Consider the following 72,089-nt stretch of genomic DNA (forward strand, 5'->3'; position numbering starts at 1 on the left):
AGCTTGACAGTCTCTGAAGACAACACCATTTAGGCAACAAGGATTGAGTTTGTTTTCAATATGAGAGAGAATGGCAGTTCAAAAGAAAAGAAAACAGTTCAAGAATACAGTCTGCCATGTGCAATGTTTTTGGAGGCAACAAATGAGAAAAAGAGACAGAGAAGAAAGCAGAGAAATGTTTATTCAAAATCCTCTTGGAAGCAGTCTCAGTGCTGAACCAAAGAAATGCAGGTAGAAGAAAACTATGTAGAACATTCTATGTATAACTATAATAATAATGATGATGACTCTATAACTGCACATAGCAGAGCAACTTTTCATCTTTTAATATCCAAAGTATTGACTTTTATTTTACTTTTATCATAAATTTACAAGGGATATCTTGAGAGCTTGAGTAACCCCACAATGGCCAAACCTAACAGCCACTTCTCTGGTTCTCTGGACCTCTGAGAACTTTCTGATGCTGTGGGTCCCTCTGGGCCCGTTCCCCATTGGCTTTGGAGACTTTCCTAGTCTCTTCATATCTCCCTCAGCCTGCTTTGGCTACTAAATGTGCAAATCCCCTTTAAGTACACACTTTTTTCTCTTTCTGTCTCTTCACCTCTTTCCTTTAGGGATGAATCCACCTCTTCCTGCATCAGCTGTCAACCCCATAAGAAATATTCCCAGAGCCACCTGCTGAGCCCTTTTCTCTCCCTGAGCACCAATTCTGTGCCTGAGATGGCTCCATGGAGAAAGTGTGGTTTGAATTGGGTTTGAAAGCTGGCCAAATTCAAATATTTAAAGAAGTGGAATTGGGAAAGGAGCATTGGAGGTGGAAATACTGGCAGATCAGGGGCAGAGATATAGAACAAAGAATATGTGGATGACAGCAAAGATTGCCAAAGGATTCTTATTCTTTTTTAAAAGTGGAAGGAGGATTTTTCCATCTTCTAGGACCTTCTGTTTTTCTAAATGCCTGAGGCACTTTCTAGTGCTTACTATCCAAAGTTTAGAAATGAGTCAAAGGACATATAAATCCTTCCTTCATCCTTACCTCTAATGACATCAAAAAGAACGTCACAGCTCCCCAGAGGCCCCATTTACAGAAGCCTCACTTCCCCAGACACCATCCCTATTGCCTAACCTCACTGGAGATGCTCCAGGCTCTCTGGGCACTGGTGGTCTGATGTTATTTGTTCCCCACTTTCAGTTCTGAAGCAGTGGTTTAACTCCTGCTGAGTTTGACTGCTGGTCTTTAACTTTTTCTTGCAGAGAAAGATCACTTCACCACTGTCAGAATTTTATTTCAGTTAATAGGAATTTCAGTGAGCATCCAAGATACCCATTGTTATCGTCTAATGTCTTGCCATGGCTTATTACACAACCTTCAATGCCAAGTCTGCAGAAGAGACAATACTTTTTAATATTTTAGGGAAAAAAAAAAAGGAAAATGGCACTGTGCCTCTCATTAGCTCTTTATTTCATTACACAGTGCAAAGCATGGTCAGTAATTTCCAGAAACAGAAAATAACAACAGGACAAATTTTTTCAGTGGGTTGTCTTGAGTCCCAAACTGGAAATAATCTAACCTTCTTAACCATGTACTTCGTGAAAATAACTTATTTTCAAGGAGAGACATCATTTAATGCAGATTACATGGCACTCAAGTAGAGACACAGCACCATGAAATATTCTCATATGCAAAATTAGAAAAATCACTTTCAGCAACTTATGACTATTGAGTATATTTCAAGGTCCATGGCTTAGATCAGAATGTTCTTTATCTCCTATTATCTCTGAATGTGAATGTATGAGCACGTGATAAACATATTTTTAATCTATTCTTTGCTCCGCACCCACCTATTTAACTCTAAACTATATATATTTTTAAAGGGAATTATAGATTTCATGGTCAAAGCATAGAATAAGACCATTGTTTGCCTGCTCAACACTCTGTGTTCTCTAATTTGCGTTAGGATTAGATATAAGCACAGTGTAACTCTACTTCAGAAGTCCATTTTTCCACCTTACTTTATAACTCCCTAGCATCTTCTTTTTACCAAAAATATTTTAATATCCACAGTTGAACTATAATCCACATGTTAGTTACCAGACTTTTAAAAAATAAATCTACTGAAATCTGCTTTAGATTATGATAGCATAGTTCCAAAACTAACGAGGAAATCAGATAAAATACTAAAACATTTACTTGAAGGTATTGAAGGGCTGCCAAGGTAACAAGGACTCGAGGGTGCAAGAGCCTAGAGAAAAAGGAACTGTAGGGAGGTGAGCTGACCTTCTGGGTATTGCCTTTCCCATCAAGACATCTGCTGACTCTTACTTTTATCATGTGCTAGAATCTGAAAAACTGGGCAGAGAGCTGTGGCTAAGAGATAAAGAAGCCACTAGAACATTTGCAAATCTCACAGAAATAGGGAGAAAAAAATAGGATTTGGAGTTTGTCTTAGTCCATTTGTGCAGTTATAACAAAATACCTGAGACTGGGTAATTTATAAACAACAGAAATTTATTTCTCACAGCCCTGGAGGCTGGAAAGTCCAAGATCAAGGCATGGGCAGGTTCAGTGTCTGGTGAAGGCACATTCCTCCCAGATGGTGCCATCTAAGTATCCTCACATGGTAGAAGAATAGAAGAGAGTGGACCTATTCCCTCAAGTCTTTTAATAAGGGATTAATCCCATCCATGAAGGCAGAGTCCTATGGACCCAACTCCTCCTAATGGCACCACCTCTTAGTACTGTTGCATTAGGGATTAAGTTCAATGTAAATTTTGGAGGAGACAGGAACATTCAGACCATAGCACAGCAGCCTGGCAGGCCATACTGGAGTGGCCAAGAACCTATAGCAAAGGGAGCACAGGAACAAATCATCAATCTGCTCAGAGCAAGAGCCTAAAAAGTTCAGCAGGAAACAGAATACATCAGAATTGTTAACAATCTAATGTGTTGATGAGAAGACAAAAATTTCAGTTTAGCAACAGCCAAAATAAAATGGCCCTCGTGAGCACCGCAGGCCTTCAATAAAGCCAGTAAGCTCTACCCTAAGAGCAGGGATAAACAAGGGGTAGATGGAGCCTTACCAAACCTGCAATCCAGCCCTGAGTCAGCTCTGTACCTGATTAGATAAAGACGCAACCTGCCTACCAGAGGATGTGGTGAACCCTTTGTAGAAGAAGTTGAGATTGTCCTGAGTCTCCATAGTTTTCATACACCATGTCTGGCATTCAATAAAAAACCATCAGACATGCCAGATAAGAGAAACAAGAGAATGAACAGACCAAAGAAACGAATCTACAGATGACCCAGTTATTTGACTTACTAGACACAGATTTTTAAGCAACTTTGACTAATGCTTTATTTAAAAATGTGAGCATTTCACCAGAGACCTGTAATATCAAATAGAAAAAGCATCAAATAGAAATTCTGGAATTAAAAATTACAAAAATTGAAATTACAAACTCAAAATGTTGGTTTCATAGCAGATTGAATACAGTGAAAGAAGAATTGGTGAACTGGAATGCAAGTGAGTATAAAATATCCAGGCTCAATCACAGAGAGCAAAATGAGTGGAAAATACAGAAAAGAGCATTAGTGAAATACAGTACCCTGTGAAAAGCTCTGACACATCATAAATGAGTCCCAGAAGGGGATGAGAGTTAGATTGGAACAGAAAAAAACATTTGAATGAATAATAGCTGAGAATGTTCCCGTATTTCTGAAATATAGCAAACATAGTTTCAAGAAGTTTATGATTAATATGATAAAATCAAAATTTAAAACATCATAGTAAAATCAATGAAAAACAAAGGCAAAGAAGAATCTTGAGAAGAGCAAGAAGAAAAAAGACAAATTACCTTCAAATGAACAACAATAAGACTAATAATTGAGTTTTCAGTTGAAAACTGTAGAAACCAGAAAATAGTGGAATACCATCATTAAAGCTCTAACAGGAAATAACTGACAATCTAGACTCCCACATGAAGGAAAACTATCCTTCAAAAATAAAGATGAAGTAAAAGATTTTTCAGACAAACAAAAATTGAGACTATTAATCACCAGTAGGCTGACATTGAAAGATAAACTAAATGAAATTCTTCAAGCAGAAGAAAAAATATTCCTAGATGGAAACAAGGCAATAATGCAGGAAGGAATAAAGAAAATCAGAAAGGTAAAAATTCAGTAAAATAAAATAATTATTAACAGTAAAATCAATACTATATATTAGAGTTAAAATATATGTAATACAATATGACAATAATAATGCAAAAGATGGGAGAGGTGAAGTTAAAGCCTTTGAAGTTTCAGTATTATTAGGGAGAAGACAGCATGATAATAAGCCAAGTGAGCATGTTGTAATGTCTAGGGTAACCACTAAATAATGGTAAAAGGATATATCACTAACAAATTAATAAAGAGGGGAAAATAGAATAAAACTGAAGCAAAAGACACCATCAAGTTGATACCAAAACCAGATAAAAATATTACATGAAAGGAAAATTATGACCAACATTCCTGTGAACACAGATGCAAAAATTCTTAACAAAATAATAGCATGCTCAGCTATGCATAAAAAGGGTAACGTAGCATGCCTAAATGGGTTTTATTCCAGGAATTCAAGGGTGGTTAACATTTCAAAATCACTCAATGCAATTCCCATATTAACAGAAAGGGGGAAAAGGGAGAAAATTTGTAGTCATACAAAGCACATTTGATAGCATTTAATACCTATTTGGGATTTAAAACAAATTATTGGAAACTAGGGAATACAATAAAACTATCTTAATCTCAACAAAATTGTCTGCTTAAAGTCCACAGTATACATTACATTTTACGGTGAAATATTGAAAGCTTTCCTTCTGCAATAGGGAATGAAACAAGGATGTTAGCTATCACCACTTCCATTTAAGACGGTACTGAGGGTCCTAGAAAGAAAACTAAATATAGACATACAGTATTAAACGGAAGAAATAAAACTATCATTATTTTCAGATGATATGATTGTATACGTAGAAAAAAAACACAAAAGAATCCACATATAAACTATGAGAATTAATAAGTGAATTTAGTAAGTTTACTGAAATATACTGTACAATATAGTATACTACACAAAATATACTATGCAAAATATACTGGTCAGTATACAAAAATCAATTGTAGAATGCAAGTTAAAATAACAATAAAATACCACTAAATATCCACCAGAATTGCTAAAATGGAACAAAAATGAGCATGTAAAATGTTGGCAATGATATGAAGCAGCAGGAATTCTCACACACTGCTGTGGGAATCTAAATTAATACAACTACTTTGACAAACCACTTAGTAGCATCTAATAAAGCTCAACATATTCATACCCAATGAACCAGCAATTTCACTCCTAAATGTATACACAGTAGAAATACACACATACTTGTATCCCTGAAAAAAAAATGCTCATAACAGAATCACTTGAAATAGTCAAAAGCTGGAACAAACCATTTGCCTATCAATAATATAATGGATAAAAATTATGGTGCTTTGATACAATGGGTTATTGTTATACAGCCATGAGAATAAACCAGCCAGATCTATAAGGATGAATATGACAAATATAATGCTGAATGGACAGAAGCCACACACTAAAAGCACATACTCTATGATTCCATTTGTATAAAGTTCAAAAAAAGGCAAAACAAATCTATGGTGATGAAGTCGGAATAGTGATTACCTTTGGGCATGGCGATTTTGGGGGGACATCACGAAGGAGGCCTCTTGGGTGCTGTCAACATTGTATATCTCTATTTGGGTGGTGATTAAATGGGTATGTTGCCCTTTCAAAAATGTATTGAGCTGTGCACTCAAGATCTGTGTGTCTTTATATATGAATGCTGCCCTTCAATAAAAAATTGTAGAGTCCATCAACAAAAATAACCATTGCTCCAGTGAACGTCTTTTATATACAAGAGATTCTGCTAAGATTTATGAAAAATGAAAGATGTTTGGAATGGGAGGAGTAAATAGCCTGATTGGGGAGAGTGCACACATGTGAAAATACAGGTTAGAACACAGGCACAGGTATGCGAAGTGAGCAGATCTCTGCCCTTAGGGGTCTAAGCATGGAGGTCACAGGGCCTGCATGAATTTAGAAACTGTGGAGGGAGAATTGCCATACAGCTTACCGTTAAGTTCCTGAAAGAGGAGTTAGCCTCTCAGTCAGTTTGGGGTCTTTGTTTCCATATGTCAGTCAAGACAGATTTTAAACACACCTATTGAAAAGCAATGGTGACGAGGAGACTGGAGTCAGAAACCACACCCACTGGCTTCAAATCATGCCTCCACTTCTCACAAGGAATACAACTTTGGGCAAGTTAATTCTCAGCACTGGAAAGTAAGAATAACAATAGTCCCTAACTTGAAGCCTAGCTATGAGCATTAAACAATTAATGCAGGCAAGCTCCATACCAAAGTGCTCCGTACGCCCGGTGGCGTGCGCCTATAATCCCAGCTACTCGGGAGGCTGAGGCAGGAGAATCGCTTGAATCCGGGAGGCGGAGGTTGCTGTGAGCTGAGATTGCGCCATTGCACTCCAGCCTAGGTGACAAGAGGGAGACTCCCTCTCAAAAACAAAAACAAAACAAAACAAAAGTGCGTGGCACATAGAAAGTTGTTAAGAAGTTCTTAGCTATCATTGATGGGCTCCTGTGTAGTAATTTGGGACAAGGTGGGTAACACATGAGGCCTCCCTCAAGAAGCTCACACAGCAGCGGGGGATAGAGAAGTAAACTGGCTATACCCAGCCTGATAAAAGCTTTGCTATGAGCAGAGAGTAAGGAGTAATTTGTTCTAGCTACAAAAACCAGAGCAGGAGACATTTGAATTTCAAAGACACATAGCAATGGGCCATGCCTAGAAAAAGCTGCAGCAAGGGAGAGCCTATTAGTTGGAGAGGGAAAAAGTAAAAAAGAAGGCGCATCCAACTAGAGGAACCAGCTTGAGCTAAAATAAACCTTAAAGACTGAGCTATATTTAGAAAACAACAATGTGGTTCAGTGTGAAATAGAAACTAATTTAACACCAAAATGGATACAAATCAACTAGCATATTAACAAAAATTCTGTAGTGTATTTCAAAGCGAAGTAATAAATAAATATCTCTTGGTTTACCTATTTTAGGTAAATGATCTCTATACATTCACTTATTCATTCATCCAGCTGCCAAAAAGGACAACGGGTTCTCTTTCGGTCAATTCTCAACCCCAGTGGAATTGTCTGTAGCCTCATGTTGGCAATACACACTCCAAGATAGAAAAGAACCATGGTAGTCAATTCTAAGGGGCCAGTCCTTGTCTCTAATTATTTGGACCCACAGGACAGGGGTAGATTTAGAAGCAATTTGTGAATTACCATAAAATGTGGCCAACGGGAACTGCCTCCACACTGCAATGATTGGGGAGATGCTCAGAGACCATGAAAGAAAACAAACATGATCTGTTGATCATTAAAAGCAGGGGGTTTCTCTGAAGCTATATGTGGAAGCAGCATACTCTGTGGCATTTAGTCACTGCTAAATCCCAGGACCACTAAATGTTAACATCTGGGTTAATGAATTTTATTCATGAAGATCCTGGCTCCACCCAGGACTTTGACCTGGAGCCATGGAGAGCAACCTGACACATGATGGTGTGATTTAGTTAGCATCGATGGTGCTTTCCAAATGGGAAACCCAATCTCCTGCGTTGCCTCTCAGAGAGTATCACAGTACCACTGACTTCTGACTTGGGGAACCTGGGGGCCGAGCACAGAGTCAGAGTGGGGTGAGGGGTGATAGGAAAACAGGACTAGAAGGCAGGAGGATGGGCGGGGAGCACAGAGACTTGAGGATGGGGGTTCTTTGTCCACCATTCAAAGACTTTTTATGTGGATTTTGTAACTTGTCCAGCTCTTGTTCAGGTGCTGGGAATAAATCAGTGAATATAATTTGATTCTGTCCTTTTGGAATTCAAATTCTAGATGGAGGGAAAGCAGCACAAACAACTGTGAGACAATGTAGCATGTGCTGCAATAGAGATTGTACAATGCGCAACGGGTAAAGGGCAAGAGATGATCAAACCTTCCTAATCTGTGGACTGGAGCAGGAGAAATGCCAGTCAGTGCCGAAAGGACAGACAGGAATTTAACAGTCAGAGAGGAGCAATACACACACAAAGAAATATGCACAAAGATCCTGAGGTATGCAAGTGTGCAAACCTGTAACTCTATATCAGTCCTGCCACAAATTAGTTGGATGACTACAGAAGCATAGTCTGTATCAGTTTCTTCTAAGATGGAAAATGTTACCATATCCCTGTCAGAAAATAATTCCATGATCCCAGGGCCGGGACCAATGGCTAACTTGGGATAATAAGGATGTAGGGCTCAGTGGGCAGAGCTACAGTTTAGGAATCCGAAGAAGCCGTTTGTTCTTTTATTGGTTGCTAACTCCTTCCAGCCTCCTCCTCACGAGCCTGATCCCTCTCCTTTGACGCAACACAGTAGGATTTGTGTGACTGGTAGAATGTGTTCCATCCCAACAGTGTGATTGGCAGGATTTGTTCCATTCCTAGGATCTTAGATTTGAAGATCAAAAGTCATCTCCTCTCATCAATTTTGCACTGGAAACAGATTTATAAATATTCACCACTTGGAAATTCAATGTAAACATCTGATTTGTAAACTTAATTGTTTCACTTAATTGAAAATTAAATTGAGTATTTTTACTTTGAAGTGCATAATTCTAAATTTCTACCAATGAAGAGAAAAGCAAAGAGTAAGAAAAACCTATCACCCATTTTGTTGCTAAGGAGACCCAGTGTCCTTAAAGGGGATGTAAGAGGTGAATGCAGGCTGGGTGTGGTGGTTCATGCCTGTAATCCCAGCACTTTGGGAGGCCAAGGTGGGTAGATCACCTGAGGTCAGGAGTTCGAGACCAGCCTGACCAACGTGAAGAAACCTGGTCTCTACTAAAAATACAAAATTAGCCAGGTGTGATGGTACATGCCTGTAATCCCAGCTACTCAGGAGGCTGAGGCAAGAATCACTTTAAACCCGAGAGGCAGAGGTTGCAGTGAGCCGAGATTGAGCCATTGCACTCCAGCCTGGGTGGCAAGAGCAAAACTCCATGTCAAAAAAAAAAAAAAGAGGTGAATGCAGTGAAGATAGTAGGTACTCAGGTTTTCTGAAGCTCTCTAACCATCAGAAGTCATTGACTTGAGCTGATGTTTTTTCTTTGATGGAATTTTGAGTTGTATAAATTTTTATTGCAATCAAATTGTTTCAGTCTTGCAAATGAGTCCCAAAAATGTGCCACGTCCAGAAAAATAACTTTTTAGTAGTCTACTAACTTTAAAATATTAGGCATCAATTCAAAACTGCTCTGAGCTAGGAGATCCTGATGCAGCTGAAAAACAAAAAACAAAAAGAAAGAAAGAATTTGTCTCCAGAATATAAAGGGAGGAATTCTAAAAAAAAATACCTTCATCAGCTTTTAAGGCATAATATTAAGACCTATCACATTCTATCATTAGTAACGCCAGTGACCTTGCAAAATGGAAAAAGGTATCAGATAAGCCACAACAGGAAGATCCTCCTGGAGGATCAGCTACAAGTAATTTGGACTCCGGGAAGGCTTCAAATCTTGGTTTACACTGCACCAAGCAAATTCTGGAGGATGTGAGAAGGACAAATGCCTAACTCTTATTCAAAGGAGAAAAAGCGTGTGATCATTTTGCCTCTTCCACCCTATTATTATAGGAATTTCTCTTGTGAAAGTGTGGCTGTAGCTCTCTTGATTTTCTCAGAATTGAAGATGACAAAAATAGCCTTTAATTAACCAGCTACAAAGTCAGATAATGGCTTTTCTTAACCTCCAGGTAATTGCCTTGTGCTGGTCTGACACGTGTACCTTCAAGGTCATTCTGCAGTCTTTCAGAAAAGTAATTTATTTACTGTCATTTAAAAAGATTTTCCATGTTCAAGTAGTAATATGGAGTCCTGGGTGTGAGAGGGAAGGGGCCTGGCTCCCGAGAGCCAGCAGATTCATCCGAAGGTCCTGACCTGTGTGAAGCTTTTCCTGGCCTGTAAACACGTCAGAATGATATTAGCCGTGTGTTTACAAAGTATGCCCTGAGTGCGTCCATTATGTCTGGTCTAATGGAACTGCATTCCTCTAAGTGCTTTTTAAGTTGTGTAGACAGCATAGCCAATATCCCTTCAGGGTACTCGGATGCTTGACTGCCATAAACAGCAAGCTAGCCCCCACCAACCCAGGGCGATGCTAAACTGCTTTGAGATCTACTGAGACAGGAGGCACTGCCCCAGTTTGTCTTCTGTCACCATCTTTCCCGTTTGTCTGAGCCTCTGATATCCTTGTTTATTCAACTTTCCTAAGCAGAGAACAAACTAGTGTCATCATTCTTCCAGGTGATTTCCATGAGTTGACTATCTCCCATCCACACACAATGTGCCAAACACCTCACCTGCGCTTTCTCATTTAATCTGTCCTCCACTCCAACCCAGTGAGTTAAGTACTATTACTAGCAACATCATACCATGAGAAAACTGAGAATTACGAGGTTTAAATAATTAGGCCCAAGGTTACAGAGCTAGGAAGTGGTGGAACTTGAACAAGGTCCCTCTGAAGTTTAAGCTATACTCTCCTTCCTCTTGTATTTCATAGACCCCTGGAACTCCGAAGGATCATTAGAACCACGTCGTCTTCACTTTTCAAGAGGGGTTTTAACTAGTTAAAGTTAAACAGCTCATGGTTGGCAAAGTATGACTCCATTCAGATCTCTTGCCTCAGGACTGTTCTAGGCCCCTGAACAAACTCTCACCTGATTTCATTAAATGAAAAGATCTAAAGACTTCAGAGGGTCAATTGGGGTGTGTATAAGTGTAAGCCAGCAGCAATCAAAATACAATTATTGTATAATCCTAATTCATTAAAAATAAAAATTCTCTTCATCATCTACTTGTTTTTCCTTAGCTATTAATATTTCACAAAGTCATTCATTTTGAACATTTTCCCTTTCTTGTGACGTTAATTATCTAACCAAGATCCTCTACCTTCATTAAAATCAGCAGGGTTTCCAGTAAGTGATAATGGACTTGATATTTTTCTAAGTATAAGTTTATGTGTATGCATATGTATATTTATATATCCATATGCATATATGGATATAGAAATAGTATTTTCACATCTAGAACAGAAAAGTGGCCAATATTTGAAATACAAATGCCTTTACATTTAGGCACAAAAATATCTTATACTAATAATAATAGTAATATTTAAGCAGAGTGTTTGACCTGCAAATATTCTCATTGAGTATTTGCGGAACAAATAAACTTGGCAAGCATCCCTTCTGATTAAAAATAGGATTCTAATTTGTAAAATTTTAACTTGCATTTAGTCACTGGGCTTTTAGTTGTGACTGATAATACATCAATTATATGTAAAATATCCTAAAGCTTCTGATGTGCGAGCAGAAATAGGTCTAAAACACTGGAAAGAGACAAAACTTTCTGGAAAAAAAGATGTTCAGATATTCTTGAGAACTACTTTGAGGCTTAAAAAAAATGACAACATATTCAGAAAGATAAAGCAGGAACTACATCATTTTACCAAGATAAAGTGAAATAGACCAATGGATTTGATCCCACTATATTAGTAGTGCAATGTGAGGACAAGAGAAATTCACTGTCATCTACCTGTCCCAGAAGACACCAGCAAATGCATACTTAGAATCTTACACTATTTCAGGGAGTCCAGTTAATCAACCCTTCCAGTTAATCAACCCTTCCAGCCCATAGGAGTATGTGTGTGTGTATGTGTGTGTGTGTGTGTATATATATATGTGTGTGTGTGTGTGTGTGTGTGTGTGTGTGTGTGTGTCTTGTGTTTTTAGATTATCTTTCTTTTAAACTTTGTGCATTGGAAAGTTCTGTGAGAGCCCAAATTTCATAGCCTCCAGATAAACCTAACACTGAGCCCTAGATCCTAGGTCAATATTGACATATGCTGTTGCTGAGCTCCAACAGAAAAGATAAAGATGGTTTATATCCAAGTCTGACACCACAACAAACCACATCTTTTCCTAGTGGCATTCCAACAAACTAGAATCATCATGATGCAATCAGAGAAGCACTGTTTATTAATAAATGCTTTTATCACTGTTTTCTCATGTGGCAGGTCAATATAAAAAGCAGCATAAAAATAAATTAGCTAAGGATATGAGATCTTCCTTTCAGAAATAATATTCCACAAAAGGTTTAATGTCTGCCACTCAACTCAGGGCTGAATCCCTCAGGTCTCTCCCACACTGAGGGAGCCATGTCTGCCCTGCAGGGGAGCTTGCTCTTCTGGTGAAAGAATGCTTCCCAGGCCTTGCAGTTTCAAAACTGACTTAGGGAATGTGTTTGATAAGATAGCAGATCATCTGCTCAGGCAAGGTGTAAAGCAAGTAGCAGCAGACCAAAAACTGAAATGAAACTTGCCCCATCACCATGAAGCAAAACATGTGTCAGCTAAGCACCTTGGGACTCAGTAAATGGCCCCGCACCTAGAGCATTTACAAATGCAGCAACTTTCTCACTGCACTTTCAAATGGGAGAGTTTCCTGATCCCTCTCACTGGATGTGCAACAGGGTTATGGCTTGCCTGTTCAGTCGCTCAAGCCCCTTGTGGGAGGGGGAGCATGCAGATGGGCAGGTGCAGAGGCCAGGGTGAGCGCTTTGGGCTCCGGCCCCATGGTAGTGTCTAGGGGTGGGTGCCTGCAACCTCAGTGTTACAATGCTGTCTTAGCCTTGCTGTCCGTAGGTGACTTTTTTGCAAGGGCAGAGGGCCAGTGTGACAGTTTCTGTATCCCCAGCTCTTGCCCAAGGTCCCAGAAGAATTGGGTCACGCACGGACTTGAGGGATGAATGCAAGGTTTTATTGAGTGTTGGAGGTGGCTCTCAGCAGGATGGATGAGGAGCCAGAAGGGAGAGATGGAGTGGGAAGGTGATCTTCCCCTGGTGTTGGGTCATCCAGTGGCTGAATTCCTCTCCAGCCACCCCTGGCCAAACTCCTCTCAGCATTCAGGCATTCCTTCTCTTCTCTCTGTCTCTGCTGTGTTGTTCGACTGTTTGTCTGCTTGTCTCATCTCCTTGTCTGCTGGTCTCCTCTGGAGCCTGGGGTTTGGGGTTGATATAGGTACAGGATAGGGGGCATGGTGGGCCAAAAGGCAATGATTTGGGCCTGAAAACAGGAATGCCTGTTCTCATTTAGGGCCATGGGTATCCAGGCTTGAGGGGGGGGCCTTTGCCAGGGAACCACCCTCTTCTACCCAGTATTTCCCTGTCTTCTGTTTGTATCACTTTGAAGGGGACAAACCATGTGTTGGATACTGGCTGTGACACTGGCGTGCTGTCCCTGAAGCTCTTTCATTCCTTCATATATACTAAGCTCTCCAGAAAATGTCGAGTCACAGAAGATGCCAAAAAATTGTCCTGCAAGGTCCTTACCAAGCTTTTCTTTATCCTATCTTCGTGACTCCAATCACATCAACCTCTCTCTCCCGAAACCCTCAAATGACTTTGGACCTGAGATATTTGCATTTACCTTTTCTGCTTCACCCTATTTATTGTCCTTGTGCATGTGTGGTCTTTTGTCATCTCCTGGTCACCCCCCTCTACTCACAGGGCTTCAGGTATCAGCCTCCAGTTCTCATTTGGGCAAGCCCTGCTAATCAGCCCTCTCAGGGTTCATTGTAGGGCTTTGGTCTGAGAGATAGGACGAGCTGTTGGTTTATCCCACTAGGCTTGAGCCCTGGAGGAATTGTCCCCAAAGAGCCTGAGAATGAAGGCAATGCAGGGAGGATGACAGTGCCCAACTGAGAGACAGAGAAATATTGAGATCTGGTGGCTTATTGTCAGGCCTGAAGTTAGCTTGAAACTTTAACAGAAGTTAAGAGACAGTCAATTCCTATGTTTTGCCTAAGCCAATTCTAGCTGAGTTTTCTTTTGTTGGAATTGAAGCATCTCACTGATATATGTGTGCCATATTTTCTCAGCATATTTTAACCTCCTCAAAGAGAGAACCCTGTTAAGTGCTCTCCCATAGCCTTAGTCTGATACAAAGTACATGGTAGTTATTCAAAAATGTGTTGCTTCATCTGTCTTCTGGATTGTTCTATTCCATTTAGTACTGAAACTAGAAAGCAGGCATAAATTTATAATGCCCATGGCCAACCCACTTTGTGGCTACAGTGAGTCTGGTGCTCCCCAAGTCAGGCACCGATTCTGAATTCTCAACATCCTACCTAATGCTGGCCACTCCTACCTCTTTACCATGTTATTCAAAACTCACAATCCAAATTGGGATTGACATAAACAAATGATCTTATTTATATTTTGAAGTCACTTTATATTTTATTTATATGTATATATGTATATTAATATTTTCTTTATATGTATATTTTCTTTATATGTATAATATTTTCTTTATATGTATATGTGAACCCCAAAATAAAGACACATAGGGATTTCCTATAAAATTCTGGCCCTATAATCACTTCTTTTCACAGATGGGACAGTTGTAAACCCAAATTCCCACGAATTTCACCAGATAATGTGTTTCATTAAATTTTGCCCCATAGAATAATGCATTTACTCCAAATTCCAGGACAATTCAATATGCAGAAAGCACTCTTTCTACAATATAAATTAAGGAGTTAATAAATAAATATATATTTATTTATAATTATAAGATTATATTTTTATATATAAATATATATAACTATATATACATATATGTGTATATATACATATATAATGTGTGTTTGTGTGGGTGTGTAGATGGTAGATGGCCACTGAGATGACCACAGGGTCTCCTTAATCAGAAAAGCAAACCATTCACTTTGACCATATTCAAAACCCACTGGAGCCTACTGCATTATGAGTTGTTTTTCAGTTTGTCTGAAGCCACAGCCCTTCACTGAACATCCTCGCTTTGGCCATCTTTGTAAAATGTCACTTTGGCTCTCTTTGTAAAATGTTGACTCTTTCAGGCATTATTCTCCACCATTCAATGTTTGTTGGTGACTGCTGTATCAGGCAGTGTTTCCAGGAGCAGAGGCTATAGTGGTGAAAAAGGTAGCCAAGGTCCCAGCCCTCACAGAGTTTATATTGCAACAAAAATAATAGGCAATAAATAAGCAACTAAATGATTATGATCACTTCAGATAGTGGTAAATATTAGGAGAAAAATAAAACAGAATGATATGAAGGAGGGTGACTGAGAAGTGTGGGGAGTTTCACTAGGTAATCCATTTTGAACTATGGTATTATGCTGTTGACTCCCGCTTGAAAATCTATATATGTGGAGGCCTTGGCTGTCTTTTCTTTGACTCCATGTCAAAAGACCTTTCTTGACTTACGGTGAAAGGTACAATTTCCATTTAACTGGAAATTGTCTGCTGTCCTTTTTGTTTTTCTTTCTACACCTTCCTTCCACAGAGAGAATCCCTTTTCTGTTTTTTTTTTGTTGTTGTTGTTGTTGCTGTTCGTTTTTTTATTATACTTTAAGTTCTGGAATACATGTGCAGAATGTGCAGGTTGTGACATAGGTATACATATGCCATGGTGGTTTGTTGAACCCATCAACCTCTCACCTACATTAGGTATTTCTCCTAATGCTATCCCTCCCCTAGTCCCTCAAACCATGACAGGCCCCAGTGTGTGATGTTCCCCTCCCTGTGTCCATGCGCTCTCATTGTTCAACTCCCACTTATGAGTGAGAACATGCAGTGTTTGGTTTCCTGTTCTTGTGTTAGTTTGCTGAGCATAATGGTTTCCAACTTCATCTATGTCCCTGCAAAGGACGTGAACTCATCCTTTTTTTATGGCTGCATAGTATTCCACGGTGTATGTATGCCACATTTTCTTTATCCAGTCTATCATTGATGGGCATTTGGGTTGGTTCCAAGTCTTTGCTATTGTGAACAGTGCTGCAATAAACATACATGTGCATGTGTCTTTATAGTAGAGTGATTTATAATCTTTTGGGTATAATCCAATGGGATTGCTGGGTCAAATGGTATTTCTGGTTCTGGATGCTTGGAGAATCGCCATACTTGTCTTCCACAATGGTTGAACTAATTTACACTCCCACCAACAGTGTAAAAGTGTTTCTATTTCTCCGCATCCTCTCCAGCACCTGTTGTTTCCTGACTTTTTAATAATTGCCATTCTAACTGGCATGAGATGGTATCTCATTGTGGTTTTGATTTGCATTTCTCTAATGACCAGTGATGATAAGCATTTTTTCATAGGTTTAATGGCCACGTAAATGTCTTCTTTTGAAAAGTGTCTGTTCATATCCTTTGCCCACTTTTTGATGGGGTTGTTTTTGTTTTCTTGTAAATTTGTTTAAGTTCCTTGTAGATTCTGGATATTAGCCCTTTGTCAGATGAATGGATTGCAAATATTTTCTCCCATTCTGTAGGTTGCCTGTTCACTCTAATGGTGGTTTCTTTTGCTGTGCAGAAGCTCTTTAGTTTAATTAGGTCCCACTTGTCAATTTTGGCTTTTGCTGCCATTGCTTTTGGTGTTTTAGTCATGAAGTCTTTGCCCATGCCTATGTCCTGAATGGTATTGCCTAGGTTTTCTTCTAGGGTTTTTATGGTTTTAGGTCTTACATTTAAGTCTTTAATCCATCTTAATTTTTGTATAAGGTATAAGGAAAAGATCCAGTTTCAGTTTTCTGCATATGGCTAGCCAGTTTTCCTAACACCATTTATTAAATAGGGAATCCTTTCCCCATTGCTTGTTTTTATCAGGTTTGCCAAAGATCAGATGGTTGTAGATGTGTGGCATTATTTCTGAGGCCTCTGTTCTGTTCCATTGGTCTATATATCTGTTTTGACACCAGTACAATGCTGTTTTGGTTACTGTAGCCTTATAGTATAGTTTGAAGTCAGGTAGCGTGATGAATCCAGCTTTGTTCTTTTTGCTTAGGATTGTCTTGGCTATATGGACTCGTTTTTGTTTTCATATGAAATTTAAAGTAGTTTTTTCTAATTCTGTGAGGAAAGTCATTGGCAGCTTGATGGGGATAGTACTGAATCTATAAATTACTTTGGGCAATATGGCCATTTTCACGATATTGATTCTTCCTATCCATGAACGCGGAATGTTTTCCCATTTGTTTGTGTCATCTATTTCCTTGAGCAGTGGTTTGTAGATCTCCTTGAAGAGGTCCTTCACATCCCTTGTAAGTTGGATTCCTAGGTATTTTATTCTATTTGTAGCAATTGTGAATGGGAGTTCACCCATGATTTGGCTCTCTATTATTGGTATATAGGAATGCTTGTGATTTTTGCACATTGGTTTTGTATCCTGAGACTTTGCTGAAGTTGCTTATCAGCTTAAGGAGATTTTCAGCTGAGACAATGGAGTTTTCCAAATATACAATCATGTCATCTGCAAACAGAGACAATTTGAATTCCTCCCTTCCTATTTGTATAGCCTTTATTTCTTAGTCTTGACTGATTGCCCTGGCCAGAACTTCCAATACTATGTTGAATAGAAGTGGTGAGACAGGGCATCCTTGTCTTGTGCTGGTTTTCAAAGGGAATGCTTCCAGCTTTTGCCCATTCAGTATGATATTGGCTGTGGGTTTGTCATAAATAGCTCTTATTATTTTGAGATACATTCCATCATTATCTAGTTTATTGAGAGTTTTTAGCATGAAGGGCTGTTGAATTTGATCGAAGGCCTTTTCTGCATCTATTGAGAGAACCATGTGGTTTTTGTCATTGGTTCTGTTTATGTGATGGATTATGTTTATTGATTTGTGTATGTTGAACCAGCCTTGCATCCCAGGGATGAAGCCGACTTGATCGTGGTGGATAAGCTTTTGATGTGCTGCTGGATTCAGTTTGCCAGTATTTTATTGAGGATTTTCACATTGATGTTCATCAGGCATACTGGCCTAAAATTTTCTTTTTTTGTTGTGTCTCTGCCAGGTTTTAGTGTAAGGATGATGCTGGCCTCATATATTGAGTTAGGAATGAGTCCCTCTTTTTCTATTGCTTGGAATAGTTTCAGAAGGAGTGGCATCAGCCCCTCTTTGTACCTCTGGTAGAATTCAGTTGTGAATCCATCTGGTCCTGGGCTTTGCTTGGTTGGTAGGCTATTAATTACTGCCTCAATTTCAAAACTTGTAATTGGTCTATGCAGGGATTCAACTTCTTTCTGGTTTAGTCTTGGGAGGGTGTATGTATCCAGGAATTTATCCATTTCTTTTTGATTGTCTAGTTTATTTGCATAGAAGTGTTTATAGTATTCTCCAATGGTAGTTTGTATTTCTCTGGGATCAGTGGTGACATCCCCTTTATCATTTTTTATTGTGTCTATTTGATTCATCTCTCTTTTCTTCATTATTAGTCTGGCTAGCAGTCTATATATTTTGTTAATCTTTTCAAAAAAACCAGCTCCTGGATTCACTGATTTTTTGAAGGGTTTTTCATGTCTCTATCTCCTTCAGTTCTGCTCTGATCTTAGTTATTTCTTTTCTTCTGCTAGCTTTTGAATTTGTTTGCTCTTGTTTCTCTAGTTCTTTTAATTGTGATATTAGGGTGTCGATTTTAGATCTTTCCTGCTTTCTCCTGTGGGCATTTAGTGCTATAAATTTCCCTCTAAACACTGCTTTAGCTGTGTCACAAAGATTCTGTTACTTTGTGTATTTGTTCTCATTGGTTCCAAAGAATTTATTTATTTCTGCCTTAATTTTCTTGTTTACCCAGTAGTCACTCAGGAGCAGGTTGTTCAGTTTCCATGTAGTTGAGTGATTTTGAGTGAGTTTCTTAATCCTGAGTTCTAATTTGTTTGCACTATGGTCTGAGAGACTGTTTATTATGATTTCCCTTATTCTGCATTTGCTGAGGAGTGCTTTACTTCCAAGTATGTGGTCAATTTTAGAATAAGTGTGATGTGGTGCTGAGAAGAATGTATATTCTGTTGATTTGCGGTGGAGAGTTCTGTAGATGTCTATTAGGTCCACTTGGTCCAGAGCTGAGTTCAAGTCCTGAGTATCCTTGTTAATTTTCTGTCTTGTTGATCTGTCTAATATGGACAGTGGGGTGTTAAAATCTCCCACTATTATTTTGTGAGAGTCTAAGTCTCTTTGTAGGTCTCTAAGAACTTGCTTTATGAATCTGGGTGCTCCTGTATTGAGTGCATATATATTTAGGATAGTTAGCTCTTCTTGTTGCATTGATCCCTTTACCATTATGTAATGCCCTTCTTTGTCTTTATTGATCTTTGTTGGTTTAAAATCTGTTTTATCAGAGACTAGGATTGCAACCTCTGCCTTTTTTTGCTTTCCATTTGCTTGGTAAATATTCCTCCATCTCTTTATTTTGGGCCTATGTGTGTCTTTGCACATGAAATTGGTCTCCTGAATATAGCACAGCGATGGAACTTGACTCTTTATCCAATTTGCCAGTCTGTGTCTTTTAATTGGGGCATTTAGCTCATTTACATTTAAGGTTAATATTGTTATGTATGAATTTGATCCTGTCATTACGATGCTAGCTGATAATTTTGCCCATTAGTTGATGCAGTTTCTTCATAGTGTCGATGGTCTTTACAATTTGTTATGTTTTTGCAGTGGCTAATACCGCTTTTTCCTTTCCATATTTAGTGCTTCTTTCAGGAGCTCTTGTAAAGCAGGCCTGGTGGTGACAAAACCTCTCAGCATTTGTTTGTCCATAAAAGATTTTATTTCTCCTTCCCTTGTGAAGGTTCATTTGGCTGGATATGAAATTCTGAGTTGAAAATTCTTTTCTTTAAGAATGTTGAATATTGGCCCCCACTCTCTTCTGGCTTGTAGGGTTTCTGCCGAGAGATCCACTGTTAGTCTGATGGGCTTCCCTTTGTGGGTAACCCAACCTGTCTCTCTGGCTGCCCTTAACATTTTTTCCTTCATTTTAACCTTGGTGAATCTGATGAATATGTGTCTTGGGGTTGCTCTTCTCAAGAAGTATCTGTGGTGTTCTCTGTATTTCTTGAATTGGAATGTTGACCTGCCTTGCTAGGTTGGGGAAGTTCTCCTGGATAATATCCTGAAGAGTGTTTTCCAACTTGGTTCCATTCTCCCCATCACTTTCAGGTACACCAATCAAACAACGGTTTGGTCTTTTCACATAGTCCCATATTTCTTGAAGGCTTTGTTCATTCCTTTTCATTCTTTTTTCTCCAATCTTGTCTTCACACTTTATTTCATTAAGTTGATCTTTAATCTCTGATATCCTTTCTTCTGCTTGACCAATTTGGCTATTGATACTTGGGTATGCTTCAGTAAGTTCTCTTGCTGTGTTTTTCAGCTCCATCAGGTCATTTGTGTTCTTGTCTAAACTGATTATTCTAGTTAGCAATTCCTCTAACCTTTTTTCAAGGTTCTTAGCTATCTTGCATTGGGTTAGAACATGCTCCTTTAGCTCAGAGGAGTTTGTTATTACCCACCTTCTGAAGCCTACTTCTGTCAATTCGTCAAACTCATTATCTGTCCAGTTTTGTTCCCTTGCTGGCGAGAAGTTGTGATCCTTTGGAGAAGAGACGTTCTGGTTTTTGGAATTTTCAGCCTTGTTGTGCTGGTTTTTCCTCATCTTCGTGGTTTATCTACCTTCGGTCTTTGGTGTTGGTGACCTTTGGGTGGGATTTTTGTGTGGACGTCCTTTTTGTTGATGTTGACGCTATTCCTTTCTGTTTGTTAGTTTTCCTCCTAACAGTCAGGTCCTTCTGCTGCAGGTCTGCTGGAGTTTGCTGGAGGTCCACTCCAGACCCTGTTTGCCTGAATATCAACAGCAGAGGCTGCAGAATAGCAAAGATTGCTGCCCGTTCACCCCTCTGGAAGCTTCGTCCAGAGGGGGACCCGCCAGATGTCAGCTAGAGCTCTCCTGTACGAGGTATCTGTCGACCCCTGTTGGGAGATGTCTCCCAGTCAGGAGGCACAGGGGTCAGGGACCCACTTGAAGAGGCAGCCTGTCCCTTAGCAGAGCTTGAGTGCTGTGCTGGGAGATCCACTGCTGTCTTCAGAACTGACACACAGGAATGTTTAAGTCTGCTGAAGCTGCACCCACAGCTGCCCCTTCCCCCAGGTGCTCTGTCCCAGGGAGACAGGAGTTTTATCCATAAGCCCCTAATTGGGGCTGCTGCCTTTCTTTCAGAGATGCTCTGCCTAGAGAGGAGGAATCTAGAGAGGCAGTCTGGCTACAGTGGCTTTGCCGAGCTGCACTGGGCTCTGCCCAGTTCGAACTTCCTGGCAGCTTTGTTCACACTGTGAGGGGAAATCGGCCTACTCAAGCCTCAGTAATGGTGAATGCCCCTCCCCCCACCAAGCTCCAGTGCCTCAGGTCAACTTCAGACTGCTGTGTTGGCAGCAAGAATTTCAAGCCAGTGGATCTTAGCTTTCTGGACTCCATGGGGTTGGAATCCACCGAGCTAGACCACTTGGCTCCCTGGCTTCAGCCCCCATTCCATGGGAGTGAATGGTTCTGTCTCACTGGTTTTCCAGGCACCACTGGGGTATGAAAAAGAAAACTCCTGCAGCTAGCTCAGAGTCTGCCCAAATAGCCACCCAGTTTTGTGCTTGAAACCCAGGGCCCTGGTGGTGTAGGCACCTGAGGAATCTGCTGGCCTGTGGTTTGCGAAGACCTTGGGAAAAGCATAGTATCTGTGCCAGAATGCACCGTTCCTCATGCCACAGTCCGCTATGGCTTCCCTTGAGTATTGGAGGGAGTTCCCTGACCCTTTGCACTTCCTGGGCGAGGCAATGCCCCACCCTGCTTCTGTTTGCCATGTGTGGGCTGCACCCACTGTCTAAGCAGTCCCAATGAGATGAGCTGGGTACCTCAGTTGAAAATGCAGAAATCACTCACGTTCTGTGATGATCTTGCTGGGAACTGCAGACCAGAGCTGTTATTCTGCCATCTTGCCAGCCGCCGAGAGTCCCTTTTCCTTCCTTTGGAGGGCTTCTGCAGGAGCGGGGGGTGGGGCAGTGGGGTCCTGGTGCCTCTTTCAAGTATAATACTGAATTACAGACTTGTTGCACTAATTGTATAAATACCCATTACACCTGGCACTTGCTCTTCCACATATGGGCAGTAGGTTTATCAGTTGGCAGCCAGAGTCTGAAGACCACAGATATACTAAGCTGGGCAAAAGGACAGAGCCCCTGAGTTTCCCTCTATATAATTTCCAATGCACATAGCCACAGCTGTGGTACAAGTGGCCAAGCACTCCTGATCTATCTTCAGACAGACTCTGGCAAGGGCAAGCTAGAGCACCAGTGCCCTCTCATGGACAAGCCATGAAGCATCTTCAAGGGAACGTGCGTACCCCAGCTGGCTCTATGACGAAGCTGGAAACGCACAACACCTCTCAGCCACTGCCATCCTCCAGGGATGGGGAAGATCGTGGTGTGCTGTCGGAAGAAGCTGACTCTGCCCACCCTCTCCATTGCCACCCATGCCCCAAAAGAATCTGCCCCTGCCGGTGTCTCACTTCTGGAACCATCATCTTTAAGGATCGATTCTTAAACTTCCATCTCAACCAAACATACATCTTAGGACAATTCACTTTCAGAAGTTATGAGTCATCTACCAGTTACTAAGCATGATTACGTAGTTCTTCCTTAATAGAAAACTTTGACCCCAGGACTTCAGGGACATTGATCTACTCAGAATACCGAGATGTTTCAAGAAGTGAGAACCTGCCTCAAAGACAATCTTGCCTTACTAGACTCATCTATATTTTTCTCATCAACGCTCCCAATGACTGAAAAATGCATGCATTATTATTATCCTGATACATTTTACAGATGAGGAAATCAAGTCTGACACCACAGAACTTGGCATACGGCTGAAGTTCAACGCATTAGTCCCTTCTTTACTCTGCTAGTTCACACGGTGCAGCCGCTGTTCTAAGAGGAAATCTGCAAAAATGTGGTCACTGTCTTTTAATGCCTACTGATATGGAAATGCATGATGGGAAAAGTAGAAAGGAAAATATAACCAAATACTACCATTTCCTGAGTTTAATACGATTCTTATGCCATTTCTTTTTAATTTGACAATTTAAGAAAATAATCACAGATTTCTAAACAAAAGACATCTACACCAAGAATCGTCATATTTTTCTGTAAGTGAAAGTTTACAAAGTTTTTTCTTTCTTTCTTTCTTTCTTTCTTTCTTTCTTTCTTTCCTTTCTTTTTTTTTTTTTTTTTTGAGACAGGGTTTTTCTCTGTCACTCCCAGCTGGTGTGCAGTGATACAATCATGGCTCACTGCAGCCTAGATTTCCTGGGCTCAATGCAATCCTCCCACCTCAGCCACCAGACTAGCTAGGACCACAGGCATACACCACCGTGCCTGGCTAATTTTTACATATATATATATATATTTTTTAAAGATAGGGTTTCACCATGTTGCCCAGGCTAGCCTCGAACTCCAGAGCTCAAGTGATCCACCCACCTCAGCTTCTTAAAGTGCTGGGGTTAACAGGTGTGAGCCACTATGCCTGTCTGAGACTTTTCTTATAAGCACGTTTGCTAACAACATTGCTCACTTTTATCAAAATTTAGGTTACTTCCTAACCTCATTGTGAAACAGACATCCATCTCATTAATCCAGCAGCTCATGCCTTGCATACAATCTTTAAAAATGGGGCTAAGGGAATCCAGCAACTCCATATAAAATCAAGAATCTGAGGTTGCTGGAATGTCAAAGGCCATGTCACACTTACCACTTGTTATTATTATCCTCAATATTGCTGCAGGCTGTGATGATATATGTTGGCAGGAGGAGACCTTTAATGGATTTATGTAGGACCAGGAATGTTTAACATCAGGATAAGATAAGAGAGGCCACTGGAGATTTTCTCCGCATATGGCTTGGAAGGTGTGCTTTTTCTCCTTGAAGAGTGAGAGCATGAGAATTCAGCTATTTATTCCCATAAACATACTGGCTGTTTGGCAGGGGGAGTTTGCTTGGAAATGTCCCAATAGCAGCAGAAGCCAATTTAGGATTGAAAAGCATAGTAGGAAATCTACCTTATGGATAATTTATAGGATGAAATCTGAGAGACGCATCTTTTCTTTAAGGGTCTTATTTTGAAGGGCAACATTTTCCTTCAGAAAAATCCTGCAGGACCCCTGACAATGTTGTTAAGGAGGTAAATAACCAGGAACCAGACAGGTCAAGTAAGTTCCTCAAGGTAAACCCAGTTAATAAGTGCCAGAGTTCGCACTTCAATTCAGGTTTCTCATCCCAGTCCTACTGCTTTTTTCACTACTGCATGCTACATACCCAGGTAAACCAGCTAGACTACGGCCAAGTCTCATGGACATAGCCAATTACTATCTGCTGATTACAATTATTTTGTGTGATTTTCTATGGGTTATTTTAATCTGTAGGCAGCAGCAAAACTCTTTTCTCCTACCAGCCATGTAGCTGAGCTATAATGTCCGTTTAACTATATTCCATAATTGTCATTGTTTTGTGGCCAGTATAGAGAAGTGGCCATCACCACATGATCTTTGCCCATATATCCCAGTTAAAAGTCAAGTCAATCTCAATGGGCACAAAAACAAGTTGCCAGTCAGCCATGATTGGCACCAACATTTGACAAATGAGTAAGGTACTTGTTGATTCTTCCATTAAAAAAAAAGGGGGTTTCATAGGCCCTAACTCTCACTCCCAAAAAAATCAGAGCTTCTTTAAAAGATTTAACACGAGAACTCAAACCTCCAGCGCAGTTTATCTCCCTTATCACAGTAAACTTACCATCACTATGTTCATCACATTACAGTGAACTGGTTTGCTTCACTTTTTGAGAGAAAATGTACCTGGAGACTTTAAGCTGGTGACAGAGATGACCTACTTCTCCACTTCTCTGGGCATTAGCAATACATTCTGGAAAAACAGATAAAGTTTACGTCCTCAGGAATTTACACCACCTCAATTTTCATTTAGGCCCCTAAATTGTAGACTGTAAAGAGTACCCTTGTCAGTTCTACTAAGGTTTTGGGTTTAAAAAAATAAAAATCCAAGTCCAGATTTCTATTACAAGTAGAAATTCAATTTCTAATCTACAGTGCAAAAAGCTTTCAGTTTATAGACTTTGTTAAGAGATTAACAGGTTAATGGGAGGCCGAGGCAGGCAGATCACAAGGTCAGGAGATCAAGACCATCCTGGTTAACACGGTGAAACCCCGTCTCTATTAAAAATACAAAACCAAAATGAGCTGGGTGTGGTGGCGGGCGCCTGTAGTCCCAGCTACTAGGGAGGCTGAGGTAGGAGAATGGCATGAACCCGGGAGGCAGAGCTTGCAGTGAGCCGAGATCGCACCACTGCACTCCAGCCTGGGTGACAGGGCAAAACTTCGTCTCAAAAAAAAAAAAAAAAAGAGAGATTAACAGGTTAACGATGGTATAGCAAAACTGTATGAAATATAAAGCTTTTCAGTGCAAAATTGGACCTGTATCCCTCTATTGAGTAGCCATGCCTCTCTCCCCTTTTCTTTTTCGGAATGCCCACCTCTTTCCCATTTCTCTTCAGGGTTAATAAGTAAAAGAAAGAACAGGTAAATAATATCTGTCAAGAGCTCTGAATTATAATTCCAGAGAAGATGGTTGTGGGAAAGCAGGACCTCAAGGATCTGTTTATCACCATCCAGTAGGACCGTGGTTAATGGAGACTTGGCTTTGGCATTTCCTCTTATTTCAAAAGAGAGAAATAAGGAAGTATGTATCCAAACATGCATTTGCTATCTCAACAAAAAGCTATTTATCTCCCCCACAGCTTCCTGCCAAGCCCCAGAAGGTTTCAGGGTCAATGATTACCATCTCTTCATTCAGACATTTTGACATTTGTGAATATGTTGACCTTGAAGACTGGACTGAGTCAGTCCTAACAGATGTTAATTTGATTACTCAGTTCTGACCTCTCCTGAGGTCTGGCTTTTGTCTTCATCACTATATTAAGATGGTGATAACCTCCCTGAAGTCATAAAAATGTTCTGATAAGACTTATCGATTTCAGGTTTGAAATTGTACAGATAACCAAAATGTATTTGGGTAAACTTTTAACCTACTCACTAAGACATATGTCCACCGAGACAGAAACAAGCGTTCATGCTTTTTGTCTCATAAAATACCTCTCTCTCATTTGTTTTTACATTAATAATTATTGCTTGAAAAGTAATACAGCCTACTCTGTCCGCTTTGCATTTATTTTTGCCAGCTTCTGGCAAGAATCAGGACCATTATAATCAGGAAATTAATGAAACTTCTCTCAGAAAATTTTGGACCAAAAAATTTGGAAGACAGCAATCAGATATTAAAAATAGTGATACTCATTGGCTACCTTTAAATAAGTCCTGCATATTTCAGCCCAGTGTTAGAAATGATGACTATCTCTTTCTTGGTATAGCTAAAGATACAGAAGCCCTGGGGAATAAAACCATTTTTTACTCTTATGCCATAGTGGGAAGAGCATGACTTGGAAGCGAGGCATAACTGAGCTCAAATCTTCACTCCACAACTTAACCAGCTAGGTGTTCTTAGGCAAATGACTAGACAGCCAAGTATGAATTTCCTCATAGGTGAGACAGGGATAACACTTACTTTGGATATTAGGACTCAAAGGAAACACTTCTTTCAAACATATATATCCCAAAGGGACACTGAAAACCCAGATTCTTAATTCCCAAGCTTTCTTGGTAACTATGCCTTTAAATTCTAATTAATGAGCTACGTATTCATGACATATTTTCTGTTTTTTACTTCACCTGAGGTAGAGATAATGGCCAAATGTGCTTTCAGTATGACAGAAACAGGAGCTTAAGATAGGAAAAAAGTATTAAGTAATCACTAAACTACCAGAATACCCTCAGAATGGGTAAAGTACATGTCATGAAAACTTGAAACGAAAGAGTTCAAGTCAGGGATTTCATTGAAGTAGTGAGGAACAAGATTTGACTATGATCAAGCAGGGAAGGTGGGAGCAAGATCTAGAAGGTTCTAGAAGTCACTGCCTGTTCTTATCTAAACAATCCTTGGTCTGGCTTTATCTCTGCCAGCCCCTGCATTATTCTCCACAATGGAGCTAGGGATTTATTGTAGGAAAAAATACCCCCCCCGAAAAAAGTCAGGATCACATTCAGAGGTGGCTGAGTGGACCTTCACCTCTACCTTCCCATCTGCTGATGCCTGAAATTCTTTTAACTAGAATGGAACACCTTTCATCCCATAATTATAGCTAAAAGGCTTAAACTTCACAAGGCTGTTTCAGACAGGGTGCTGATGAATTTGAGTTCCAGTCAAAATATAATCAGTCAACATCAGTCAACAAATGTCAATGGTTGGTTATCAGATCTCTCTCTCTGTTTTGATAGAAGAAAGAGGTGAAGAGGGCAAGGTCCCAGACACCTGAAAGGAGAGAAAGGGTCACTACCAGAGGGAAAATTTGTAGAAAAAAAGTTAGTTTATATCACAGGTTCACCTCAGGTAGGTCCTGTTTGCAGCTGAGAGGGTGCAACAGAAGCTGCCTAAACTCAGAGATTTGCTTGGGAAAGTTTTGAGGTTTTTTTAATCTTTTGTTTTCTTTTAGTTTTTGTTTAATCAGCCCTCTGTAAATACCATAAATCTGTTAGCAATAATTTATAAGCTGCTTTTCCTTTGGTGTTGTTTATTTTTCATGGGGACGGTTGGCTTCTTACTGAAAAAAAAAAGAGCTTCTGATAAATTGATAACTTGGGTGCTGAAAGGAAGAGTCCAACCTGCAACAGATGCCACAACTCCCACTTTAATATATTTCTTCCAGGGTGACCCAGGCCCATCAGCCAGTCCATCAGACAGACAGTCAGTCAGCCAGTGAGACATTTGGTCAGCCAGTCAGTCAGTCAGACAGTCAATAAGATAGTCAGTCAGTCAGTCAGCCAGCCAGATAGTCACTGGTCAGTCAGTCAGTCACCCAGTTAGCCAGTCAGTCAGCCGGTCCATCAGTCAGTCAGTTTGTCAGTCAGATAGTCAGAAAGTCAGTCAGTCAGTCACTCAGTCAGTCAGTCAGCCAGCCAGTCAGATAGTCAGTCAGTCATACAGATAGTCAGCCAGTCAGATAGTCAGTCAGTCAGTCAGTCAGTCAGCCAGCCAGTCAGTCACTCAAATAGTTAGTCAGTCAGCTGGATAGTCAGTTAGTCAGTCAGTCAGCCAGTCAGTCAGTCACTCAGATAGTAAGCCAGTCAGATAGTCAGCCAGTCAGTCAATCATTCAAATAGTCAGTTAGTCAGTCAGCCAGCCAGTCAGCTAGTCAGTCAGATCATCAGTCAGTCAGTCAGCCAGTCACTAAGAAAGTCAGCCAGTCAGTCAGCCAGTCAGTAAGACAGTCAGTCAGTCAGTCAGTCAGCCAGTCAGAGAGTCAATCAGCCAGTCAGTAAGATAGTCAGTCAGTCAGAGAGTCAGTCAGTCAGCCAGTCAGCCAGTCAGCCAGTCAGTCAGAGAGTCAGTCAGTCAGCCAGTCAGTCAGCCAGCCAGCCAGTCAGTCATATATAGTCAGTCAGTAAGATAGTCAGTCAGCCAGTCAGCCAGTCAGTCAGATAGTCAGTCAGTCAGTCAGTTGAACATTTAAGATTATGCTTATATTGTATATCAAGATGTACTATAGTTTAAATGTTTTCCCCTTCCCAGCCTCCAGAACTGTGAGAAATTAACTTCTGTGTTCATAAGCCAGCCAGTTTATGGTGTTTTGTTATAGCAGCCAGAGCAGACTAAGACAGGGTATTTTGTTTGTTTTGTTTTGTTTTTCAGAGGAGTTAATTGGTCTGAAAAAGTAAAAGGACTTATAAAGTGAGGTCATCCAACATAGCCTTTTCTCAGCTGAATTTTCACCTAGAATGGCTGCAAAACAAGTTTGAGGACTGTGTACAGTAAGCACAAATAATACAATTGGGATTAGTTAAAATGATAAAACCGTTCTCTTTTCTTTCTTCAAATTATATGGCATACATATGACAGCATATGTGATGACTCAATTTGAGACTCCGTGTCCAACAAAAGGCTTCACAAATTAATATCATCAATTTAAATTATTCACACATGCACAGTGATCTATGTACATGGTTATTCATTACAGCATTACTTATAATAGTATAAGATTAGAAACAATCTAAATGTCCCTGTTTCAAATTATCCTAAGGCAATTTGGCTCTTCAGGAAATATTAGTTTCTTTTGATAACTGTTGATAGTCTCTGGCTATTAGGGGGCTTACATGTCCTCTACCTTAGAATTTCGCTTTCAAGTGCTATGTTGCAACTCCAGACCAAATTCCAGGTGCTGTGAAAGCAACTATCAGACCAAATTTTGCCAAGTATACAAACATTTACTAGTAAGCAAGTCAAAATGCAGGCATATGATATGTTCTATAGCTGGTGATGTTCATTTTCTGCTCTAGGTACTTCGAACAACAGAAGCCAAGATATTCACAGAGAAGTCCTGGCCAGCATACTGATTAGGTTAGGCAACAAGGTGCTCTGTGAGATGAAGGACACAGAATTAGTGAGCCACCTCTATATTTTGAGTTACACCATTGGCAATGGATGGCTTGCTCAAGGGATTTCTTTACTCTGCTCATTCAAAGACTATGAGGTATATATAATCTTCTTAACCAACCACCTATTTTGACCTCCACTCATTTCATCCTTACGCTAATTAACAAAGCTTCTGATGTAGATTTCAATGAGGATACTTGAAGTCTAAGTAATCATCCTTAAAGTGTTGATTGTTGATCAGACTACTTCAAATGCTGTTTAATCACTCCCAAGGCCCAGATCAAATTTCACTCAGGCACATATCACAGAATGTACTCGAAATTATTTCAAAAGAAAATTACTATGGAGGCAATAAACTTGTCCATCAATTGGAGACTAAATAAATTATGATGTACCAATAAAACAAAATACTACATAGCTTTAGGAAAGAATGAGGGCTCACACATGAATAGCTATGGAAATGTGGAACACTCTTTAGGTTATATAGTCACATGAAAATGGATAAGCACAGGGCATTCTGTATAGCATGCCTCCACTTGAGTAAGAAAACAAGAATTCATCTGTTTTGTACATGCATACATACCTCTAGAAAATGGACAAGAACTGGATTATATTGGTGACATGCGGGAATAAGGTAGTGTGAGGGTACTGGGTTAGGAAGAGACATTTCATCATTTTCCCTTTGTATCATTTCAAAAATAATTTCAATATAAAAGATGAAAACATTAACAATCTTTAAACACACTTTACAAAAAACTTTTTTGAGGAATACCTCAGTAATATTCACATATTTATTCATTCTGTTTATGTAGCAAAAAGACTGTGTTCACAGACACTCCTAATGCCTGGCTTGTGGTCAAGGACACTTCTGTCACTCTTTACAAAGTTGTCCCCTTCTCCCTCTATGACTGCATATACTTTAACTTTGCAACAGTCACCAGTCCCCTCCTTCTTTTGCTACTTGTGGCAAATCCGTATGGGTTTGGAGCAACCTCAATTCTTGCCTCCTCAGAAAAAAGAATTTGACTGGGGAGGCATAAGGCAGAGTGAGAGGCAAGTTCTAGAGCAGGAGTGAAAGCTTATTAAAAAGCTTTAGAGCAGGTACTTGGAAGATGCCCAAGCAAATGACTTGAAAGACAAGTGCCCTGTTTGACCTTTGACTTAGGGTTTTATATGTTGGCATACTTCCACTGTCTTGCATCCCTTCTCCTCTGAGTCTTCTCTTAGCGTGGCCTGTCTGCATGCTCAGTGTCCTGCTAGCACTTGGGAGGTGAGCATGCACAGTGTGTTTACTGGAGTTGTGCGCGTGCTCACTTGAGGCATTCTTCCCTTACCACTCAAATGTCCCTGAAAGGCCATATACCAGTAGAACTCTGCCATTTTGCCCCCTAATGCTCATGCTTGAGCCCATTGGCCCCACTCCTGAGATCTTATCGGGAAGCTGCTGATCACCAATTTCAGGTGTTTCTATCTTCTGGGAGACTGCCTATCCTTGGCGTGGGCTGCGATCAATTATTATTTTAGAGAGACAGTGTGACAACTGCCTGACCATCACCTGATGGCTGCCTGACATCCCTGGTGGGGTTGGGGGAGCCCTGTCCTGCCCTGCTCATGCCTGACTAGCTACCCACTGTAACACTTTGTCCTTCTGCATCCCACGCTCAGAGGCTGCAATGGCTCTTTGGTCCTCAGTGGTGGGATCAGCAGCTCTGTTTTCTGCCTCATTCATGCCCTGAAGAAAGTACACAGGAAAATGACACAGAATGATATGCAACTTTTTCCTCTACAGTTTTAAAGGTGAATTCGTTAAGGCCCCAGAGCAAAACATTCTCAACAAAAGCTGAAAATAATGAGGAGCTGTTTAAAAAAATTTTTTTTCAATTCACTGAAATATGTGTTGATGTCATTCTGTTGTTCTTAAACTGACTTCAAGGGAAAACTGGTGAACTTTTGTCCTCCAAGAAGTTCCCCTTTATCACCCCTCCTCCCACCCTGACCCCTTCTACTCCTTTCATTTCCTCCCAATCAAAACACCAGGAACAACATCCCCCTAATCACTATTTTGCTGTCAGGCTTAAATGGGTCAAAGCTCCAGCCACTAGTAAAACAAGAAGCAGTTTGCTTGGCTTGGATGTGGAATTGTATAAATGCTTGCTTAAATGCTGGTTTTCAGATGGTAATACGTTATACAGGAAGGGAGGCCAGTTAGGGGTGATAGCCCCAGTTTGCAGGAAGCATTGGATAGGTTGGATAGGGTAGGGGTAAGCAGGCACTCCCTCACTTCTATGGACAACAGATGTGGCAAATTGGCAGCTCACAGATCTTATTGGCAGCTTTGCTGTGATGCATACTGGTTTCCAAAAGCTTTTAATTAGTAACCGATATCTAAAAAATTTGGAGATTTCACAAAATTCTGGAACTGGCAAGTTTTAGTTGTACATCTGGCCAACCAAGACCTGAATACCTCCAAAGCAACACTTGTATGAGGAGGGGCTGCCCACGTTAGGTAAAGCACACTCTCCAATTCCACAAGGTCCCAGGGACCTGGCTGTTCTGGGGGCATCTATTGCTATATAACAAATCACTCCAAAAATCAACAGTTTAAAACAACTCTCTTACTTTGCTCATGATTTTGTAGTTACAATCAGATATTGGCTGGCCTGTGATCATCTGACCTTTCATCTGGGCTGGGGAGCCCACACCAGCACAGCTATGGCTGATGTTGGCTGGGGGATTAGCTGGGGCTATATATTGGAGCATGTATTTGTGGCCTCTGTAGCATGACAGCTGAGAGGGTCTTCATCTCAGACTTCTTACATGGTGGCTGGCTTCCTCCTTAAGGGCATCCTTAGAAAACCAGGAAGAACTGAGTGGTCTTTTATAATCTAGTGTCAAAATTTAAACTCTGTTGGCTGAAGCATTTATGAGCCACCCAGTTTCAAGTGGAAGGGATATAGACACCACGTCTCCATGTGAGATGTGTCAAATAATTTGAGTCTCACATACCTGACCTGCTTAATTCCTATAAATTTTTGTGTGTGGGTCTCCAGGGCCTCAATGAATATTGCAGAAATGGATTTTCCCCTTTCCCTCTCCTGCCTGTTCTCTGTTTTCTGAACATGCAAGTTGGGGGACAGTATTTACAGAGTATCACCCACATGTCATTTCATCATCTTACAGATGTTTTGCAGAGCACCAACCTTGTGCCAGGTACTTTCCATACTTTCCAGGTACTGCACATACTTTAACTTTGCAATAGTCACTTGTCGCCACATTCTTTTGTTACTGGTGGCAAACTTCCATACATTTTTTCATTTAACACTCACAATAGTGCTGTGAGGTAGGTATTATCTCCATTCTGCAGATAAGGAAATCAAGCTTGAAAAATCAAATACTAAGAGTGGGGTTGTACAGATTCAAAAGGGAAGATCCAGAACTCTAACGCAGCTTTTGCAGTGTCTAACATGACAAGGGGGATTATAATTTTTGCCTGGGTTCCTGAGCAATATCTATGAATGTATGGTTATATACCTCATTTCTGATAAGAATAAGAGACTGCCCACTTGTGCATGACTCCCCTGGGCAATGTCTCACTGGAGATACTGCAGAAGGTTCCTCACGTTGAAAGGCAAGTATTTGGGAATTCACAGGCCTTTGTCGTCAGCTATTCAACAGATCTTATACTAGGATCTCCCCAACAAAGCTAAATGATGCAGAAGCCATCATTCACAAACAGGATTATGTCTTCTGGCAGCAGTTTGGGCGTTTCGGCCTGCAGCCCCGGACTCTGGAAGGCAGACACCTACGCTTATCCATGAAGTGGGCTGGCTTCTCACACATCCACATCCGGGGTGGCTGGGAATAGACAAGAAACAAATCCAAGAAGGAGAGATGTAGGAAGGGGTGGTGAGGAGAATATGAAGTATTTGCAGCCTAAGAAAAATATGATCCTGGGCAGAAGTGTTAGGGAAGATGCACAAAATCTAAGTGGGGTCTAGGAGTGCCCCAGACCAACATTTCCAGGTTCTATACATAGATATGTCTTCACTTTGTTCTCTGGTGTGAGATTTTCAGAAACAGACCTCTGGGTCTCCTCTCTTTCCAGCTAATTCTCCTTCCTTCTATTCATACTGTTTCCTGGCATGATAGGAAGGCTACTCTGTTCCTATTAACACAAGGCATGGGTAAGGGAGTAGTAAGAATTAATATTTACTAAGACCCTACTATGTGCTAAGCATTGCCTACATGCATTCAACCTCTGCCAGTCTCCTGTGAATTGGATATTATTGTCCCAGTTTCATGGAGGCTTAGAAAAGAAGATTGCCTAAGACCACACAGCCAGGAGGCGTCTGACTGAGAATTCTAATTCAACCCGCAATGGTTTCTTTTTCCTTTCCTTTTTCTTTTTCTTTCTTTTTTTTTTTTTTTAGACCGAGTCTCACTCTGTCACCCAAGCTGGAGTGCAGTGGCGCCATCTCGGCTTACTGCAACCTCCGCCTCCAGGGTTCAAGTGATTCTCCTGCCTCAGCCTCCCGAGTCACTGGGATTACAGGCGCCTGCCACCACGGCTAATTTTTTTTTTTTTTTTTTAAGACGGAGTCTCGCTTTGTCACCCGGACTGGAGTGCAGTGGCACGATCTCGGCTCACTGCAAGCTCCACCTCCCGGATTCACACCATTCTCCTACCTCAGCCTCCCGAGTAGCTGGGACTACAGGCACCCACCACCACGCCCGGCTAATTTTTTGTATTTTTAGTAGAGATGGGGTTTCACCATGTTAGCCAGGATGGTCTCGATCTCCTGACCTCAAACCCCCGTGTTTTGAGATTTCAGGTGCTAACTTGGTGAAACCCCATCTCTACTATAAGTACAAAAAATTAGCCAGGCGTGGTGGTGGGCGCCTGTAGTCCCAGCTACTCGGGAGGCTGAGGCAGGAGAATGGCATGAATCCGGGAGGTGGACCTTGCAGTGAGCCGAGATCGCACCACTGCACTTCAGCCTGGGCAACACTGCAAGACTTCGTCTCAAAAATAAATAAATAAATAAATAAGTAAAATTCCTGCCCAATCCCACCTCCCATTTCTGGGCCCTTCTTCAGCTTCTTTTTGCCCATTTCATTTTTATATCACATCAATACATGTATACTGTATTTTTCCAAATATAATATGTATATGTAATTTTTAAAATACAGGTTTTTCAAAGTCAGCCCCACTTACCTCCATCAATCCTTGCGCTAAGCAAATATGATCACTTTTTAAAGTTTTTGGTTGCTTCTTGAGAACTATTATTAACCTTTACATCCCTCAGATTACTTGTCATGGTTCTTGGCTAATAGTAAGTGCTGAGTTGATTTTGGCTAAATGAGACTGACTTCCCGCAGACTTTCACAAGAATACATTATCTTGCCTTTGAAATTTTCTTCTTCCTTTTCTGAAACTCTCCATACCACTTTATTCTATATTTTAATTCCCTTTGGCCTTCCAAACCCCTTTTTTCCTTTGGAAATACAACAAATATCATTAAACATGAAAAGCAATAGGGGGAGGACAATATATAAAATAGTTCCACATTACAGAATAATTACTAAGAACTGAAGAATTTTTTTTTAACCAACTGCACAAACTAATAACCAAAGTTTGGAAACGTCAAGATCTATGATCAATTCCTTTCATAAAAGGTGAAGGTCATTTTTAATTAGTGAGTCGATTACTTCCATTTAATGGATGCATGAAATTCTTAAAAATTCAACTCAACAACCATTTACTGAGCACTCAGTATGTGTTCATTGTTGCCTGAAATCTAAAGATAGCTAAAATGTAGCTATGTCCTTAGAGGAGCCCGCTAACCAAAGCAGGAGATAGAGACATAAGTGAAGATACAAGGTAGTGATTATGGGGCTGGTGGAGAGAGAGGAGGACTCAGAGGACACATATAGACATCCTCAATTTCAAGGTGGAAAATGATGATTATGGTGCCACTTTCAGATTCCACCTGGCGGCAGAATTAATAGTGGCTTGTGCACCCTGAAATATAGTTACACACTTCCCCCACTTTTTTAGAAGATGTAAGGAAGGTAAACTTAAGCCTAATGTAATCACACATCCAAAAATCAGTGAATTTCAAAAGGATACCATTTTTAATTATGCATATAAATATATTCCATTAGTGCCACAACCTCCAGCAATCATTAGGAATCATTTTTTATTTTCTCTGGGGTCTCAACAGGTATTGACCATTAACTGCCATGGGAAGCCCCTTCACTATTTGTTTTCTGACTACTTGCTATCTTCAGTGCCCTAGAAGAATCTTCGACAGATTATCAGAACATTAAATATAAATACAGAACACTAAAGAAAATCTTTAAGAATTCATCTCTTGTCAAGGTTATCTTGAAGACAACCCAGGTCAAAGGCATATTGTCTGAAACCTGAGGTATAGTTGCCCGGATTTACGAAGTGAGGGGTTTTGGGGGTGGGTAGAATGTTAAGGAAGAAATCGATCAGAAATAGATTTTTGTTCTCAGAGTACCATACAAAGCATGAACTTCCCCCTAAGTCTTTGTCTTTTTAAATGTGGTATCCCATCCATTAGATGCTCATCATACAGTTATTTTGTCTTTTTATTTTAACTAGCTTAGATAGAACAATGCTGTTCTTGCAAAGCCTTACCACAGGAAAAGAATATAGGAGAAGGGGAAGATCTGAACCAAGTCACAACGAAGTAGGGAAAGTTTGTTTCTGATGTTCTTACTCCCCTTTCAAATGCCTTCCATAGCCACCTGTCTCAGGATGGCTGCCTCCAGAAGAAGATCGTAAGATAAGAATATCAGTGCAAGTAGTTTTCAATTTTAAAAAAAAAGTGATCTCAGAAAGCTCTGATAAGGGAATAGGACAATAAAAAGGGGAAAGGAAGGAAACCAATAAAGGATGTATTATCAAGTAACTTACTACTAGGACAACTGGGGTTCAACTCCAATGAGGACTCCGATAAAGAATACAAAACCTTTCTAGTTATCCCCAGCAATTATCCCCAGCAAGAAATGAGAAAGCTGGGGTATTCATCCACCAATCCCTGTCCATCATTGATTTCGAGCTGTTTCCAGAGGCATGAACTACCAATGCTTCTGACCCTCCCCATACAAAGCCAAGAGAAAGCCCTCATGTGGAGAGTTGGAGGTACCTGCAGTAGGAGGAGGTGAGTACGCACTAGAATGGCGCAGGCCAATGTTATATGGGCAGGACATCAACAGTGACTACTGCACCACCTTATCTTTTATTTACTCAGCGTTTCTTTCTTTTTTTTTCTTTTTCCTTTTTTTTTTTTTTTTTTGAGACAGAGTCTCAGTCTTGTTGCTAAGGCTGGAGTGCAATGGTGCGGTCTCGGCTAACCGCAACCTTCACCTCCTGGGTTCAACCAATTATCCTGCCTCAGCCTCCCTAGTAGCTGGGATCACAAGCATGTGCCACCATGCCTGACTAATTTTGTATTTTTAGTAGAGACGGGGTTCCTCATGCTGGTCAGGCTGGTCTCGAACTCCCAACCTCAGGTGATCCACCCACCTCAGCCTCCCAAAGTGCAGGGATTACAGACGTGAGCCACCACGCCCGGTCTTACTCAACATTTTCAAAGCCTGTTCTTTCCACGTATTTCTCTCCTTCCGTCAGCACTTTAAAGTTAGAGGTCTTTTCCTCTATAGGGGGGAAAATGGGGAAAAAGTTGAGTAAAAGGGGAGCCCTGGAGCATGTGGTGATTTTAAAAAAACTGAATAAGAATTATTTTTATGAAGTTTGGGCCACAGGGGAGAGTTATTGCAGAACTAATGGAATTTTAGGGGGAAATTCTTGTCTTGTATTTGTACGAAATAGCTCTGCTTCGATTAATAATAATGACTTGTGGGAATAATTCAGTAAGACTTGTCTCTCCTTGTCTCCTTGTATCACAAACCTATATCTGCCTACCGTCCCAGGTTAAAAAAAAAATCGGTAAGTTCATAAAACAAAACAGTTGAAGTCTTCTATTTGCAGGGCAAATTTTTATGAATAACCTTAATGTAACTGGGGAGCCTTTTGGTCCAGCTTCAGGATGGTGTCATATTAAGAGAAACATAGTTGGTTCCAATGGACAAAAAGTAATTCAAATCTTTACTCAGTCTGTTAAGCCTTTATGCCCAGAAAACCATTTTTGTAATTTTCTCTCCCAATTTCTGCCTTCTCAATCTTATTCACAGGAATGATAGCTGTTCTCCTAAACTTTCCCACTGTTTACTTCTATACATCAAAACCCTCCCAAGTCTAATTCTCATAGCTTTTCTCTGTCTCCTTGTCTCTCTCCCTTAAAAATAAAAACAAATCAACTAAGATACTTTATTATCTTCATTTTTCCATTGCACATCATCTCTTCAAGGGCTACACAGAAGCATATACTACTCTCTGGGAGCTATAATGAGATGTGTGCGTGCTGGGAGGAGGGAAGAGAGGGGGTTATATGAAGAGGAAGCTTGTGAATACTGATGCCTATATTAATTTTGTTTTTGTTTTACTTTTTATATCTATCCATCAGTCTGTATCTATCTATATCTATTGGAAAAAAAACTAAACCAAACATTTTACAGAGACCCCCGTTTCCTGTTGCTTTCTACCTTTGACCCCTTTTCTTTCTGTCTGCCAACTAACTACCTTTTCCACCTCGTGAACATTGACTAGCCAATAAACTATAAGACTTGCATAAAAAAAGTTCTTGGAAAATACTGTTCTAATGGTTACTGAGCAAGGAGCACAAAACAGGGATGACTCCCAACTGTGAGTTTCAGTTAAAGTGGCAAACTGCTGTCTAAGCCCAAACTGCAAAGATGGATACTCAACTGTCCCTCTCCTCCAAAAACTCCAACCCTGATTCAACTGGGGAGTCACCAGATCCTCAGATGCTCCCTGAATAAAGGAATCAGCTAAGTAGAGACTTTATTAATCTCTATTTGAGTCCCTTAAAATCATTTTCTTTTCAGTCTGTCTGTATGCAGACACACTGTAGATATATGAAGTATAATAAGATGTATATATACACATATAGATATGATGTGTGTGTTATGACAAATTAAGTTATAAAGCACTTTCACACTCTCTATACTTTTAAAAGAGCCAGCAATCCTATGAGGTAAGCACCAGTTTGAATTATTTTCCTCATTGTGCAAGTGAGAAAAATTAAAGCTCAGAGGAGTTAGGTGAACCGGCCCAAGTTTACACAGCTGGTTACTACATATCCAAACCTGGACCCCCAAATCCCCTGGTATTTGTTGTATTACATCATGGTATTCCATGTTCATTTTGAGACTTCCCTAGTGATTTTGCTTGCCATTCTTTATCTCTCATACCAGAGAGCACCCTAAAATCCAGAACAAGAGCAAATGATCCTGTGTCTTGGAATCAACAGTCAGACCCCTATGTTAGGCTATATGCATGTATTCATGATATGTCTATGCTTGAGTGAATGATTTATGATTGTGTATAATACTATCTCATTGTGGAGAAAACAGAAAATGCAGAAAACTGGCGAGGCGTGATGGCTCACGCCTGTAATCTTAGCACTTTGGGAGGCCGAGGCAGGTGTATCACATGAGGTCAGGAGTTCAAAACCAGCCTGGCTAACATGGTGAAACCCCATCTCTACTCAAAATACAAAAAAATTAGCTGGGTATGATGACAGATGTCTGTAATCCCAGCTACTTGGGAGACTGAGACAGGAGAATCACTTGAACCCGGAGGCGGAGGTTGAAGCGAGCCGAGATTGCACCACTGCACTCCAGCCTGGGTGACAGAGCGAGACTCTGTCTCAAAAAAAAAAAAAAAGAAAGAAAGAAAAAAGAAAATGCAGAAAATTGTACAGAAAACAAAATCACCTTTAATTTAGCCAATCAGTCATAATCACTGTTAGTAGTCAGTGTATATCTTGTGTAAACAGAGACACATGTTATAGTCTACATCAAAACAAAACATGGATAATGTAAGAAAGGGCAATAGAAGTCAATCCCACTTAAGAACAAAGATACGAAATTCTAAACAAAAGTATTAACAAGCTAAATCCCACAATTTATAAAACAATACATCATACACATCATTATTGTAATGCTCCACACTAACATTTTTTAAAGTATGATCTCACTAGATGCCAAAAAAAGCATTCAAAAATTAACATTCACTCATGAAAGAAACGGTAACATGGGAAGAGAGGGAAACATCCTTAATCTGATAAAGTGTATCTACCAAATCTTTCTGTTTTCTGTCAGAAACAAGACAAAGATAGCTGCTTTTTCCTCTTCAATATTGGCTTGGAGGCCCTAGCCAGCACAGCAGGAAAAGAGAAAAATATAAACATATACTAATTGGAAAGGAACAAACAAAACTGTCATTATTTACATTAAATTGTCTACATACAAAACTCAAAAAAAAAGCCTACAGAGAAATATATTAGAATTAGCTAGAGAATTGAGCAAAGTTTCTGGAGGTAAGTTCAATTATGAAAGAAAATTGCATTTTTATATATCAACAACAAACTATTAGAATGTCTAATTTTAAAAATTAGAATAGCAACAAACACGAGGCTCTCTTAAAGACTTGTCTTGAAGAATTTCCTAGAGAAAGTTTTCTCTAAAAACGCAAATATCCCGGGGGAAATAATAGGTCATGTGATAGAAAATAAAAGTGGTCCTTTTCCTGCTGACACCACAGGAATGAGCTTGTATATCTAACTTACGTTTAGAAGAAAAGCTGTTTTTGTTTTATTTTATTTTACTTGGCAAGACTATTGAGAAATGGAAAGCATGAGCTCTGGCTTAAAAGAGGCTGAAAATTTTGAAACTTTAGTATGGTAGAAGCTGGGGAAATGGCCATGTCAAAGCTGCAGGCTTCTTAACTGCAAGAGGTAGAGCTTTGAATGTATTTCCATTGCAGGATATTCCTTTTTCTGAAAGTAAAAGCAAATGGACCATGTTTCCATGCACATGTCAAGCAGAGGCTCCACAGAGTTGAGTGTAGTGTGTGATTGTGTGTGTTATAAGCAGCTACATCTCTACAGGCCATCTGATGTCTCTTAGGTGGTGCCATGCCTGACCCTCACTTGGTCCTGAGCATGACGCGTGCTCCATTGAAATAGATGCTCACCAGAAAATCACAAGCTTGAAAATCAGAAGCCTGCAGGAAGGACATGGAGGATGATCTGGAGGGAAGACCACAAAAAGAAACTTGGGTGGGTTTAGTAGAACTCAACCTGGAGTGAAGGGCTAATGACCCACATGTGGTTTTACTTAAGTCCAAATATCCCAGATCCAAGAGAATATTTAAAATGAAAGGAGTACACTTCTTTGCAGCACAGAGGGACAGATGCAAAGGAAATAGCATCCCACCCATTCCTGCCTTTCTTTTTGTTTCTTTTTTAAGGATGTGGCATTAGTACTTTCTGCTGTAATTGTGCTGCAGGACCACACATTTGTGGGTTTGGGTCAGCGTGTCCAAGTAAGGAAATGGATATTATTTAATTTTCAATGATCTAGGAAGAAGAGGATTCCAAGGGAGGAAATGAGGACTTAGAAAACTGACCTTAGAAGGAAGAAGAACAAATTATTTCTGGGCCTTACTATCTTTATCATGAAATCTACAAACATGTTTCAAGAATCTTCCAGCCAGTAAAAGGAAGGTGGCCTCCGACATAATGAAGCAACCAAAAGGTGAAGAAAAGAGGCCCTGAAGTTACAAGGTGAGGCTGGTCCTGACCCTGTGAGTTCTGAAAGCAACCATCCCCCTGGCTGGAGTGTGTAGTCCTTCCATCCATTCCCCAGAACAAGTCATGCTCTGGCATTTACTATGATTTTAGTGAACGCTTAGATGGACAAAGACAGGAAACTTCCTTTGGATTTTCCAAGACAAGTGGTTTTCAGAGTGCAGTTCCCAGATAAGCAATCCCCTGGGAACTTGTTAAGAGTCTCCCACCTCCCACTTACTGGACCCAGAACTCTGGAGGTGGGGCACAGGGATCTATGGTTTAAGAAGCCCTTCAGGTGATTCTAATGCACACTCAATTTGAGGGCAACTAGGCTGACAGTAAAATCTCACACAGGTGAGAGGTATCAAGTTGAATTTAAATTTAATGTGACCACATTTGAGCAGCCACTTTAGCGAGGTCTGAGTTAGAGTCATTAGTAGCGTTCACATAATATTTTCAGCTGTCTGCTCTCTAGGCATAGAGTAGGATGATATTTGTAACTCCTTTGAGGTTAAATGGGACCACAAGACTGGTTTTTGCCAATGATTCATAAAAGGAAGCATTTGATTGTCAGCACGTGACTTTATAGAGTTTTATACTAAGGTTTGAGATACAGGCTGAGCATTCCTAAACTGAAAAGTCTAAAATCCAAAATGCTCCAAAATCCAAAATTTCTTGAGCCCCAAGTGAAAAATGTCATAGTTGACCTCATGTGACAGGTCTCAGTCAAAACACAGGCACACAACAGGCAGTTTATTCAGTGTTCCCAACGGAAAAATAAAACTACCTTCAAGCTGTGTGTATAAGGTGTACACGAAACAAAAATAAATTTCATGTTTAGACTTGAGTCCCATCCTCAAGACATCTCATTATGTATATGCAAATATTCCAAAATCCATAAACACTTCTGGTTCCAAGCACTTAGGATTAGAGAGTCCTAACCTGTAGTGACTGCTCCATCAGTCTGGGTCCCAGAGCAAGAAGACCTAGAAAAGGACTTGTTCGTATAAACTACTACGATTTGGGGGTTATTTGTCACTGCAGCATAACTCAGCCCATCCTAACTCATATTACTTAAAACTATGACCACGTCTTAAATTTCTGTCAATGTTCTTATTTCAAATATTCCATACCATTTTAAACTGCAGGTTCCAGTTTTTGTTTCTGTCACATATAATTTGCTAGTTGTATCCTGTGGACACAATTTTGGCTAGGTTAGACATATGGTCTAACACGGAGCTGGGGACACTATAGGAGCTTCATAGATACTAAGTTATCCATCTACCATAATCCACATCCATTTTAAAAGATCACTCTTTCCTATTCGGGAGGCTGAGGCAGGAGAATTGCTTGAACCTGGAAGGCGGAGGTTGCAGTGAGCCGAGATCGCGCCACTGCACTCCAGTCTGGGTGACAGAGTGAGAATCTGTCTCAAAAAAAAAAAAAAAAATCATTCTCTCTTTAGAGCCCATGTTTCTGTCCATAAAATCTACCTACCACAAAAGACTCCTCATATTTTCCCCCTCAAATGGTTTCTTTCCCTCTTGATAATACTTAAATCCAACATTTGAATCTTCTTGCTTTGTTTTAATTATTAACTGTGATTAGGCACTCCAAGGGTTCTGGAGCAACCGGGCAATTGAACATGGGTAATTTTCCTGATTATTTCCCTGAGTCAACCCGGAACAAATATAAACAAACAACAGAAGTCAAATAAGGAGTATTTGTTTTCTCAGCTAGATCACTGTGGATTTACACCTCTTTCCCATTTGCACTAATGAGAATTAGATGAGTAATTCCCCCACAGAGAACACAAACCCTGAAGTCCTTTCAGTGCTATTCTAAAGTGGTAGCAAGAATGTAAAGCTATTTTAGTGCATGCAGCTAAAAATTACCAACTACCATGTAGCATACTTGAGCCTAAACATCTTTCCAGAATTAGGCTGTGAGCTCCTGGAAATGTGAGATGCATTTTATCTTATCTTTGAATCCTTAAGGTCTAGCACAGAATCTGGCATATTGACAGCCATCAGTGCATGTATTTTGTTGAATAAGTGAAGGAATGAATGAACGAAATCAAAATTTTCTTTTCAGTTATTTCACTAGAAGAAATTAAAGACCAAATTTTGGTTAATGACTCCTATAAGAGAAACATAATTATTAAATTTGTTCTACTCGAGACTAACACTTTAAGGGTTTCTGCCTTGACTCGAATCGTTAAACTCTGAAAATGTGTTTGTCTCATTCCAGGAATCCCATTCTGCCAGCCCGGTAAAGGCAAAAACCCCTATGAAACAGATAATGCACCTGTGATCAGAAGACTAACTAGGAACATATGACAATGATTGTTATATTATTTTTCAGTAAATGCTGACAATTTTAATTAAACAAATAAACCAGTGAAAAATTAGCACCTTCATCTGAAAAAGAATGGTGGTCACACGATTTCCTTAGCTCCCCAATTCACACTCAGTGGTCAAGGTGTCAACAGAATAACCATAACAAAGGTCAAAGTTCCTAGTGTTCCCTTATGGCCAGGGAGATCTCAGGGTTTTGCTCCAGGATATTTAAATATTTAATTACCTGACTCTGATTCCATAGTCCAAAGTAGACCAAAGGACTCTATTCTTGGGAGGACGCTCTAGTGAAGGAAACTCTGGAAATGAAATGAACCCTCCCTACGTCACCATCTCTTTCTTCATGTCTGTTCCTATGTGGAATACTTTTCTGGGTAGCTAAAGATATTTGGAATGGAATGAGACAACGTGCCCAATTAACTTGTCCTAAGAATCTTTCCGTCTGCCTTAATTAAAGATTTGGTTAAAATACAAGTTTCTATTTTCAAATGCAAATTAGTCATAGGTTAATTTATACATTAGTGTGAATTAGTTTCCATACCATGCAATTTTTTTTCCAGAATCCTTTGCCCACTTAGAAACAAAACAGTAAGCAACTCAGTTATACTCAGGTCTCTTTATCCTGTTTCCCATATATTATGTGAGCAATTATTTTATTAGAGAGAGTTTAACAGAGAACAAAGAGCGCGTTTATCAATGAAACCTTTTCATGTTTACCATTCTAGAATCAGGTCATAAGAGTGCAGTATTTCTTTGCATTGTCCTCTTTTGATAAGGATTATTAGTTGCAAGCAATAGATATAAACTCCGGTTAATTTGAAGCACAATATGAATATTTTATAAGAATACTGGGTAGTTCACATAATCACCAAAAGAGGGTAACAACAAGACTCACAAACTATGCAGACAGAACAACACCTTGGATCAGGTCAAAGAACCGGTGAGGTCTCCATTGCTAATGTTTTTGAGCTAGTTCCCACAGCTTGTACTACCAGCCTGCTCACAGGAGTGTCAACCGTGACCTCACTGCCACCACTTCCCTGGAAATTCAGTCTTCCTGCCTTGCCATTGCCACCAAAGTACGGTGTTTCTTGGTCTCTACTAGTTCCCATGTCAGAGTTTGTGGCACCTTCCATTGGTGAACTTGACCCTGTGCCTGCATGGTAGCAGCAAAGGAGACTAAGAAAAGCATGTAGTGTCTGGCAAGGAAGGCAAACTCTTCTTCCTAGGAAGATGCATAAAGTAAAGATAGTGACTGTTTCCTAAAAATTGTTAGAGATTGTAATATTCCCCTAAGTTTAGATTTCTGCCATGGAATATTCCCATTTTATTGAGATTGTTGATATATCAAAAATGTGTGTGCATTTATGCCCTAATTAAAATAAATGTCATAGAAACCTTCAAATAGCTTGAACTGGGGAGGCTAACTGTTATAAATTAGGACGAGGGAAAGTGGAAAAATATGATCCAATTTTTCTAATATGGAAGAAACCCCAATATGAGTTGATGAGTTGGAGACTTGAGAATCTCATTGCCTAAAGTGACATATCTATACCGTGGTTTGAGTGTCACAGAATTTCCTTTGGTATTTCATCTGGCTTATGTTATGTTGTTTCAGCAACATCTGGAGGAAACCAGAGTTAAGAAACTTCATGTGTTATATGCTGTTAATACCTGCTTCACCTAGATCTTATCATTTGAAGACAATAAACCACTGTGAGCACAGCACACTAAATCAGTAGCTGAGAAACTTGGGTGCAGTGCCTGACCTCATCACTGCATGCTAGAGTCACCATGGTGGGAAGACATAGAACATAAACTTGATATGATTTGGGTAGAGAAAAGCACATTTTAATGCCTTAATTTCCTCTCTGTTTCCTTAAATACCTCCATTTCAGAACAAGAAGTGCAGATCCGACAAGCCAAGAGTTTCAGGTAAATACCAGTACATTATTGCTGGCCTGGAGACAGTTTTTGGGTGAAGCCACGTGGAGTCATGTCAACCATAACAGAATCTCAGGATTTAAGCAGACATTTAAAGTCACCAGGACCATATGCCATGCAGGCATATCCTCTACAGCACCCATGACAGGAACCTGTCCCGACTTCTACTTGAAATTACCAGAACCCATGGCCTCCCATCTCATTGTTAAACCATGTTCATTGTTTGGAAGCTCTGCCAGCTTATAATACTTGATTCCCCTCAATGGTCCCACTTCTTCCTTGGCCCCTAAGAACCTCCAAATGACAGTCTTTCAAATATTCAAAAATATTTATGTGCCATCCAACCTTAAGTGTGTCAAACCTACATCTAGTAACTTTCTTAATACATCTTTAATACATCTAGTAACTTCCCAATCTTCTGCATTCTCACGCCCATTCAATCCTCTCCCTTGAATGTTTCCTGGTGCCCTGTGAGACCCTCCTACCTCGAGTCTTGCCTCTTCTAATCTTCAATCCACTGGTAATACATTAGCCTCAAAAATATTTCCAACATCAACATCTTTAAAAAAAAATAACACCAGATAGCTTCTTACTGCCTTCAAAAGAAAGCTCAATTTTTAATCCCCGGTAGCCCTTCGTTATGTGTTTCTTGGCTTCTTTCTCCAGGCCCATCACTCATCTTTCACACAAAATCTATCAAACTCTCAACTACTTTGAGTTCCCAAGCCATTTTTCTCTCCCACATGCACCTTAATATACAGCCTCTGCCTATAATGCCCTCTTTTCCCATCAAATGGATCCCTCCCACTCATCCTTTCAACGCCCCCCCCCAACACCATCCCCCTCACAAAGCAGAATCAGACACCCCTCTCATGGCATTCTGCTCTTAATCTATTTTATAAATATTAATGCACTACATTAAAATCATTTATTCACTTGTCTGTCTCTACCACTAAAAGGCAGTTCTGTGAAGGAGGGGATTCTACTGCATTACTCACCACCATCTCCCCAGAGCATGGTTCAGTCCCTGGCATATTGGAGGAGTACCATCACTCTATTGAGTGTTGAATCCAGCTTCTTCAACCTTCCCTCCTAGGACTTAGTCACTAGATTAGCCATAATCCTTGTTGCTTCCCCCACTGCCTCATATATCTGCAAGTTTTTCAATGTTCCATCTAAAACTGGATGCACAAACTCAGTCTTGATTCTGAAGCCAAATGAGGGCGGAAAAAACCCTAGGAAAAAATTTTAAAATTTTGTATGACTTGTGCTGCAAGTCCAGCTATTCCTCTTCCTGCTCTTCTTACTCGGAGGCTACCACTGGCTGGGTCAGGATCCCAGAATGTGGGATCCTAGAAGGTTAGTGGCTCTGCCAAACACGTATTAGAGTTTTCATGTCTTTATATGGGAATTAGTAATAACTTTGCCCATATGCTACATAACATATGCATTAAGCAAGGCTTAATAGCTATTAATAAAATATTGATGCATTTGTTTTTCTGGCCAAATATTTGAAAGTAGCTTGAACCATTTCCAGATGGTGACTTTATCTTTGTATCCTGTGATGTGAAAGTCATTGCTAAGCTATGTTCTTTAGTATGCACTCTGCAGGTTATTTTCTTCACATGTATACACAATGATTTTGTTATTCAGTGGCTGTTACAGACAGTGATCCCAGAGGAACATTTCCATCTTGACAACATTGAGGGAATTTATTTAATATATTTGAAGATTGTCCCCAAATCTTCCATTCTCAAGTTTTTACAAATTTCTAACATCACGCTCCCAAACTTGTATACTGCTGGATCATCCATTGCATTTTACGGTCCTTAGTGTTTCCAGTTATTTTTCTCATTATTCCATTTTTTATCTATCTTTATCATCATCAATAGTGAGTCTTATTTCAGTGTAATAGTCCACTTGATTTTCCTCATCTACATTTCTTCTTTGGATTTTTAGAGTTCTTGTAGATGGTTCAACCATTTTCACATATCTTAAAACTTCTAATCCTTCAAAAGGTAAATAAATGCAAAAAGTGAAGAAAAGTCTGTGAGTGAATAACAAAATACACAAAAGCATGTGCAATTCTTGTAGTTACTGTATTTTCATCATTTATAACATTTATAAGTAAACAGACATGGTAGTCACATGATCACTGGATATCTCCATATAAATTGGCAATATGACTGGTATGATCCAAGGAAATTTATGCCCAGGTGCACTTCGAGAAAATTTACCTAAGCAATTTAGATGATGGAAGGATGAATGAATGGAGAGAAAAGGAGAGAGAGACATACACACACAGACTGACTTTCCTTTTACCCACTTCATGATTTAAAATGAGCTTTAAGATGAAAGCCTTCTTCTCTTTTATGGAGCATGGAGTGATAAGTGGGGACTTGGAAGAAGCCTCTCTGAAGTCTACTACCAGCTATACAGGCCAACTTTGCAATCTTAGGGAAGTAACTTATCTCGCTGGGTCAGTGTTCATATCTTCAAAAAGCAAAAAGTTTTATGAGGTTCCACTTCTTCTACTTCCAAAAGCATATAAGTCTATGATACTAAAAATCATTCTGCAAATATCAAATCTTGTGTGTGGTATATACTTTTATTACAACTGAAGGAAAAGATATGTGGAAGAGTAGTGTTGTGGGAGAGAATGTGGAAGAGACTGCAGACAAGGAATAAAAACAACTACAACTGATTATCAAAACCTGGTTTAGTCAGAGGTCAGATGAGCAAGGCCTATGAGCCGAGAAACCAGAAAATGGGATGCATCCACCAGGACAGAAGAATCACAATGACAGGTAAGTAGAATCTCATTCTACTTATTTACATCTGAATAAGAAGAGTGGATGAAAATAGTCAACATTTGTTGGCAAAGAGTTAATACTCGTAAAGATTAGAAGAATATTTAGCACACTGTAACTGCTCAAAAAATATCAGCTATTACTATTACCATTGTACATTTTTACAATAGGTAGATTTCTAGAAATATCATGAGATGCAAACATTACCACAAATGCTTTGGATTGTTGCTAAATTTTGGGAAAGTTGGAATGTCTACCAACCCACGGGAATTTGGAAATCTCTTTTACGTCGTCAGCCTTTCCTAAGATAGGCATGTCCACAAGTGGAAAGAAGAGGTGGGATGGTTCTAAGACACGTTTCTTGCTTATCTCCAAAGCTAAGGGGTTATGCCCTGTTTGTGGGGCAAGCCTACAGGAATGCTAACTGGCTGTGTCCTGGGTGACTCTTGAAGGGAACTGAAGTGAGGACATTCTGTGATGTTCTGGAAGGTCTAGGAGATCGAGAAGTAACATGCACCAGGGGCTTCCAACAACAATCCAAAGTGGGGATGGAGAGCTGAAAGTCCGCATGAGGTGAACGGGGGTTCTGAGCTCCAGGGGGCTGGGAAAGCTCACTATTCCTGCCCAGTTTACACTCATGCGAGGTGTATTCAGGAGTACTAACTGCCAATGAAATGAGTGCTCAAAAGGAATGTGCAAGAGAGCAAGAAGGGCCATGCCTGAGCCCCTGGAATGACTTTTCCCAGGTGCACCACATTTCAAGTGAACTGGATGGTCTATGAAAAGCAGGAGCTGAGGGGCCTCTGCATGAAAGTAATGTCCATCTTATTAGGTTAAGTCATATTTCCTAAGGAAGCCTGATACTTTTTTTTTTCATGCTAAGATGGATGATTCAGTGAAGTGAATAATCCTCTTGTGCTGTGAGGATAGTTATCTGTTTTATCTGTTGATGTGAGTCTGCACCTTCATACATTGTGGGTTTTTGTTTTTAACAATGGGATATAGCTCTACCATAGTTACTGTGTAAAATGCATCCCCAAAATGTAATGTGCACCTAAATATAAGAATATTTGTAATGTTGTCACTAGCAGAAAGCTCAGTAACACAAAGGGCATTCTTAGTAGCTTCAGCTACTCAAGTAAGCCGACAAAATGTGTCTGTGTGTGTTCATAAGGGCAGACCATTACACAAAAGAACCTCACATCTCAATGGCTTAGTACAATTTCAGAAGTTTGTCTTTTGCTCATGTCTCAGTTCAAGATGAGGTTTTCCTCCAAATAATGACTCAGAAATCCAGATGGCTTCTTTCCTGTGGCTCCCCACGCTAAGATTCCGTGGCGGAGGAAATGAATACACAGAGGATCACGCACCCCATACCAACAACCTCAGGTGAGAAATGGCATGTGTTGCTGCTGTTTACATGTCTTTTTTTTTTTTTTTTTTGAGACGGAGTCTCGCTCTGTCGCCCAGGCTGGAGTGCAGTGGCGCGATCTCGGCTCACTGCAAGCTCCGCCTCCCGGGTTCACGCCATTCTCCTGCCTCAGCCTCCCGAGTAGCTGGGACTACAGGCGCCCGCTACCACGCCCGGCTAATTTTTTGTATTTTTAGTAGAGACGGGGTTTCACCGTGTTAGCCAGGATGGTCTCGATCTCCTGACCTCGTGATCCGCCCGCCTCGGCCTCCCAAAGTGCTGGGATTACAGGCGTGAGCCACCGCGCCCGGCCTACATGTCTTTAAGGGGAATTAATCACATAACCCTACCCAGATGAAATATGCATTCTCTGGCGGAGCTGCCACTTGTGGGGAAAACAGGAACATTTGGTGGTCAGATACTTACCTTTGTCACAGTTTTTCAGGAGTTAGGAATCTCTCATAGCACCTCTGCTCCATGATTGGTATATGGAGATTTGACTATCACTCAAGCACCTGTAAAAATAGACAGATAATATGAAAAAACAGGTGTAACTAGAGGATCACTCTTCATATATATATAAACTTGAGGCTGATAATTGTTTTCATGATTGCCCCTATTTTCTTGGCTTTGAACTCCTACCCCATCTAGAGAAGATATTTTGCTCTATTCTAGTTCAGTGAACTTAATCAAGACTAGTAATTTTTTAATCTAGTTATTAAAATTTTAGTCACCAATCACATTTCCAAGCCTCTTAGTTTTTAGCCTCCCATCACAATCCCCCAATTCAGCTTTCTTTTCTATGCATAATACTGTGTTGCCTCATGCTTTATCCCTCCACAGGGAGGGAGGGCAGAGACATAGCGGCACTGGCCACTTGCAGGCAACAGTATATGGTGGAGACAGGAAGCTGATAAGCTGATTTGGGGTCACTCTGTGGCTGGCTTGGCCTATGGGTGATTGTTCCTGTTAGGTTTCTGACCCTGGGATTTCATAGCTGTCCTCATGTGGCAGCACATTAACAGGTCTTTTAATCCCCAGTCTTTAAAGAATGAAAGAGAAAGAAACTTGGATGTATGCACACATCATGAGATAAATTAATATATTTCTTCTATGAAGCAAGAACAGAATGCTATAAAAAAGAAACATTCAGGCATTTTTTAAAAAGCTTCTGAAATTAAACACCAGAGCAGCGGAGAAAAATATCGCTGGAAAACTTTGAAGGTAAAATTGAGAAAACCTCGCAGAACTTAAGTAAAAAGTCAAAGATACAAAATAAGAGCAATGAATTAACAAAATTGGAGGACCAGTATTAAAGTTGCAAATATAAATGATTGGAAGTCTAGAAAGACAGAATAGAAGAAGTAGAGGGAGGAAATAGTCAATGAAATAATTCGAGAAAATTACCAGGACCTGAACAACAAATTTTTTTAAGTTAAGAGGGTGCCCTTAGTGCCCAGCACGACGTATAAAAATAAATCAACAATAAGGTACATCATTGGGAAATTATAAAAAATCAACATCAACAGGATCTTTAGAGTCCCAGAGAAGAAAGAGGAGGTCCCTTACAAAGGATTTGTAATCAGAATTGTTCAGCTTATTCAAGAGCAACACTGGGAGCTCACAGATAATTGAAGAATATCTTCAAAATGCTGAAGAAATTTATTTTCTATCTTAAAATTCTATACCCAGTCAGGCAGTCTATTACGTGAGAAGATGGAACAAAAACATTTTCAGACATTCAAGGTCTCAGAAAATTTACCTCCCATAAACCTTTTTTTCAGGGCATTATTGAAGGATGTACCTCACCTAATGTTAAGAGTAAGCCACTTGCTAAAGGAATTCGAGGACCCAGGCAATAAAAGATCCACTGCACACACCCATGCACACGCACACAGACAGACACACAGAATCTCTAGCATGATGGTTAAGGAAGATCTCAGAATGACTGACAAGCACCAAGGACGAAAGGAAGCAAGGACCTATGGAACAGGTTCAAAAAATTGTGGCCAAGGACGGTACAGGACTTCATACCCATAGCGGCCCTTCCCTATGTGAAAGGCATGGTGAAGCCAACAGAACCAGCACTTTTATTAATGACATCCAGAGCAATGATGTTATATGGCAGAAATACAATGATGAGACAATAAAGTCTATGCATCCATATTATGTGTGTGTGTGTGTGCACGTGTGTGTGTGTGTGTGTGTGTGTGTAGTGAGAGACAGAGAGTCTGGAATGATATACAAGAAAAAAAGCAAAAAGTGACATTTGTTTCGTTTGGAGAAAGGAATTTGATTCTGACAGAAAAGAGATGTGAGGAGGACCTAATTTTCATTATATGCAATTTTGTTTATGTCTAAGATTTGCTATGTGTACATATTGAGAGGTGACAGCATGCTGGCAGCCCTTGCAGCCCTCGCTTGCTCTCGGTGCCTCCTCAGCCTAGGCGCCCACTCTCGCCAAGCTTGAGGAGCCCTTCAGCCCGCTGCTGCACCGTGGGAGCCCTTCTCTGGGCTGGCCGAGGCCAGAGCCGGCTCCCTCAGCCTGCGGGGAGGTGTGCAGGGAGAGGCACGAGCGGGAACTGGGGCTGCGCAGGGCGCTTGCCGGCCAGCTAGAGTTCCGGGTGGGCATGGGCTTGGCGCCCCACACTCGGAGCGGCTGGCCAGCCCCACCAGCCCGGGGCAGTGAGGGGCTTAGCACCCGGGCCAGCAGCTGCGGAGGGTGCGCCAGGTCCCCCAGCAGTGCCGGCCCGCCAGCACTGCACTCGATTTCTTCCTGGGCCTTAGCTGCCTCCCCACGGGGCAGGGCTCGGGACCTGCAGCCCGCCATGCCTGAGCCTCTCCTCCACCCACCCGTGGGCTCCTGCATGGCCTTAGCCTCCGTGACAAGCACCACCCCTGCTCCATGGCACCTGGTCCCAACGACCTCCCAAGGGCTGAGGAGTGCTGGCGCATGCCGCGCCACTGGCAGAGTTCTACTTGCAGCCGGCGGGGGATCCACTGGGTGAAGCCAGCTGGGGTCCTGAGTCTAGTGGGGACTTGGAGAACCTTTATGTCTAGCTAAGGGATTGAAAATACACCAATCAGCACTCTGTATCTAGCGCAAGGTTTGTAAACACACCAATCAGCACCCTGTGTCTAGCTCAGGGTTTGTGGATGCACCAATCGGGGCTCTGTATCTAGCTAATCTGGTGGGGACTTGGAGAATCTTTATGTCTAGCTAAGAGATTGTGAATACACCAATTGGTACTCTGTATCTAGCTCACGGTTTGTAAATGCACCAAGCAGCACTCTGTGTCCAGCTCAGGGTTTGTAAATACACCAATCAGCACTCTGTATCCAGCTAATCTAGTGAAGACGTGCAGAACTTTTGTGTCTAGCTCAGGGATTGTAAATGCACCAATCAGCACCCTGTCAAAACAGACCAATCAGCTCTCTGTAAAACAGACCAATCGGCTCTCTGTAAAATGGACCAATCAGCAGGATGTGGGGGATGTGGGGGTGGGGGGGGTGGGGGGGGTGGGGGGGTGGGGGCGGCCAGATAAGACAATAAAAGCAGGCTGCAGGAGCCAGCAGCGGCAAACCGCTCGGCTTCCCGGCTGTGTTCTTTGGCTGTTTGCTGTAAATCTTGCTACTGCTCACTCTTGGGGTCGACACTTCCTTTATGAGCTGTAACACTCACCGTGAATGTCTGCAGCTTCACTCTTGAAGCCATGGAGACCACGAACCCACCGGAAGGAAGGAACAACTCCAGACGCGCCGCCTTAAGAGCTGTAACACTCACCGCGAAAGTCTGCAGCTTCACTCCTGAGCCAAGGAGACCACGAACCCACCAGAGGAAAGAAACTCTGAACACATCCGACCATCAGAAGGAACAAATTCCGGAGTGCTGCCTTTAAGAACTGTAACACTCAGCGCGAGCGTCCGCAGCTTCATTCTTCAAGTCAGTGAGACCAAGAACCCACCAATTCCGGACACAATATTACCTATTCATAAAAGTTATAGCATAAAATGCATTCACTTAAAATTACAAATATACACACTTTTGATCTAACAATTTAACCTCTGACAGTTACACCTTAGCTATCTGACAGGTACACCTTTGCATGTGCAAAATGATGTATGCAAAATGATATTCATTACAGCATTGACTGAGAGAGCAAAAGACTAGAAATGATCTAAATATCTATCAAATAAGTCTGGTGAAATAAGCTATGTACCCCTGCACAATGGAATATGTTGTAGCCATATAAGAAATAATGAAGAATTTCATTAAGTAGTGATAAGGAATGATCTCTGAGATATATGGCTAAGCAGAAAAGAGATGGTAGTAAAAACGGATGTATGGTACAGTATGCCAAAATGTTTGCATAAGAAAGGGGAATACTGGATATATTTGGACTTTATATACGTGCATACAATGGCTCTGGGGAGAAAAAACAAACACACAAAAAAACATTGGTTGCTTATGGTTTCTGCTTTTTCTTCATAGCATTGTCATTATGTTAAATTATTTCACACACTTGATTTGTTTGCATGCTTGTTTTCTGTTTCCTCCATTAGAATGTAGGCACCAAGGGGGCAAAGTCTAATCTGATACGTTTACATAGGTATCCCCCTACACCTTGGACAAGTGTGTGGCACATAATAGATGCTCAATAAATGGTTGTTGAATATTGTTTGACAGAAATAAATAAGCCTTTTCTCTGACCATGATGTGGCCTTTTAGGGGATGACAGCATTGTGATCACAAACCTTCAAAGGATCTTCTGTCTTCAAGGCAAAATGTTTTTAAAAAGCCAAAAAGTAGTCATAAGAAACTGCTAACAGAATAACGAGGAATGTAAAATGTCAGCCTTCACCTATTAATAATTGTTACAGCATATTACGTCTCTGACTGAATCTTCTACAAACAAGCAATTAAGGTAATCTTCATCACAGGAGGTAGTTTGAAGAAGTCAAAGCCACAACGTATTTCAAACAGCTGGGGAACAGCAGAAATACTGGAGGAAAAAGCCAACATCCTGTGAGCTGGTGTTATTGTAGAATTTAAAAATAACTGTCGAGATGGAACACAATCATTTATGAGGCACCAAATTAGATTCTTGGGTCGCTACAGTTGTTCAGAGGACAGAACGGAGATTTCTAGATGTTACCTTGGCAATGAAGTAAAGCAATTGCTTGTGGACGTTGTTAGCTTGTGAAGGTGGTCAAGATTCAAATTCGCAGGTCATCATAGAGGGGAAAATAAAACTTCCAAAGTGTTTCTAATTTGTCCTATTCTTGAATATATATTTAAAATTAGGAGATGTGTATTTTCACTAAGTTCTTCAATACGGGACTTCAAACCTGTCCTACTCTTCAAGCTCTTTTGAGTGTAAGGCTAATGCACACATATCCATACCCACTCAGGCACTAAGAAGACTACTCCTTGCCTCTGGCTTAGCCCTGATTCTGGCTGTGCCACTTTTATTCCCTTATTTGGTGTTGTGTGATGTTTCACTGGGCAGGTTTAATGGCCTTCACAAAGTATCCATCTGATCTATCCACTCAGTGATTTTTATCATTGTAAGTAAACTTTGCCCATTCTACCTACCTCGAGAAAAGATACATTGACTTGAAACTAACATGGTTTTGTGATTTCTAGCAGGCACCAGGCCCCATTTCACCAATTTTTTATTAGCCCAAGTGTAGCAGATCCTGTCAGTGTCTGGCCCATTTCCCCTGGCCATACCCTCCACAATTTTAAAGTTTAAAGCAAACACCTGCAAAAGACTCAAGCGTCTTTTGCTCTGACTGAGAGCCCACTCAGCCTGGAACATCACAGGACAGAACTGCACAGAGTTAGTGCCCCAGGAAGCAGCCCCTAACATGACTGATGGATGGATACCCTGCTTCCTCACCCCTGGTTGAGATAACCCTGAGGTGCGTTCCACTGATTTCCTAAGCTCCCCAGTGGCTCACAGGAGTAACTGGCTCCGTAACTCAGCCTTACTTGGTTACCGTCCTTTATAGGTGCTCTGACTCCCCTTCTGGAGTTTCCTGGGATTAACTTTCAAATAATCTCCTTCAACTGAGTCCTTGTCTTGGTATCTGCTTTTGAGAGAACCTGTGCTAAGACAAAACACTAGAAAATTAACAAAATATACCAATATTTCCAAATAAATAAAGCAATTTGTTCAGATCATGTTTTCTGATATTATACTTGTGTAAGAATGGTCTTTGAATAGCACCCTTCTGAAATTCAGTAATACTGTTTTCTTAAAGAAGAATGTTCCCCCTTCTTAATGGGGCTTCAAACAATACTAAATATTGTAGTTTGTCTAGAAGGGAATATTGAAATGTTTGAAAGACAACAGGAACACAAGCACAAGTGACTTGCTGGGTAAGCCAGAATAAGACTGGAAGCTGAGGGTCTCCATTTAAACACAGAACACCTGTTCACATCTTCAGAGAATGCCCAGAACACTTGGCCCATGTAATTAAATAAAAGCTGTGATCCTTGCCGCAGTAGATGTTATTGCCTAGGAGATAGAAATATAATACTCAAATACTCATACTGCAATTGATTTAAAATGGCTATGTACTCCCCATAGCAATAGCTAAAATAATAGTCAAGATTGTATATTTTAGTCACTTTATTATATTACTTTACAATAAGATATGGAGAGTTTGTAAAACTATGTCCTGATTTGTAATCATTATATACTTAATTTCAAACTATATTCAGATGGTGGCAATGATGACAAGAAAAGTAACATTAGTACTAACATTCGTTATAGCATCTCATAATTCAACAAGTACCTTCTCTAGCAAGCAACCTCTGTGTGTAATCAATATGTTACACAAATTTAACATCTGTCCCCTGAAATTTATTCATTGTCACCTGGCAGCCTGTGCTCACAACCCAATCAGAATACAATGCCATGGCAATGCCAATGGTTAGCCTCATGGGATAACTTATTGCAACTTTACTAGAAATGATTTATCAAATCTATGAGTGATAAATTGGATGAGAGAGCAAATACATGGAAAGAGGGAAAGAGCTTTCTTAGCTATTACAATTGTCTTATTTTGGTCATTACTAACTGAACAATTGGCATTGATAATGTGTAACAAAGCAAACTTAATTTAAATGTTTTTTTCACCACTTCTAAACTTACTCCATTTACCCACTCTTTTTCTTTTTTTTTTTTTTTAAGAGACAGAGTTTCACTGTATAGCCCAGGCTAGAATGCCGTGGCACCATCATAGCTCACTGCAGCCTTGAACTCCTGGGCTCAAACAATCCTCCTGCCTCAGCCTCCTGAATAGCTAAGAATACAGGCTCATGCCACAATGCCCAGCTTTTTTATATATTCTAGAGAGAAGGTCTCACTATGTTGCCCAGGCTAGTCTTGAACTTCTGGCCTTAAGCAATCCTCCTGCCTCAACCTCTCAAGGTGCTGGGATTATAGGCATGAGCCACCATGCTCAGGGTAGCCATTGACCCATTCTTTACTGACACTGTATGACATGTTGGACCTGTCCTATAGCATTTCAGGGGTCACTCTTAGAAAAGAATCAAGTAATTCCTTCACTACAGCATTAAAATGTCCAAGGCACTCTAATGATCTCACAACTCCCAGTTCACTCCAGGTTGATCATCAAAACTTTGAACTTACCCAGTCAAAGCTTCTGCCTTCCCTGACCTGGTGCAGCTATATCCAGACTCAAAGGTCAATAATGAGAGCAGTGGAGTAGGTTGGCTTCATGACCATTTCCTATCTCCACTCCCACTCACTAGCTGTGGTGCTGGAGTTTCTCTGCTCTCCGGGAATGGAGCAGGTAGAATGAGAAGGGAGATGAGATGCGAAGAGTTCTGTCCTGACTGGCACTTGGTCACTTGCCACTGGTACTCTCTGAGAATGATGGATGTCCACAATGAATTCTCTTTTGTGGGGTGCCTTTGTGGGTTCCTCAGGGATCCTCTGCTGGGAGATTCTACCTACAGGTCCCTCAACCGGAAAATGCCTTTTCCACAGCTGATCACTTACGACTCCTCCCCTACTGTTGGGGCATTCTGGCATCAGTCCCTCAGCCCACTCTCCAGAATTTTTCTTGCACAAAGTACTTTTTAAGACAACCCAGGCCAGTTTCATTTTGCAGGGTCCACACCTGGGCAGTGGAAAACATGGACCTTTGCCCTGGCTCAGTGAATCTGTGGCTCTCTCTAGACCTGGCTTTGCTACCTCTGATTCATCTGCACATGCCCTCCTGCCTTAGACTTTTCCTGACAAAACTCCAACACCAGTCCCTATGCTTCCCAAACTCCATGGAACACAAGACAACTCTCTAAATTGTCACCTTAACGCTCTTCTCACATAGTTGGAAATGAGAGAGAGAAATGCTCCTCTCCCCTTGGGGACAGTAGGTAAATGCGAGAGAACTTCAACACCGTGCCCCTCCTTGGCTCTTCCAGAACCTCATGCTGGGTGAAAGGCTAGTTCTGGCCACACTTTTATAACCTTCTGATATAGTCAGCAATCTGCATGTGCACTCTAATCCTTCTGTCTAGGATGTTTGGGCCTTTGATGCCTCCTCTATTGTACATAGCTTTTGTAGACTCAGCCAAAACTGAGGGAGGAAAGGTCTCCATTTAAATATTATACAATAGGCCAGGCGCAGCGTCTCACACCTGTAATCCCAGCACTTTGGGAGGCCGAGGCAGGCGGATCACCTGAGGCCAGGAGTTCGAGATCAGTCTGGCCAACATGGTGAAACCCTGTCTCTACTAAAAATACAAAAATTACCCAGCCGTGGTGGCGCATGCCTGTAGTCCCAGCTACTTGGGAGACTGTGGCAGGAGAATGGCTTGAACCCGGGAGGAAGTTGCAGTGAGCTGAGACCACACCATTGCACTCCAGCCTGGGCAACAAAGCGAGACTCTGTCTCAAAAATAAATAAATAAATAAATAAATAAATAAATAAATAAATAAATAAATAAACGTTGTACAATAGTATGAAATGTAATAATAGTATAATGGGAGGGAGTAAATTGTATTTACTAGAAACCTTTGAAAGAAGGATGCTGTAGAGTTGTCCCTCAGTATCCATGGGGGAATGGTTCCTGGACTTCCACCCACCCCTGGAGGATACCAGTATTTTCAGATTCAGGCATAAGGAACAGATGCTAGGGTCCCTGATATAAAATGGAGTAGTATTTGCATATAACCTATGCACATCCTCCCACCTACTTTAAATCATGTCTGGATTACTTATGATACCTACTATAATGTAAATGCTATCTAGATAGTTGTTATACTGTATTGTTTAGGGACTAATTATAAGAACAAATGTCTGTACATGTTCAGTACAGATGCAACCATCTCCTTTGTTGAAAAATATTTTCAATTTTCAGTTGGTCGAGTCCACAGATGGGGAACTCACAAATATAGAAGGCTCACTGTATTTGCTTGAAAAAAATTCCATGAGAGAGAAATTGAGCTTCCCACTGCCACCAATGGACTGATTGTGGGTAGAATCTCTCTGTGTGGAAAAGAGGAATAATTGATTTTAATTGTGCTAGAAACAGAGAAAGATGAAATAAAGTCGATGAAATGGGGAAGACCATGTATACCCTCCTCATTGTTAACCAAAAATATTCATTAATGTTCCCACAGTGGTAAAATGCACCATGTGAGTGGATTCCTTGTAGAAACCAAGGAAGAATTTGATTTATTTTTCTGTAAGGCCCAGGAAAAGTGTGGTAAGAACACGGGAGTGGAAGAAAAGCAGTCCTAAGAAAGCAGAGCACTCACAGGGAGTTATCAGGACCGTCAGCGGCCATGGAATTAGAGCTCTACCAAAGTTAACCAGAATGCAGGTGGTGGAGTGTCCACCCATCCACCTTTGTATAGTGAGAAAATTAAGGTAGCATGTTTGTTCCTGTACACCAACCTTCTACATTCTCAGTGGTAGGAATTCATGGTCAATACCTTCTCAATCTCTGGTTCTGCCATTTAAGTTGATCTTGTAAAGTTTCTTGACATTCCTGAACTCCAGTTTATCATCTATACAATGATGTTACTAAATAGTTCACAAAATTATGTTGAGACAGTTAACACTTGTGAAAGTACCTGGGCTATGGTTGGGTCCTTCACACGTGCTAGGTACTTTTCCTCCTTCCTTGTGGTCCTGACTTCCTTCCTTCCTTCCTTCCTTCCTCCCCACCACAAGTAAAAAAATTAGGTGCTTGAATTGAAAAGAAAGTCAATTAGACTCAATAATATATGGCTTCCCAAAATGGTAATGCAAACTTAGATTATTTTTATAGAGGCAGAAAGTCAGGAATAATGGAGATGATGACCCCACTAATACATTGAACAAAAATGAGCTCTGAGTACAACATTTATAAATGTGTACAAACAATTTCAAGTGTGTAGAGACAAGGGTAAATGAGGATGCTTAAGGGCTTTGAAAGCATTTTATTTGAGGCGCTATTTTAAAAACTAGGAATGTTACTCATGAAGAAGAGAAAACTCTGTGGAGATACAAGAGTACTATTTGCTGTCTGAATATGGGAGAAGAATTAGGCTTCTTCAGCAAAGCTGATGTTGTACCTCAAAGAGCACTAAATGTAGGTCAAGAAAATTCCAGCTGGACTCTTCCTTTGGCCAGCTGGGGGATCTTAAGCAAGTCATTTTACTTTTATGCATCTAATTTATCTCATCTGCAAAATGAGGAGGTAAACAACATCAGTGTTTTTTAAGCTTCTAAAATTACTCATAGCAAAAAATAAAGTTGGCCTTGAAACCCAACACACACACACACACACACACACACACACACACACACAATTTTGTTTTCTATATATATAAACAAAATTTTACAAAGCAAAATGCTTCCTTGCTACAAGTTATGCATTCTAATACTCTTTTTTAACTCGTTTTGGTAAAATGTGGGTTGTACCCTACTAAATGGATTTTTATGTTCCACTAATGGTTCTGCAATTTGGAAAACATCAGAAGATGACATCTAGAAAGTCCTTTTCAGTTCTGACTTTTGACAATCCTTGGGACAATAACTGATGGTCAACAGTTTCTAGGAAACCTATTTCACCTCAATGTAGAGAAGATTAGGGATGGTCAGAAATGGCCAAAGAAATAATGAGCTTCATATCAGGGGGTGTGCTACCACTTTTACAGGCATGCAAGTTGTGGGATGAGGCTTGGCTTTTGAGATGGCTCAGAGATAGGAAATAGGCTCCATCTAGGCCAGGCTGCAGCTCCACGCTCCTTTCCTCTTTCTGGTCTCACTTACCCTCTGCATTAGTTTCCTGTGGCTGTTGTCACAAATTCCCACAAACTTGGTGGCTTTAAACAACGGAAATTTATTTTCTTACATTTATAGAGATCACAAGTCTGAAAGCAGTACTATTTGGCTGAAATGCAGGTATTGATAGGGCTGCACTCCCTCCAGAGGCTCCAGGGAGGAATCCATCCCTGTCTCTTCCCACTTCTGGGAGCTGCCTGCATTCTTTGGCTTGTGGCCCCACCACCAACTCTCTGCCTCCATAGACATGTTGCCTTCTTCTCTGCTTTCCTCTGATAAAGATCTAGGTGATTGCATTTAGAGTCCACTTGAATAATCCAAGATAATCTCCTCATCTCAAAACCCTTAAATTAATCACATCTATAAAGTCCCTCTGTCCCATATACCAGTGGTCCCCAACACTTTTGGCACCAGAGACTGGTTTCATGGAAGACAATGCAAAAAATTGTCTTTCACTAAAGTCTCCCCAGAGGATGGGGACTGTTCCACCTCAGATCATCAGACGTTAGTTAGATTCTCATAAGGAGCATGCAACCTAGATCCCTGGCATATGCGGTTCACAATAGGGCTCTGGCTCCTATGAGAAGCTAATGCTGTCACTGATCTGACAGAAGGCGGAGCTCAGATGGAAATGCATGCTCACTCACCTGCCACTCATCTCCTGCTGTGCAGCTCGGTTCCTAACAGGTCATGGACTGGCACTGGTCTGTGGCCCAGGGGTTGGGGACCCCACCATATAAGGTAACTTCCACAAGTTCTAGGGATTGAAGCATGGAAATCTTTTGTGGGACCATTATTCAGCTTACACATTTTCTTTCCCAGCTCACTGCCTGGGAACTCTGATGGGCCGCTCACAGGCCTCAGAGCTCTGAGTTGTCCATTAACCCTTCCTCTTGTGTAAAAGAACAACAGGCAAACGTTAATATAAAGAGCCTTCACGCTCTTTCAAAAAATAATAGCAGCCAGGACCTTTTGCTCACTTCACAGTCTGGTTGTCATGGGATTATTTTCTTTCCAGAAATTAATGTCTTTGGGGAAACTCAGAACCCTGACTTGGTAGTCACGGAGGCAAGGATTTGACTGGGATTTATTTGTGAGGTGATCTCAGGAAACACCAGCAGGGGAGTGGGGAAATGAGAGAGAGGAAGGAGGCCAAGAAAAGGTGTGTGATCAAAGTAGCCACTGTGGTGCGCAACCCAGCTCAGATCCCCTGGAGAACTCAGGAGGAGAATAAAGAAAATGTCCCAGGGTGAGAAAGCTGGAACAATCACTCGCCAAGCCCCACGTCTCAGCTGTGGGCATGAGCTCTTTGTCTAGCATCCAGTGTTCCTCACTCACCAGTTGAGTCCAGCAGCCAGAATAAAGACTCGGGCAAGGAGGTTTTCTGTTGTAACTAGACTTTGTTGTTTAGAAGTGAATTCCTCAGGGTCTCCCCAGCCTTTGCTGTAGCACCTAACACCCTATCTCCAATTTCCTTTGTGATAATTATAATAGTCTGCATTCAAATTCATATTTGAGCTTACCGACTTGTATTTTTATGTTATCTAATTTATTCTTCCCAAGATAGACACAAAAAAGATTTTATGGGAAATGAAAACTCCAAAATCAAATCACTTGTCCAGGATGAAACCATATGTAATTAACAGCAGGGATGCACCCCCAATTCTGACTGGGATACCTTTGTCTGGGACTGGAATGCCCGTTCCTTTGTGGACTTGACAAACTCCTACCCATCTGTCTTTGATGTAGCTGAAAAGTTGCAACTTTTGAAAATCAAGCACATAAATACAGGTAATTACAATAAATCTAAACAAGGAAAAAAGACAAGAAAAGGAAAGATGGCCAGTGAGAGATGGGAGACTTCTTCCTGCATATCCAAGAGAGGGCAAGGGACTTCAATTGTGTAACAGATAAGGGAAAATATCAAAACATGCAGTATATAGGGTAAGGTACCGCAAGATTTTATCTTAAAGTCCAGAGACAGAAGCCAAAGTAAAAAGAAGTTTTACCAGATTTTAATAGGGAATCTAAGGAAGAAGACTGCAAAATTGCTATATCCTATAATGTGGGAGGTGACAACTGGCAGCTGATGACAGCTGTTAGGAACAGGGAGAGCCGAGGGTGAGCCCAAGCCTACAGGGACCTCCAGCACGGAGGGGAGGCCGCAACAAGGGAGACCTGTTCCAGTCAGTACCGTCCAGTGAAAACTGTGCAGTGTTGTTCTCAGCTGCCCATATGATGCTCTACAGTGGGGAACATCAGATTTTCCAGTACTATCAACTCTGCCTGATATATACATGTCAACCAAAGAGAGAAATCAAAAGAGAGAGAGAAAGCTTTAAGGGGTGAGATGACGCTGAAGAGGCAGTGGGGATGGTGTGAACATCAGGAGAAGGAGTGTGGGCTGAGGGTAGGAGGGAAGTTACACGGGAGATCACCAGATGCACAGGCAGGTGCAGGGAAAAGACTCACAGGTCAGAGACACAGCCAGGCAGGGAAGGAAGTGTGGCCTGGAGCCCTGAAGGCTGAAGAGGGCTTCCTGAGAGCACAACCCTCCCTCCATGTATCCCAGGAAGAAATAAAGTGATCCACCATACGTAGGCAGATGGTCAGTTCGCCAGGATGGAAATTCGGGTGACCAGCCCAAGGACAGGCACTAAAGGAAGCATTTACAGAGACCAGACTTAGGGAGGCACTGCCTCTGAGGTAGTTGGATTTTCTCCATTTGAAAAGTGGTGCAACTGGGGAATCACAGAGTCGAAGTACCTGACCAAGGTGACAAAGGTAGGAAGTTGAAGATCTGGAACTGGATCCAGACTGACCCCTGCACTCCAAAACCAGCACCATGGACATGCTCACACCACCTCTCCAGGCATGAGGAAGCCATTAGGGTTCTAATGACCAAAGGAATAAAGTTAGGCAGCTAGCCATCCCCTCCCAGGATCTTCCCTCTTCCTCTCACTATATATATATATGTGTGTGTGTGTGTGTGTGTGTGTGTGTGTGTGTGTGTGTATGTATGTATACACACATATATATAGTTTTTTTTTTGTTTGTTTTTGAGACAGAGTTTCACTCTTGTCGCCAAGGCTGGAGTGCAATGGCGCGACCTTGACTCACTGCAACCTCTGCCTCCTGGGTTCAAGCGATTCTCCTGCCTCAGCTTCCTGAGTAGCTGCAAGTACAGGTGCTCGCCACCACGCCTAGCTAATTTTTGTATTTTTAGTAGAAGCGAGGTTTTACCACATTGGCCAGGACTGTCTTGAACTCCTGACCTCAGGTGATCCACCCGCCTCAGCCTCCCAAAGTGCTGGGATTACAGGCATGAGCCACCGCGCCGGGCCCCAGCACGATATATTTTTATCGAAAGTGTAAGGATGCAAGAAATAAGTAACTTTAGAATTTTAGGCCAGGCCAAGCAAGGTGGCTCACACCTGTGATCCCAAAGCTTTGAGAGGGTGAGATGGAAGGATGGCTTGAAGCTAGGAGTTTGAGACCAGCCTGGGTGACATAGCGAGACCCCATCTCTGAAAAAAATTTTTAAAATTAACTTGGCATGGTGGCATGTGCCTGTAGCCCCAGCTACTTGGGAGGCTGAGGTCGGAGATAGCTTTAGCCCAGGAGTTTGAGATTTCAGAGAGCTATGATCATGCCACTGCACTCCAGCAAGACCCTGTCTCAAAATTTTTTTAAAAAAGAATTTTAGGCAAGAAAAATTGGAAATACCTAGGAGCCAAAACCTTTATGAAACTTCATAATGTTTCCAAAAATAGACGGAATTACTCCTGAGTTCCACTAAAACTTGTTAGTCAGGGTTTTGACAAAGTAATAAACGTGATGTATCAATTATTTTGTTAACAAAGAGAAGAGGAAAGAATTAGGAATTGGAAGCCTTTGATCCCATGGAAAGTAAAGTACAAAAAATGTTATTGTGAGCCTAGCGGCAGCCTTCATAAACATAAAAAATGACATATAATCCCTATGGAGTGTAATTTTTAAAAACTCGATGTCCAACTCCTTGCTTATTCGTCCTCAAAGAAACAGTGATGCCTGTTAAAGAGGGAAGATAGACGCCACTTCGTCTCATGCAAATAGGTCAGAAGGAGGCCCTGGACAGTATGAAAGTTGGCAAGGTTCTTTTCATTTTGTTTTGTTTTAAGTAAGGCAAGCAAGGGAGATGGCATGGAAGTTTGAGGGAGGTATGTTCTAACACCGTTCCTAATTGTGACGACTGTGTTGGCTCAACAATGACTAAATCAGAAACTCAAAGCTGGAAATGGGCATCACAGGCTTCTGGAAAGATAAAAAGCCACAAGATGTGTAGAATCCACATTGCTGCCTGTGTCAGCGACAGATTGCCCTCATAAAAGGTCTTGTCTGTTCCAGGGTACACTATGGTGTTTCAACCGTGGAGAACGGAGAGCTGTGTACTGAACCCGATTCTTAAATTTTGTGGTTGTAAAATGTCTGGGTCACTGATGTAGAAGCTTTCAAGAGCACCCGTGGTAGGAATTCCTAATCCCTTGCCCCCCAAATAACCCCATTCTCCCAAGTGAAATTCCATTGTTAGAGTTCCATCGTTTCAGCAGGGAGGCAATTCTAGGAGGAGATCGCATCAATTATACCTCAGAAGTTCCAGATCATTTCTCTGAGGACAGACTTTGAAAGAAGGAGAGACAGGATCTCTGAGGAGGGAAACTGGCACAAAGAGAAAAACCCTGCACACAGGGAGAAGACGATTTACGCGCCTCCAGTCAGCCCCATGGACAGCATGGCCCCATGACATTGCTCTGCTCCCCCACATTTATTTTCAATAAAATCATCCATCAGGATGTGACTAGGTCGTGCTCCAAGCCTTAAGAAAGAAAAGCCAGACACGAATTCCAGACTCTAGCATGACTTCTATAGTAGCAAGCATGTATGGTTCGAATACTGACAGTTTACCTGTCCAAGAGCTTGGCTGGAAGCCTTGTATTTTTATGACAAATAATGCCTTTGGTTGGTGCATGAAACGAATAGTGAGTGTGTTTGTTGTATCGTTTGTGTGGGAAGCCACATCTCAGTTTAGCACATGCCTATTCATATTCAATAAAATATCCGAGGGGAACCCCATTCTGAAGAAAGATCCACATCCATTCTGTAGGCATCTTTTATCTGTGTCTGAAAACTGAGCTCTCTGAGAAGAATTTTTCACATGTTCTTAATAATACCATTTTTTCTTTACAGAATACACTGTGTAGCAGGAAAACGGAAATGAATTGTCATAGAGTGAATTGGGGATGTTTGTATTCAGTCATCACTTGGGGAATTTTTTCTCCATTGTCAAACACCAAATACTAAATGCCTATGGAAATAATAGGCAAGTTTTATTTCCATGCTTTTCAACTTTCTGCCCCTGGGAGGTACCATGTGTCATCTGGCCGCCAGTCACTCAATGACCGGAGACTTCCATGTGCTGTGTGAGACAGGGGAGTGTCAAACGCTGAATGTTCCTTGGACAAGCTGAGGGGTAAAACGGGGTCTGACATCTGACCACCCCCCAGGGGTTTTCTTTCTGTGGACTTTCCCTGCTTTTGTAGCATGCTCATGCTCATTTTATGTCAGAAATTTTTCTCAAGAAGTGACTTGAACTTTATTACTCACAGGAAGGGTTAGATGAGGGGAAGGAGGTTAGAGGGCCAGGGAGTTCCACTGTGCAAGTATCTGAGGGAGGCTAGGCCTGCCTGTCTCCCAAAACCAGTCCTCGAAAAGGCCTGGGTTGAATTGGTGTGGAGAATGCCTTAGGGTTCTAATTTTGTCCAAGTGTCACAGTGTCAAAAAATAGATCAGACTATAGCGTCAGGAGCAGTGCCAGACCCAAGTGTAGGGGTTTTTTTTCTTTTTTTTTTTTTTTCTCTGATTTCTCTCAAGAAGAAAGCAGTGTCATGCTGTTGTCTGGATCCTTCTTGTTGACCTGGGTCACTAGGAGTTAGGAGGGCCGGCTTTTTGCTTTTATTTTCTCTGTTTTTGTTGTTTTAAAAGGCAATTTGTATAAAGTCTTAAATGTAATGAGTTAAAAGCACAGGACGAGGCAGGGCACAGCAGGAACTGGGGCCCACCCAAACAGGGTAACTGAGAACAGCATAATGATTATACATTTATTATACAAAAGAGTGGGCAGGGTGAAGGGGGCATGAGAAGGGCGGTGCAGCCTCCCTAGAGAGGAGCCCTTTCCACTCCTAGACCTGCTGGGGCCCAGCTTCTCAGAGAGTGGTCCTGAACCAGCAGCATCAGCATCCCTGGGAACCTGTCAAAGATTTAGGCACAAACGCAGTCACTAGTGGGTTACACACATTTTAGCATTTGTCATGTTAAACAATTTTTAAGCAAACTTAATTTTCAAGAGCGAACGAATGGCTAAATTACACTTAATAGAATATTGGCAGCCTGTTTAAGAGAGCAGCGTTTTCAAAGAAAAATTTAAGTAAAATCTCTTCTCCATTTAAAAAATTCTCTCTCTCTCTACACACACACACACACACACACACACACACAGACATAGATTAGATAGAGGATGGATAGATAGATAGATAGATAGATAGATAGATAGATAGATAGATAGATCTGAGGATAAGAAACATTTAAAAACATCATAAGAAGTCAAATATCCATTCTCTTGAAAGATTAGTTTCAAAGTGTCTAGAAAAAGAAAATGCCATTTTACTTTTTGGCTAAAGATTTCTGAGGAAGAAAAACGTTCATATTCTTTAAAATTTGAAAAATCATTTATACTTCAAAGCCCAGGTCCAAGTTTGTGGGCTGCGCCCATGAATACTCTCCCCAGGTGGCAGCACCCGACGTGACATGGCAAAAGCATGCTGTGGACAAGCAGAAAATTGATGTGGAGCTATGGACTGTTTGCCCGCCAATGTCTACAACAGGGAAGAAAATACGAGAGAAAATGGGTTTGTCTCCCTATTACTGGAAGGGATAAAATCTTCTTGGGTTACAAAAGATCTTATTGATTGCAGATCCCAGATATTTGCATATTTTCTGTTGGTTTGTCAGAGGTTCTAAAAAATTATTTTCAGGATTGTTTATATAATTTGAGTAAAGATGTTTAGTCTTTTCCCCGTCTATATCTTGCTTTTGGTGGACAGAAATTATTCATTTTAATGGAACTTGAATTTATTTATTTTTTTCTGTATATTCAAAGTCAGGAGAACAGGTAGCCCAAAAAACAAGGGAAAAAGAACTACCACCACATGGTTCAATAGAGAGAACTAACTATGGAGAACTTGTCACGGAAGTGTTGGAATTGCTGAGAAGCCACACAAGGGATGCTGAGGCAATCAGAGAGGAGCTACAGCAGAAAGTGACTGCCACTTTCAAGGGCTGCAGGGACAGAGGGAGGAAGTTGATTGACCAGAATGGAGGTGGTACTACCTGTGGGAGCTGAACCCATGAGGTGGGCTGCCTGGTGGGAGCTGGGACCTGGGAGGGACCTGGAGTTGTCTGGGAGGAGATGAAGTCACTGCCAGAGGAGCCACCTCGCAAGCTTCTTTCTTCCTCCTACCACCAAGCTCCAGCCAATGAGTCCTGTTAAACCAACTCAGCCAGATGCCGGCTGCAAGGGAGCATGGACTCCACAGATGCCAGGGGTCGGCCTCTTCTGTACAGAGCAGAGCAGAGGACAGGAAATGGGCCAGAGAGCGAACTGCAAGATAGCACATCCTTGATGGTCAGTGCTTGTTGGGTCTTCCTTCTTTAAAACTCGTTTCTACTATGAGGACATGAATATATTCTTCTATGTTATCTCCTACCAGCTGGACATAAGGTTTCACATTTAAGTGAACAATCCATCTGGAATTGGTATTCATATATAGCGTGAGGTAGGGATGAAATTGCAATTTTCTGTTTATGAAATGTTGATTTACCTCAGCACTGTGTACCAAAAATACCATTGTTTCCCCCGTTCTGTTATGCTAACTTTGTCACAAGTTAACTGTATATGAATGGTCTGTTTCTGGATTCTCTACTCTGTTCCAATTGTCTGTTTTTTATTCCTATGCTAATGTTATAATTTTTTTGTATTATTGCTTTATAATAAATTGTGTCCTTTTTCTGGTAGAGCAGGTCCTCCCACTTTTTTGCATGAGGATTTTTCAGTTATTGGCTTTCTATATTTCTATATAAATTTTAGAATCAGTTTTTCAAGTTCCATAAAAAATATCCTCAACTGAGGTTTTGACTGGGATGACCTTGAACCTATAAATCAAGTTGGAGAAAATTAACATCTTTAAAATGAATTTTCCAATTGATAAATATGGTATGCCTTTAATGTTTCTTAATACAGTTTTGTAATTTTCCCTGTGTCTTTTATGAAGTTACTAGACACTTTTATGGTCCTGACACATAGAAATACAATTTATTTTTACACTTTTTATGCAACGAACTTGCTGAATTTTACTTAACATTCTAATAGTTGATCTGGGCATTCTTTTGGATTTTCCATATACTCAAATATGTCATCTGCACATAATAATGACTTGTTTCTCCCTTTTCAATAATTAAAAATTATAATCCTATACTGGCTGGGGATTCCACTACAATGTGAAATATAAGAGGTGATCTCAGACATCTTTGTTTCATTCCCAATTTCAAAGGAAATTTTCAGGATGACTCAATTAAATAGAATATTAGCTGTATGGTTTTATTGATAATGTTTACCCAGCTCAGGAAGTTTCCTTCCATTTCTCATTTTCTTAGAGTCTGTGTATATTAATAAAATATAAATGGATGTGATAATTACAAATAATAAATAAATAATTACAAATCAATGTTGAATTTTGTCAGGTGCTGTTTTGCACCTCCTAAGGACATCACATGATACATTCCCTGAAATCTCTCAACATGGTGAATTATATTGATTAATTCTCTGGCAATCTCACATTCCTGATATGAACACATTTGGTTATAATGTATTTTCCTTTTTATATATTGTTGGATTTAGTTCTCTTATATGTTGTATAGGATAACATTTATGTTTATGAATAAACTTGGCCTGCTATTTTTCTTTCATTTACCGTCCTCGCCAGGGTTTGGTATGGTTATACCAGCATGCTAGTTTTCTATTGCTGCTGTAACAAATTACCACAAACTCAGTGACTTAAACAACACAAATTTATTACCTCACAGTTCTAGAGGTCAGAAATCTGACACGGGTCTCACTGGGCTAAAATCAAATCAAGGTGGCCGCAGGGCTGCATTCTGATCTCAAGGCTCTAGGGGAGAGTCTGTTTCCTACTCATTTAGGTTGTTGGCAGAATTCAGCTCCTTGGGATTTTAGTACCATGATTCCTAATTCCTTACTGGTTGTAAGCTGAGGATCATCACCAGCTTCAAGAGGCTTCCATATCTTTTGCTTGAAAACCCCATCCTCCGTTTTCAAAGCCAGCAACAGCCTATCTGAGTCCCTCTCCTGTCGCGTCTCTCTCATCCTCCTTCCGCAGTCATACCTTGCTCTGATTGCAGCCAGAAAAGTTTACTTGCTTTTCTGAAGTCATGTGATTAGATTGGGCTCGCTTGGATAATAGGGTAATCTCCCCATATCAAGGACAACTTTAACACATCTACAAAGTCCCTTTTTCCTTGGAAGGTAACGCATTCACAGGTTCCAGGAACTAGGTCATGGACATCCTTGGGGAGCCATCATCTGCCTACTACAATCAGTAAACCAGGGAGTTTACGAAGGTTTTCTAGACCCTGACATAGTTTGCGTTAAATTGGAATTTTTTTACTTTTTAGTATATTTGGTCAAACTTACCAGTGAAGCTACAAGAGCCTTGAAATTTTTTAGAGGAATTTTTATTGCTATTTATACTACTCAAGATAATAGGTTATTCTGTAGTAAATGGTTTATTTCCTGCTCATGTCACACTTGGCTGGAGGTTGGATGATCTTCTTGTGGCTATCCTTGAAGCTGCCACTCAGTGATGCAGATTTCCTCCAAAAAGGGGAAAAAATATGCATGAATAGTAGAATGGAGTAATAAATTATTCTATATTTATGCTTTGGAATGATAGCAAAGAAAATGAGCAAACGAGAACTACATGCAACAGCATAGGTGATTCTTACAATGCCATGCAATAAGCAAAAAATGAAGAAATTATACAGGATTATTTCACTCATATGAAGCTCAAAATCAGGCAAAACTATATTTTTCAGGGTTCCATAAACAAGAGGTAAAAGTAAAACATGATAGTAAGTACAAAAATTAAGGACATTGGTTACTCTAGCTTTAAAGAATATTTAGATCCCTTGAAGTTCAAAAACCCTGTCTTTAAAGTTATCTTTTACCAAGTCTCTCTTAAATTTTGATTATTACTATCAGAAGTTTCTCCTTGCCTTGAGAATGGAGTGGACCTTACAGGCATATTTCCCAAAAGAAGAGAAAACATCTATTAAATTATTTTAAGCAGCACTACATACTAGAAGACAGTTATTAATATGGAAAATGGCTTTGAAATAGGTGGAGGCAGAAACAAATTGCTTTTTCTAAGCCCTCACCTGTTAGGTTAAGATGAAGTTGTCCTTCTATTTCAATGGTCAAAAGTGCTCAGTGAGCTTGGCCAACATGGCAAAACTCCGTCTCTACTAAAAATACAAAAAAATTAGCCAGGCATAGTGGCGGGCACCTGTAATCCCAGCTACTCGGGAGGCTGAGGCAGGAGAATCGCTTGAACCCAGGAGGCAGAGGTTGTGGTGAGCCAAGATCGCGCCATTGCACTCCAGCCTGGGGAACAAAATGAGACTCCGTCTCAAAAAAAAAAAAAAACAAACAAACAAACAAAAAAAAAAACAAAAAAACTCAGTGAATTCACTTTGATTTCCTAATTCTGTGTGTCCGTGAATACACTTGTG

General features: G+C 40.8%; 2 long non-coding RNA genes across 2 annotated transcripts, besides 4 other annotated features; one reads left to right on the plus strand and one right to left on the minus strand.

The window, feature by feature from the left end:
* Nucleotides 20,602-21,403: an enhancer, noted in NCBI's record as "H3K27ac-H3K4me1 hESC enhancer chr9:87872127-87872928 (GRCh37/hg19 assembly coordinates)". NCBI's record gives its function as "activates a minimal SCP1, AML or CMV promoter by ChIP-STARR-seq in naive and primed H9 embryonic stem cells {active_cell/tissue: H9 hESC(naive and primed)}" and the evidence as "EXISTENCE:reporter gene assay evidence [ECO:0000049][PMID:30033119]".
* Nucleotides 20,602-22,204: a biological region, named in NCBI's record as "CDK7 strongly-dependent group 2 enhancer GRCh37_chr9:87872518-87873717".
* Nucleotides 20,993-22,192: an enhancer, noted in NCBI's record as "CDK7 strongly-dependent group 2 enhancer chr9:87872518-87873717 (GRCh37/hg19 assembly coordinates)". NCBI's record gives its function as "activates an origin of replication core promoter dependent on BRD2, BRD4, P300/CBP, MED14 and CDK7 cofactors, with strong dependence on CDK7, by STARR-seq in HCT116 cells {active_cell/tissue: HCT116}" and the evidence as "EXISTENCE:reporter gene assay evidence [ECO:0000049][PMID:35650434]".
* Nucleotides 21,404-22,204: an enhancer, noted in NCBI's record as "H3K27ac-H3K4me1 hESC enhancer chr9:87872929-87873729 (GRCh37/hg19 assembly coordinates)". NCBI's record gives its function as "activates a minimal SCP1, AML or CMV promoter by ChIP-STARR-seq in primed H9 embryonic stem cells {active_cell/tissue: H9 hESC(primed)}" and the evidence as "EXISTENCE:reporter gene assay evidence [ECO:0000049][PMID:30033119]".
* On the minus strand, nt 33,089-52,864 carry LOC105376119 (uncharacterized). The gene is made up of 4 exons (XR_930051.3): nt 52,787-52,864; nt 50,301-50,389; nt 46,652-47,662; nt 33,089-33,457 (listed from the first exon to the last, which is right to left on the minus strand). It is a non-coding gene; the product is annotated as an uncharacterized LOC105376119 (long non-coding RNA).
* Nucleotides 52,865-53,778: 914 nt separating this feature from the next.
* On the plus strand, nt 53,779-55,140 carry LOC124902322 (uncharacterized). Its single transcript, XR_007061891.1, has 2 exons — nt 53,779-53,817; nt 54,604-55,140. It is a non-coding gene; the product is annotated as an uncharacterized LOC124902322 (long non-coding RNA).
* Nucleotides 55,141-72,089: the final 16,949 nt, after the last annotated feature.

This window comes from Homo sapiens, chromosome 9 (assembly GCF_000001405.40).
Source record: "Homo sapiens chromosome 9, GRCh38.p14 Primary Assembly".
NCBI classification, from domain to species: Eukaryota; Metazoa; Chordata; class Mammalia; order Primates; family Hominidae; genus Homo; species Homo sapiens.